The sequence below is a fragment of the Balaenoptera ricei genome, chromosome 16 (assembly GCF_028023285.1).
Source record: "Balaenoptera ricei isolate mBalRic1 chromosome 16, mBalRic1.hap2, whole genome shotgun sequence".
NCBI classification, from domain to species: Eukaryota; Metazoa; Chordata; class Mammalia; order Artiodactyla; family Balaenopteridae; genus Balaenoptera; species Balaenoptera ricei.
The window spans coordinates 9,458,456-9,530,544 of NC_082654.1; the positions used below are offsets into that span (position 1 = coordinate 9,458,456).

Consider the following 72,089-nt stretch of genomic DNA (forward strand, 5'->3'; position numbering starts at 1 on the left):
ATTTTTTTAAAAAAATAAAAACATTTAAAATACTTTTCAGGGAAGGAAAATTAAGTTGCACCAGTTAATAAAAACTACCAAGACAGATATCCTTTATCCAGTTGCATTATTACTAGATGCTGGATACACAGCAAGTGTGAACTATTTGTTACTAATAGTGGGTTTGCAAGAAGCAGCCTGTAATACTTAACAGGGCATTTTTATGAGTGCTCACCTGGGGATCAGTATGTCCTCTGCACTCATCCTTAGTCGTGTCACACCGATCTAACCAATAACCAAACACCGCAAAAGCAGCCTGGATGATTCAAACGATGCTTTGAAGCCAGCATAATTGATTTTGCTTTTGAAAACATGTTTTCTAATTAAGCAAAATAAGCTCTTTTTCCCCAAAAGACTCATGTTTCCTTGTGCAATTTCATATCAAGTTACACCCTTCCAAGTCTACCAAATAATGTCTGTCCTTAAATTCAAGTCAATTAAACAAACACATTTTGTACTTGTTCTATTTACTTGTTCACACAAGAACTGAACCAGACCAAATGAGAAATAAGTTAGAATTAATTTTGAGCAGTTTATTCTCAAGTCATTACAGTGTTCAACCAGTTTGATGTATAAAGATATCAGACATAAAAGTAAACAATGGGAAGCACACATATATTCTCATTCTGAAAGAAGACATGTTATATATACAGAAAAAAATGCAGCAAATATTAAGGTATTCAAAGTAATTCTTTGACAATTCAGATGGGACATATTTACAGGAAAAGTATAAGTTTTAAAATAATTAAATAATTTTCATAGAATTATAAAAGTATTGAGATAAATATTAGGAGACTCCGACAATCACAAGACCATTTCCCTATGCTATTCTATACAAGGGTAGTTCTATAAAAAGTCCCAAAATAGAGCTAATATTTTGCCACTATGGAATATATCAAATTACCAATACCAAAATATTAAAATGAACATGCAATGTAGAAGCTGTACCAAAGAAAACAGCATTAGGCTCCTGAAATAGCCAACTGTCTACACAAGATTTCTTAGGTGTGTTCATGAAAAAAGAGCTTTCTAAAAGAGCTGCTGTAATGGATATATCTGCAGAGAAAGTGATAACTACTTAAAACCTTTTCATTCTATCATTCTCAAATGTAGCTGCAAAAAAGGAAAAACCTAAATATAACTTCTAAAAATATTAGCTTATGAATAAAAATGTTGAGTGGTGCATTCTTGATGCATTCGGATTTTTAAAGTGATGCTATGATAATTCTAGTATAATAGATAGTAACCTCTGGACCCCACCACTGTAATAAGAAATTCACCCTCCCCTCTCTTTCTCAAACAAGAAGTCATCTTAGAAAATGAAAAGGAGAAACAGTGACATTTATGAATTCAAAACAAAACAGTACTGTAATACGGCAAAATATCATAAAAATAGCAGCATGTGAAATTCAAGACTATTTTCTTAAAGCAAATGTTTAAGACTGAACCGTAAAAACAGTACTTGGTCAAACTGGTCTATTACTCAACACCTGAAACTAATGATATTTTAGAGAGGTGCTTATATTTATGATATGCCCATGATTAAATGTAAAGTCAAATATGTGTTTTAAAACATATATTGCACAGATAGTAGAACAACAACATTCTGGTATCTCTTAACACAAAATGGTATGTTATTTAGCACATTAACCTATGCTACTGAAAATTAATTTTATCCTAATTGTTTAAAACCAATCATGTAGGAGTTTTGAGCACATTAATCTCAAAATATTCCTAAACAAGATGAAAAAACACAGGCACTTGAATACAGGTTATTAGTGACAAAACACAGAGGTTACAATCGCATGACTAAGGGCAGTATGTCTTTACACATAAACTTGAGGTCTTTCACTGATCCAAATATAGAAATAAGAACTATTTTACAAAACTCTGACAAGAAAATCAGATCTCCAAGAAATTTCATATCTAATAATTTTCACTGAATAAAGCAATGACTGCTGCACGTCTTGATTAAGCTTTTACAAATAAATGTCCGAGATAGGCTGTTTGAATTCTAATTCTCCCCTTTTCTCCACCCCGGTACAACACACGGCCCTCACTAACAGTCCAATAATATCCTCTATGCAAAACTCACCGCTCACCGTGAGATCCAGAGCATCAAAAATGGCTATCATTTCAACACTGTCCACACTGTACTATAAATTTTACAGCACCACAGACGTCATGAGTTTAGATATTTTTGTCTGGCAATATTTCATTCAATAATATTAACTGGTAAGAATGTGTAGAGATTGAACATTTAATTGGAAGTCACAGTAGCATTTTTAAAACCACCAAAATAATTAATAAGCATTTTTCATGTTTTAAATTGTGAAACATTTAAATTGTCAAATTCACTTGGAAAAAATATCACACATACACTTTTATCATCCCAATGAGAACAAAGCTTCAGACAGCTGATACTGAGATACTTAGGGCTTTTTTCTTTTTCTTTTTTTTTTTTTTTTAAAGAAATTGCATTTAGTTTGGCCATGCCCTAGCTTCTTGGCTTACCAGCTTATAAAGAGAACATCGATGAGGCAGTATACTATATGCATTAAAGCCCCTTTCCCCTTTATCATCTTTGGCGAGAAGCCTCTTGAAAGGACACTGAGGGTGGATGAGGCGGGTCAGGCTCCACGTGCTTCCATCTCACACATCACTGACTGGAAGGCTTGCGTCATCCAAGTCCACGGGGTCACAATCTTGTTCCTGAGGGCCATTTTTACTTTGAGGTTTTAGCAGAGCTTGTTCAGTCACTTTGGTAGCTGGTTCTCTTGGAGAGACAGTCTGGACCTTGAAGTTCCCTGGCTTGACCTTGGCAAGAGATTCGTAAAATCCTCGCTTCTCCATGGTAAAGCTTGAGACCAGAGAGTCGCTGCGAGAGGCTGTGGGTCGCGGGGTGGCTGCTGTGGCGCTGGCAGAGAGGAGCGCGTGTCTGGGTTCGGAAGGACAGCGGGAACGCTCCTGCAAAGAGGGGTGCTGGTCAGACACGGGCAATCATTAACGGCAAGGCTAGTAACTCAGTGTGAGACTTTATTCTCTGAAAAACAAACAGAACAAAACACACACACACAGCAGAAGCATGAGCCATGCAGCATACAGGTGCAAGTTCCTTCCCAAAGCAATGCGTTTTTAGGAGTGAGTTTAGAGCGATGACAGCCAACAACCATTCCCACTAAGAAACCAGTTCTGCCACCAAAGCCAAACTTGGTAGCTCTGACACTTTGAAGACTCAGTCAGCCTAAACGGGAATGCAGTGTGCCAACTGCAACTGAACTGTGTTTAACAGGGGGCCTACCAGCTTTACCATTTTATTTAAGAGTTTATTCTCAATAAACACTAGGAATTATTCCACACATTTTAGAAAGATTAAAAAATGAAAATGCAGAATATAAAAATAAAAGGCCATTATCTCTTTAATAAGCAGAACTCAACATTTTTCAAACTTATTATTTTGTCTGGCAGCCTCACGAACTTAAGTTTTTGGTTCCCTGAATTTCACTGCAACCAATAATATCATAGTCTTTCCACTTCTTATTTAATTGCATTTATTTATTTTTGCATATGGCATACATTCATATGGCTTAAGATGTTAAAGGCAGGGAAGGGTACATATTTAAGCATTTATTAAAACTGTGGTGAAATAATTTCAGTTGTGAATATTAATTTCAATACGCTTCTAACTAAATCAAATCTGAAGATAGCCTGAAATAGGACCATTCCAAATGCATTGCCATATAGTTCCTAATATATTGTGTTCACTTGTGACATTAGTGGCTCTGAAAACAAAGTGCTACAAACCACTAAAACACTCTAGATTCCCATTAGATGGCTAAATTTCACCAGAAATTTAATATACCATGCACACTATACTAATGTAGAGTTTATCCAATGCATGTGCACCCGTGAGTTTGAGCAAACTGTTAGCACAAAGGTGCATTTTAAGTGGTGTAGTATAAAAAATTTCAAAATACACGAAATACAGAAATTGAAACTCTTGTGGCAATTCAGTAAATTAAGTTTTAGTAGATATGACTTTTTAAATTAGTAAAGTTGTCTTTTTTTTCATTATTTATTTATTTTTTAATATCCGTATCCAACCTGATGACTGTAGTGAAATAGTTTGCGTTAGTGTTGACACAGTCAGTTATGATAACTGCAGAAGGCAGTTTGGTTAACTCAACTTTCCAGAATCAGTTGTTAAGTAGTGAGTAAGTCCGGGCCCTCTAGTAAGAAGGTACGTTTGCGTGAGAGCCCACATACGTGCTGCATTCCCCAGTTCTGGACGTATACCTCTGTATACAAGGATTCGACAGCCTTCTGGCCTGCCGCATCTGGAACACAGTGCAAAGCTAAGATTAGAGTTAACCTGTACTGGAGGGGGGGAAGAGAAAGTTCCGCTGATAGTTACAGCTTAGAGAGTCCAATCTGCCCCCACCACAAAGCACAAAACACAAACGCCCTTCTCCAACTTTTCCTCTTCCCAACAGACATTGTTTTTGCAGAGAGTCTCATACTTGACTGCTGAAAAGGTCACATAAAACACAGGCAGTTACAAAATTAACACCTATGAAAATAATTTCTGAGACATTCCAAACAGGATATAAGAAGGATAACTTTAAAAGTGAGAAAAATGGATTTGTATTTACTGATCTAGAGTCATTTCTAACAAGAAACGATTAAAAGACAATATTACTGCAATAGTAGAAATGCAGGAAAATACTGGAAGTGCAGACTATCAGCATCAGTGAGTCTAGATAATAGCGGCTGTCATGCTCCACATTAGACTGCCTTCTGCAGACCAATGTGCTGCATTTCAAGACGCTTGAAAGTTTTTCATTCCTTAGTAGAATTTGTATTTTCAGATCAGAGATCAGTGACCAAAGTATTCCAAAGCTAAATCTTATTCCTATGATGAACTTGTACATGACAAATTAAAAAGTAAAGACATTTTCCTTACTATCTGAGAATGTTTAGCTGTTTTAGTTTTATTATTATACTACCAAAAAGATAATTAAGATAGTAAAAAGCAGCCTTTTAAATTAACCTAGTAAAAAATGAGAATGAAATGGAATATACTGACTGAGAACACTAGATTATATTTAAGGTTCAAGCTGCTCAACTGTCTTACAGCACTATTAAGGCAAAAAACCTAAACTGAAATTATAGGAAGTAAAAAGGAAATTGAGACCTTCACAAAATTGTGTAATGCTACAACTAAAGGTGCCTTACATGATTAGGCCAAATACCATACTAAGAATTGGTAAAATTATACCAAATCTGGACCTACTGACAAGTAAGAACTCCTAAAACAAAACAAGGAAATGTTCATTCTTTAGTTGCCCTGCTTGTGCATTTAAGACAATACAATGCACAGAAAGTTATGTATACATAACACTACAGGAAGCATTAAATTAGAAATGCATTATTTTTTTGCAAGTCCAATTGGTATGAAAGTCAACATGCAGATAAATCTCAAAACAGAAAGAAACTGAAAGGATTAGGGGGAGAGGAAGAAAAATAACTTGACAGGATCAGGGGACCCAAGGGAGTATCACCCCAGAGAACAGGAAACATACAGAAGACGCTGATCTGCCAGGTCCCCGCTGTGCTACAATGGCACCAGAGACTGCTTTAATCCAACTGTGCATCTCTTCAGGGCTATCAGCCTAAGGGGAAGGAAGGATTCATTCAATTTTTCCTCAAAATCAGCTCCTATGTCTATAAATCCAATGTATTCATTTTGGTAATTAACAGTGTCAACAACAAAATCATTCTAAGGCAATGGTTTCCAAAAACTTTTAGAAATCACTTTTTTAAACCAGGTTTTGCTGGGTAACTTACAGAGATGTAAGTTGGGCATGTAATGTTTTAAGATGAGACACATCAAAAAGTGTCAATATGAATAATTCTGGAGAGAAAACAAGAAGAGGAAGAAGTTAAAGAAAGACCTTCTCATTTCTACTGCTATATTGTCTGAATTTTCAAGATGAATATTTATGTAACTGTGCAGTTAAAAAACCACTGTGACATCATTTTATATGTTATTTTTCTAAAAATAATTTCTAACAGTACCCTAAGTCATCATATTCCAAAGCATCATCTTCCTTGATAGGACCATGACTTCCAATGTGAATTAAAAACCTTACTATGACTTTAATCCAATTAAACAAGGCCCTCAGAGGGGTGGAGAGGTACTGCCCTTTACTTCTGGATTCTACTATCTAGTAGTTTAAAATTTTTAAAGATACAAGTAATATTTTTGAACCAATGATATTAACAAAGAGTTTTTAAAAGGAAAAACTCGAAGTAGGCAAAGATAGAGTATACTTTCATTCACTACAAACAGGAGCACCAGTCTAGAAGTCAATTTGGCAAAATAAAGAGGTTTAAAAAAGTTCATGCTCTGATAGTTATACTTGATCTAGAAACTCGATCTAGTATTGTAAAGAAGTAAGAAATTCAGGCAAATTTATGCACAAAATGTTCACTACCACATTAAATCACAGTAAATGTACAAAAACTATGTAAATGAGTGATCAGTAACAGTACAGTAGAGAAAGTTTAATTGTGAAACATTCATATAAGAGAGCATAGTTCTAAAAGGTTTTCAGAGAATTTTTGCTGTAGAAAAAAATGACTATAATATAGTAAACAAATAGGATATATAACACTATATTGATATCATATAATCCCATTTGTTATAAAAAGATATGCTCTAATAAAGGAAAAAAAAAGAAAAAAATGGTTGCCTGAATGTGGAATTCTATGTTTTATAAAACACTTTTTTCTTCATATTTCTCTGTATTTTCTAAAGTTTCTGCAATAAGCATATGTAATAACTTTTATAAAACAAAACCAAATGTTCTTTTAAAAAACTTCTAATCTAAATAAACGTGTTAAGTAAAAAGTGTATTTTAAACTTAAACATAGGATACTATCTACCATTAGTGAAATGATAAGATACACTGTGCACTTTTATTATGGATATTTGAGCCCCCCTTCTTATAAAATTACCAAAAGGTGATATAATTAAAATTCCAAAATATGTGCAAAAATAATCCAAATTGAAAGTACACACTTAGCATCTAACTTAAATAGCATTTCCCTTCCTCCAAATAAAACTTAATTCCATTTGACTTACAGCAAAGAATACCCCTATTTGCTGAACATATGACCTGCCAATAATGTTATATATAACATTTTTTATTAAATTGGCAATTATATTTGTCATATTTTTTGCTTATTTTTATGAGCAACACACATTTATTTATGTTTATTTCACCTCTAAAATTATTAATTTCTTGTTAGGAGGATCTATAATCTCCAAAGAAGTATCCTACCTGCACATAGAAAGTTCGAGACGATGTTACAATTTCAAAGAGGTTGTCTCTCATCATTATGTCACTGTTAACAAAAAAAATTTTCCAATTGTTCTTAAATAGCAGTTGTTTGATAGTTTTCCTTTCACTTCTTTACCCAGTACCAAATATGTGTCAATGAGAAAATAAATATTAGAGATAAAATACTGATTTAATTGAGAAATACTAAGTGATCGTTTTCCAATTTATTTTTGCATTAAATTTTACATATTTTATATAGTTGTATGTATTTTTAGAAAGGTTCATAAAACAACTTTAAAATTCAAAGTTTTCAACTGTGAAGAAATCAGTTTGCTCAAAGAAACAATGGCACAGTTAACATTCTTATAAAGCTCTATTCTGCAGCACCCTGAAATACTAGAATTAATAATACATCAATTTGTCAAATATGATAGCTGTTCACATTAAATTTTGTCCTTTCCATTAATAAGCTTAAGAACTGTTTCCTAATTTGTAGTTTTCAAACAAAAAAATCTCAATACTCTATTTAATCTGAAGGTTTTGAAAGTTTTAGCATAACCCACTAGCAATAACACAGAAAAATATCATCTGTAAGTACATCAATTAAACTAAGGAACTATATATTGTGTAATAATAAGTTGCGCCAGGCACCAAGTCAGAGGTGGTGCTTACCTTTGCTTACATTCCTGGACTTTATGAACCTCTTTAAGTGGTATTACACGGAGAGGTTCCTTTTCCTGTCAAAAAAAGCAAATAAACAGATACATGACATATATTCTTAAAATCCTTTTAAGCATTAGTTGTTTTATGTAGAGGTCTATGCGAAAATCATGCTTCTTTCCTGAAGCACATCTAAGACATGTCTACCTTCTTGAACCATCCAGCATCAGAATAGCTCAAATACTATAACCTGATACACACTGTGATTTGAAACAAGGAAACTGGCATATAACCCATGTTCACATAATTTATGTGCTAAATGACAGTGTAGCTTATTAAAAACCATTAACCATCAGACTTTTCCTCGATGAACCCCTATATACCCAGTAAGTGGAGTACTTCCTATTTTGGAATGTTATTTTCATACAGAGGGTACCAGAGTAGTGAATACCCAGCTTCTTTGAGTTAAATTTGTCATTTTAGGAATATCACTTTTATATGAATACATCATTTTAACAAGCACAATTTATTAAACATTTACTAAGTGCCAGGACATCTGCTATGTTTTAAATGTGTTATCTCACTTTCCACAACCCTAGAAAACATGCACTATTACTCACCTGAGGAAACAGGATTAGACACATTAAGTACCTCACCTAAGGTTACAAAACTAGATATAAGATTCAAATATAAGATATAACTAGCTTCCTATTTAGCACAGTACTTATGGTAAACATTTCATGAAATACTATATACTGTATTTCACTGAAAACGACACCATGAGTTTAAGACATACCATTATTTTATGCAGTACTAAGAAAATAATTAAACCATGGCTGAACACTTTTTTAAAACCAAAATCTTTTTTTTAAGTTTTAGAAAATAACTCATTTTAAGCTAACCTCTAGGACGGCCTCTTCGCTCTGCTTGGGCTCCGACTGCCCACACCGGGCTACTCCAGACACCCCTGCTCCTGCACCACTACCGTGGACACCTACACTGATTTGCCTCGCCTAAAAAATTAACATCTGAATTGTTTGGAACTGATGGGAGGAAAAGAGGGAAAACAGGGTGACGAAGGATCCCCCCAATTTTTAAGGTTCTTTACATATTACAGATATTAATGTTTTATCTGATACATGTTATTAAATATTTTCTCCAGTTTTTCTTGTCTGCTGAAATCTTTTAAAGCTACTGAAAGAAACTTTTAAATTCTTATCTTTCAGAGAAACATACAAAAATATTTACAGATGAAATGATATGCCTAATATTTGCTTCAAAACAGGAAGGGGGAAGTAGGTGGTGGTACAGAAGAAACAAAACTAGTCATGCGTTGATAATTATGAGATCTGGGTGATGGCTATATAGGGGTTCAGAATACTATTCTATCTATTTACTTTATGTTCAAACTTTTCCATGATCAAAAGGTTTTGTAAAAGAGCCCTTTTATACTTTAAACATCAACTTTTATCATATATTATCCTTGAGCATACATAAAAATATATAGGCAAAATAAATGGGTTAAGGTTTTTTAAAACCTCACATTCAGATCCCAGCTCACATTCTGACTAGGAGCCATCAATGTCAGTGTTTTTCACTCCATACTATTCTCTGGGCCAGAAAGAGCACTGGTGATAATACAGCATTTCCTAAGAATCTCCCACTGTGTCCCTGAGATTTTCTTGCAACTGCCAGCACCCTTTTCTGCAGGTTTTGATGCTGGTGTCTTCTGATCTTACCCAAAGGTGCTGTGCACACACAGGCAATGACAACTACAGCACAGCTGCCGCCTGGCTCCCTGACCTTCAGCAACTCTAAGAGACCTGAAGATTTCAGAAGTGTTAACATGGGGGGAGGGGATGTGCAGCTTAGTAACTGATAAAGGTCAATAATTATATTTAAAGTGTTCAGCTTTATCTGTGTTTGCTAAATACTTAACATAGTCCTGAATACACATAATATAATTTCCCTACCTCCTATGATAGTTCAAGTATTCTTTCATCTCAAACTTTACAGCATAATATCCACATGCAGGTTTTCAAATTATAGTAAATATTTCTATAATAGTTCTTGTCTCATTATAACTACTGCGGATGACAAGGGGACATGTCAATTTCTCTGGTAAAACTGAACTCCTGAAGGCCAGAACATCACTGACTGCCCTCTTTATTCTCAGTTCCCAGTGCACCAGGGCCATGGAGAGCTCAGTGAATGTCTGGTGCAGGAAGGACTCCTCCCAAGAGGACTGGCATTAACTGAAAGCAACGAATCAACCTGCCAACCAAGCACAAGGGTAGCTTCTGAGACACCACGGCTGGTACTTTTTGAACCAAGAAACTACTGCTTCCAACTGAGGCTCTTAGGTTTTGAAGTCTAAGAAAGGGTCCCATGCTAAAATGGCTATTCTTGTTATGCTATGTCATTTTTTTGTTCATTCAAAAACACTTATGGATTATTTTCTAAGTACCAGGTGCTGTGTTCATAAAAGGGTACAAAAGAGAATCTTTGCTCTCAAGAAGCTCATGCAATTAACTGGTAAAGACAAGTATGCAAACAATTACAAAACACAGTGGGAAGTATTATGACAGAAGTGGGCATCAGGTTCCATGTATGTAAAGAGAAGCCACTAAATTCAGAGTCCAAAAGCTTTCCAGAAGAACAGACACCTGAGATGAATCTTAAAATATTCCCTTCCTATTCTCCAGTGCTCTGTTGTCCAATAGAGTAGCCACTAGCTATGTGTAACTATTTGAATTTATATTAATGAATACTAAATACAACCGGTTTTAATTTTAAAATTAAATACAGTCAGGTTCCTCAGTCACACTAGCCATATTTCCAGTGCTCAACAGCCGCATGTAACCAGTAGACCTGGCCAACGCAGATAATGGAACATTTCCATCAGTGCAGAGTACAGCTGGACAGTGCTGTTCTGGTACCGTCCTTCAAATACAATGTATGGTTCCCCCCTCAAATGTCCCATAAAAAGAAGAGGTAGAATCGCACTCAATTTATCCAACAATCTATTGCAGAACTCAGGTCACATGACAAGAGTATTTTAAATAAGGATGTTACTCAAACAAGTGAAAGACGGACCTTCAATCTTTGATTCTACCTTCAGATAGGACAAAAATATCTTATATGAAGAAACTTAAAAGTCAATCTGAAATAGGAAAAGAAAATATCAAGAGAGGGCAGGGAAGAGAAGGCAGAAATACAGAGGGTCAAATGTTGACTTTCAGAGACTTAATTCTTTCTACCACCTCCTTCAATGCCCATTTAGAGGAAATCTGTAGACTGAGGGGTTCTGATATTTTTAATTCTTTCAAGGTAGAATGCCTTTGAAGATACACTCTTTTTATTTAAGATGTATTTAGCAAAAATACCATTAACCAAAAGCATCACAACAAAATAAACTGAACTGTATATACCTCTCAAAACCAGAATTTAATTATTTTAAAAATAGAAAACAGGACAAGAAATTATATAATCACCACAGCGTAACACTCGTAAAACATTTTTAAAGCAACATTTATGACACAGCAACATACCAGTTCAGATTTGAAGTAGCCTATTGTGTTTTCATCCAATTGAAAATATCTTCTCTTCCAGTTTTTCATCTATCAGAGATGAACACAGATATAAAACTTCTGTTTCTAAGAATGTCAAATGTTAGTAACAACTTAATTATTCTGATATGAACCCAAAATCAGAAATGTCAAGCACTGGAAAACCTTACTACCCTCCCTTAGTGAGGAGATACAGGAAATTTCATCTCTTTTGCTACTCAGGCCTTGAACTCCTAATTCAACTCTGGTGGCTGGCTTTCAGCTCTTACTGTATGATTTTATAACACGGTCTTATATTTTTCATGCTCTAAAAGTTAAAAAAAAAAAAAAAAAGCACTTCCCCATCCCCCACAAAGTAAATGCTACCAAGAGTTCAACAGCAAGCACAGGAAACGTTATTAAACCACATCAAACTTCTTATCTGTAAAATGTATGAATCCTTCTATAGGTACTTTATAATACTAAGAACGAAAGCAACACATGTTTAATAAAGTGAATCTGCTTTGTACAAATATTTTCTGTCAGTGAAGTATAGTTTTTGTGAAAGTACTTCAATATCTCTAAGGGTTAGTTAGTATTTTGGATTTAAGAGTAAAACAAAAAGAAAGGAATGTCTCTTTAAAAGCCCTAATTAACACTCGACCTGATGAGAATTCTGATTTTACCCGTAGACATGCTAGAATGAAAAACCTTCAGCCCTTACCTTCATTTCCCTTAGCCTAAAGAAGATCAAACAATTAGAGCTGAAAGAACCTTCCTCTGGTTGACCTAAGCTAATTAGACTTGCCAGGAGTGATGTGAGGTCAAGCAGAACTGCCAGTAGACATTTAAGTACTTCTTTACTCACAGAAATTTTTAAAATTTATTTTTAAACTTTGAAGTTTATTTTCTCATGAAAGTCTATAGATTTAGTTCACATTTTAGAAAGGTATTCTGGATTCATAAATACTGGTAAATTTACTTGCTCTTCCCATAATTCATCATTATGGATCTGGTTGTGTGAGAATATCTGGGCCAAGACGTAATAGCTCTTACTAAGGACCAGGTGCCATGCTAAGTGCTTTCTATTTATATCTTTCAAAAAAAACCTCTGGATGGTAGGTTTTACAATATAATTTTCCATAAAAAGAAACTGAGAGCCTGAGAGGTTAAGTAAGTAGCCCAAAGTCTCAGTGTTTTCCACTGGGGTCGGCCCAACCCTGTATCGAGTAAGTGATCCTTCCACACCCTGCTCCCCTGGTCTCCCCTTTCCTGCCAATCTCCCTACTAAAGCTCCCTTTCCCTGACTCATTCCCAAGGGGGTAAAAAAATCAACAGAAAAACTTTCTGGAATAAATTTAAGCTGTTAGGAAGCTCATTTAAAATTGAAGGTTAGTGGTAATAAGCATTAACTTATCCAGCCACCCACAGACCAAGAAAATAACAGCACTGAGTTTTGAACACAGAATAACCCGTATTCTATCCGATGACTCCTGGTCAGTAAGCTGGTCTTTCACTTTGGATCTGTCACAAAACAAAGCAAACCCTAACCCTAACCCTAACCCATGTTGAGAGTTTGCTAATATATACTCATTTTTCATTACTTCACATATTTTGTTAAACTACTCACCACTGCTCCTTGTTTTACACAATATCCAGCTTTGATAACTGCACTATCTGAAGACGGTTTAGGAGTAAAGTAAGGAAGATGGCTTTGTGACCGCTTCAAATTATTTCTGTCAATACTTTCACCACCTTCATTTACTTCTTCTTTCTAAAATGAAGCAAAATAAAGATATTCTTTTTTTGCTTGTTTACCTTCAAAGCATACTTGTAGTTCACGGTGTCATTCTAGTAGAAAAATCTTAAAATCTATCTTAGTTCAGTTAGAAACACGGATCTTGGAGTAAAGAGTTTTCTAATTAATTTGAGATACTTAATCATAACTTTCAATACCACTGATTAAACCACAGATTTCTATTTCTCTTTTTCTGCAAAAGTCCTGCCACCAGTGTTTTTTGGTTTTTGTTTTGCTGGGGGGGGTGTTGGATGGGGGCGTATAACTTTTAATTTTGAAATAATTATAAAGATTCACAGGAAGTTGTAAAAAACAATGTACAGGAGGTCCTATGTACCCTTCAACCGGTTTCCCCCAACAGGGAAACTGTATAACTATAGCACATTATCAAAACTGACACTGAAACGTTTTGCAGACCTTATTCATATCTCACCCGTTTTACATGCATTCATTTGTCTCTGTATATATCATTCTATGCAATTTTATTGCCAGATCTGTGTAACCACCACCAGCGCCAATGTACAGAGTGTTCACGATAGGCTCCCCTGGGCTACCCCTTTAGAGCTTCTATCCCCAGTTCCTTGGCAGCCGCTAATTTGTTCTCCATCTTTATTATTTTGACATTTAGAGAGTTTAATATAAATGGAATCATACAGTACGTGAGCTTTTGAGATGGTCTTTTTTCACTCTGCATTCACTCTGGAGATTCATCCAGGTTGGTCCTTGTACCAACCGTTTGACCCTTCTCATTGAGAGTAGTATTCATGGTTTGGACGTACCACCGGCTAATTCACCCACTTAAATGGCACTTGGGTTGTTACCACATTTGGGCTATTAGGAATAAAGCTGCTGTGAACATTCACACTGTTTCTGTGTGAACATTCATGCTGTTTCCGTGTGAACATAAGTCTTCATTTCTTTAGGATAAATGTCTAGGAGTGCAAATCCTAGGTTAATATACTGATTGCAAGTTTACTTTTATAAAAAACTGCTAAATTCTTTTCAGAGTGGCTGTACAATTTTACATTCCCACCAGTTATGTATGAGTGATTCAGTTTCTCCTCATCTTTGTCAGCATTTGTGTTATCATTAATTTTTAGTTGAGTCATTCTGATAGGTACATGGTGGTATCTCATTGTGGTCTTAATTTGCATTTCCTTACTGGCTAATGATGGTGAACATCCTTCCTAGCACTTATTTGCCACCTGTGTACCTTTTATCTTTTGATGAAATCTCTGTTCATGAATTTTGCCCATTTTCTAATTGGACTGTTCGGTATTTTTACTATTGAGTTTTGATAGTTCTTTATACATTCTAGATACAAGTGCTTTGTTGTATATGCGGTTTTGCAAATATTTTCTCCCAGCATGGTGCTTTTCTTTTAATCCTCAACAGACAAAACATTTTTAATTTTGATAAGGTTCAATTTATCAATTTTTTCCTTTTATATAGATTGTGCTTTTGATGTCAAGTCTAAAAACTCTTCACCTAGTTCTAGATCCTCAAGATTTTCTCCTTTGCTATTTTCTGAAAGTTTTGCAGTTTTAATTTTTTTTTTTAACAGTTAAGTGCAGTGCTTTTAAAAAACTAACTATACTCAGGTTTTCATGTTCCCCAAAGCATTAGCTTCCTGTTTATTTATAACGTACAACACAGGTGATAATCTATTCTACAAATCAACCAAAGGTGTATTTTCAAGAACTCCTAAATCTCGAGAGAAAAACTAAGTACTCAAGTCATATCTTAGGGAATTTTCAATCTGTTCTACATTTAGACAGGTCAACAGCACTAATTATGTACTTAACTTTGTAATCCTAGCACTTAATCTGCTAAACCAATAGTTACTGAATAAATTAATCATGCAAATGAGATGTCATTTTGTTAATGTTACCTGAATGCTTTTATAATGAGTAAATACTACTTTAAATAAACTATATTGTAAAATGATAAAGCAATATAATTCTTTGGGATCTTTTTAATATTGCACCTGCCATACACTCTTAGAACCTACTGAATAATCGATACCAAAATTAAAACACAAATCTTAATTCTATACAAAATTAAGACAGCCACAGATACAAACAACTACAATATCTTAATACAACTAAAAACAAATTGTCTTAGCTCTTCTATCAACACAAGACATAATACAGGTGAAAGCAGCTTAGTCTAGCTCTATCTTAACCAGAAGTCTTACAGGTTAAAATCATCACTTTTTTACAAAAGTAAATACACGCACACACAAGTTCCTAGTTTATTTTTTATCCAACTTTGGTGAAAAATGTAACCTCCCATTAGGGCAGGGAATTTTTGCTCATTAATACATATATCCTCCGCCTAGCATAAAGAAAGCACTCAATAATTAATTAACTAATAAGTCTTCTAAGTACAAAAAGGCACACAGGTAATGAAAATGCCTAACATTGGCAATATCAATTAATTGCCTTAAAATTCTTAGTTTCTCAACTGCTAGTAATTTAATTTGCATTACAAACTCATTCACTTAATAGCAACCCAAGAAATTTAAGTGCATACAAGTTTTAATTTCATCAAAAACTTTAAAATAAATTTATATTTTCCATAATACCCAAGAGTAAGAATTAACTCAGCATACCGGTACTTTGGGGATAGAACTGACTCAAAATTCCAGTCGTCTGTTTAGTTCATCTAGGCCAGGTTGTAGAAAAACAGGTTTAAAAAATTACACGTATTTACAAACACTTTGACTTGGCAATTTTCTCCCCAGGAGTTTATCCTTTAAAAAATATTATCTATGGCTCTAAAGTTTATGCTACAAGCATGTTCATCAAAGCATTTACGAGATAATGGAAAATATCTCGTTGCCCCCACCTGCCCCACCCTTCCTGGCACAGAGCTCCTAAAACCCTTGCAATTTCCTAAGTGACAAGAGCACTAGAAGCATCTTTTGTTCTAATATTTGATCTTCGACCCTGCTTCCTGACAAAGAGTTCATAAATCCCTTGGAACTTCCTGGGTGACAGCATGTCTTTTGTTCTAATAAGGTGACTCTTGGTGGACTCCTGAATGGGGGATGGTCACCAAATAGACCAAGTCATGATTAAAGGCTTGGAATTTTCAGCCCCATTCCCTACTCTCTAGAGAGGGGAGAGGGGCTGGAAACAGAGTGGATGAACAATCATGCCTACGTGATGACGCCTCCATAAAAATCCCTACAATATGGAATTCAGAAAGCTTCTGTGTTAGTGAATTCATGGAGGTACTGGGAGAGTGGTGCACCCAAAGAAGGCATGGAAGCTCCACACCCCTTCCCACACACCTTGCCCTACACACCTCTTCTATCTGGATGTTCATCTGTATCCTTTATCATATCCTTTTACAATAAACAGGTATACAGTAATTAAACTGTTTTCCTAAGTTCTGTGAGCTGCTTTAGCAAACTAATTGAACCCAATAAGGGGGCCACAGGAACCTCGAATTTATAGCCCATCAGTCAGAAGCACAGGTAACAACGTGGACTTATGACTGACACCTGAAGGGGGTGGAGGGGCAGTCTTGGGGGACTGAGCCCTTCACCTGTGGGATCCAGATAGGCAGTGTCAGAATTGAGTTAAACTGTCGGACACCCAGCTGGTGTCACAGCATTGCTTGTGTAGGGGAAAAAACCCACTCATCTCGTGTCAGAAGTGTTGTGAGTGTAGCAGTGTGAGAGTACAGGAGAAACACAGGAGGAAGAGTGGGTTTTTCCTACTTATGTTAGGGGAGCCACTGACCAAAACTGCCCACCTTGGCCAGGCACGATAGTAACCACTTGCATGAGTTATCTTACAACAGGAGGTCCTGGTATGGAACATAGAACTAACAAGCTACCACCAACCAGAAGAATTCGGGAAATGTCAAAAGGAGAGAGGAGACGCCAGTCCATATACCCTACCAACCTCCCAGAATCCTTCTCACTGGAATTCATCTTGGCTGAGCGATGCGCACGCCACCAGGAAGAACCCTGAGTCAGAGTGATTGGCCAGAGACAACCCCGAAACTAACCCCATCACCATAAAACCCGAGACTGTGAGCCACATGGCAGAGCAGTTCTCCTGGGTTCCCTTACCCTGCCGCTCTCCGCCTGGGCGCCCCCTCCCAATAAAGTTTCTTGCTTTGTCAGCACGTGTGTCTCCTCAGACAATTCATTTCTGGGTGTTAGACAAGAGCCTACTCTTGGGGCCTGGAAGGGGTCCCCCTTCCTACAACACTTACATTGTTTGTAAAAGAAAAAAGGAAAGACAAAGGAAAAAGAACTCTGTCCAACAACAGAGGGTTTGTAATTTATAATAAATTCATGGCAAAACTACTACACAGTCATGAAAAATGACATGAAATAATTTTTGATGACTTGGAAAATGTTTGAGATGTAAGTGAAAAAAGCTGTTTACAAAGTATCCCCATTTCTAGGGGCAAAAGTACACAGAAGAAAGGCTCAGAAGAAAACATGAAAAGTGTTGAATGTTGTTTATCTATGCTTTCCAGATATTTTACAATAAAAACATACTTCTGAAATAAGAAATAAATATAAAATTTTTGTATTAATTATTGCATTAATTCAGTAAAGATGTACTCTTTGACTTTTGATAGCAATACAAAAATCAATATGCAGTAGTTAAACCATCACACGATAGAAGAATTAATTTATTACCTGAGTTGGGGTAATGATGGGCACACCACCAACAATGTCAGTTCTGTAAGACACTTGCTTCTTCCCACATTCACCTTGGCGACTTGGGTTATCAGAATGAGGTTGTGAGTCTGACTGCTTTGGTACCTAAGATAATAAGTCAATGAATCATTCTGCAACAAGCATTATATATGAGACCCTTTTTATCACAGAATTTCCAACTGATCATCAATTTATATATAATTGGCATATATAAAAATTATTTTTAGTATATGTATATACCCGTTTAAGTTCTCATACTAATTTTTCTTTTACAGTAATACTTTATGACACAGCCATCATTTACTGAGTGCTTACTTGGGCAGGTACTATTTCATATATTTTCCCATTTAACCCTCCTGTCAACCCTATGCATAGGGGGAGCATCGCCACCGTAGCAGTAAGAAAACAGGCTCAGGGGCATTAGGGAACATAATTTTTTTTTTATCAATTAATTTGGTTGCTCTGGGTCTTGGTTGCAGCAGGTGGGCTCCTTAGTTGCGGCTTGCCAGCTCTTTAGTTGCAGCACGTGGGCTCCTTAGTTGTGGCATGCGAACTCTTATTTGCGGCATGCACGTGGGATCTAATTCCCTGACCAGGGATTGAACCCAGGCCCCCTGCATTGGGAGTACAGAGTGTCATCCACTGTGTCACCAGGGAAGTTCCAGGAACATTAAGTTTAGATCCTGGCTGTTCCACGTTCTAGCTAAGTTTGTGTAACTCTCTTCTACACTTAACCACTATACTACATCCCTCGTTTATCAGAGCACTTGACATTGCATTACATCTCTGTGCTGTTACCTTTCCCTTTCCTCCGTTCCTGCCCAAGATTTTGCAACATCCCGAGGACAGGGGATCCTGTCCCTTTAGATGCTTCCCCTAATGACTCTCTCCCCAGGCCTTAGGCCAACCCTCCTCCCTCTCTCCATATTTAAACTACAATGCCAGTCGTGGGCAGAAACAAAAGAAAGGGGGCTTCCCTCGTGGCACAGGGTTAAGAATCCGCCTGCCAACGCAGGGGACATGGGTTTGAGCCCTTGTCCGGGAAGATCCCACGTGCCGCAGAGCGACTAAGCCCGTGCGCCACAACTACTGAGCCTGTACGCCTAGAGCCCGTGCTCTGCAACAAGAGAAGCCACCGCAATGAGAAGCTCACGCACCACAACTAAGAGTAGCCCCCACTCACTGCAACTAGAGAAAGCCCATGTGCAGCAATGAAGACACAATGCAACCAAAAACAAATAAATAAAAATTTAAAAAATTTTTTTAAGTTTAAAAAAAAAAGTAACAAAAGAAAGAAGGAAACAAGAAAGGCAGAGAAGAGAAATGAATTCTGGAGGGGAAAGCCTGAATTCTTCTAAGAGTTTTTTTCTAAGAGGTTGCTCATTTTGGAGTGCTTTTTAAAGGCAATAATGATAATGGACAGAATTTTACTTGACGAGATTTGCAAAAATACTTAAGAATGAAAGGGCTATAAAGTTCACTGCACCCAGAAACAATTTGCTAAGGAAGTCCCAGTGTTTTCTAATGAACAGTATCATGTATTTCAATTACTTTGACAATGTGGCCAAGTTATCCTTAAGAACAGAAAATAGCATTAAAAGAATTTGAAACCAGAGACAGAATTATCTATTCAACTTACGTATTAACTGAAATGTGCTGTTAAAAGGTGACCCATATAAAAAGTGGCTATTCCCTCTCAAGAAGTTGAGGATTTAATCATACACGAGAATATCCTAAAAAATACCTTTAATATCACCCTAAAAATATACTAAAATTTACATTGGTTTTTCCATTTTTCTTCTAGAAATGACAGTATATTAAAAATCCTTGCCTATGCTGTTAAACCTACTGCTTCTGATTTGTCCTTATAATAAAATAAAATGCTAAGTATAGCGTAATTCCAATGTTACAGTTCAACAATTAACTTAGAATTGCATTTTATAATAAAAATTATCTAAATTGTAAACATTTTATTCCCTAAGAACAAGAAAAATATATGCAAAATACCCATGAATATAGTAACTCCCTTAAAAATTCTGAATGAAAAGTTAGTCTCAATACAGTCATTAAAATAAACATATTTTCAGGACCAAAAAAGCCAGTCAGGCAACTGTTTAATGAGAATCAGAAAAGTGACCTCCCTAGACAGATGGCAAATGTCAAAGACATTGAACATGCTTGGTTTCATTGCCTATTGCCTTTTTTCCCTCTCCCTTGCTTCCCTATCCTTTATTGTTCTGATTGTTGTTTTGTGAGAGATTTGAATGTATTTTTGGCAAGCATTTGCACATGATCCTAACAGTAGGAAATTCTAATAGCAGAAAAAGAAAAGGTAAAGATGACTAGAGAATAGATGAACAAAATGGAGAATAATGGCAGGGCTTAAAGACTGAAACCTAAAACATTCAAGAACAAACTCTTGGGTGTTAGGATCTTTCTGAGGGCTCTACCCACGACCTGCAGGCTGAAAACCACAAGTATAAGGCCTTATACTTTGGGCCACATACTTTTGTTAAGACTAAAGTCCTGTATTCAGCTTATTCTGTCTACTCCCAGTTGTCAATTAAAAAAAAAGTGTAGAATTTTGGCCGTAATTTAAAAACATTAATTTTTAGATTAAAATCTAATATTGAGGGCTTCCCTAGTGGCACAGTGATTAAGAATCCACCTGCCAATGCAGGGGTCACGGGTTCGAGCCCTGGTCCAGGAAGATCCCACATGCCCCGGAGTAGTTAAGCCCCTGTGCCACAGCTACTGAGCCTGCGCTCTAGAGCCATGAGCTACAACTACTGAGCCCGCGAGCCACAACTACTGAAGCCTGCGTGCCTAGAGCCCGTGCTCTGCAACAAGAGAAGCCACAGCAATGAGAAGCCCGTGCACCGCAACGAAGAGTAGCCCCCGCTCGCCGCAACTAGAGAAAGCCCGCACGCAGCAACGAAGACCCAACGCGGCCAAAAATAAATAAATAAAATAAATAAATTTATAAAAAAAAAAAAAAAGATTTGATTTTCCAAACTCTAGTCATCAATACTTCCTTCAGGGTTCGTTCCTCTACTATTGCTCTCTCTTTTTTTTAAAGAGGGGGAAAATTTTTTAATGGTAGCCACCAACACACACTCAACAAAGACTTCATGAAAGTAAGGAAAGCCATAAACTATGGTGTTGGATGATGGTCCATTAAGATGGCAAGGTACTATAATTAGTAAGTAGATAAATAATCACCATTCCCTTACCCACTGCCCTTTAATGACCTCTATTCTGAAACCACATACCTCCAAAATCTAATTTTGGATTTCCAAAACTTTTGAGTTTATATATTACATTGTACTCAGCAGACTACTAAATTACTTAGGTTCACCAAAATGTCATTTGGAGTGACTCCACAGAAAGGTAAACTGCACATATATTAAAATGTAGACTTGAAATATTCAAAGAAATCTACATGTAAATCACCAGCAATTTCCATAGTAAAGTATGACAAATTAAAGATTCTGCACTTAAATGTGTAAAATGCATATGCAATTAAAACTGGTAAGATTTTTTGAAGAATAAAGTTAAAAATGTATCTTATTAAAGCATGGGAAATTCTTTCATTGCTATTCCATGAGTTACTGTGTAGCTATATAAAACTGATTTTTAGTAAGTGCTATCAATTCTATACTCACTTTAATATAGTTATAATCATTTTGTTGACTGGCTATGGATTTCTATATCTTAAATTTATATTTTCTAAATGTGAATTATAAAAACACAACTATCAACAGATTTATCTTAAAAACTATAAAAATTTCAACATGTAACAGCTGCAAGACCACAAAAGCTATTTAAAAGTCCACATACTTTGAAACATTACCCAATTCCTAATCAGTTTCCCTTGCATTTGAATAAGCTTAAAGTGTCACTTGTGTAAGACGGTTTCATACCATTAATAAATTAGATACAGCAATTCAAGAACCTCCCAAATGGTAAAAAGCCTGAGACCATTCACTACTTTTTCTCTTAAAGCTCTAAGAAACCAGTGGGGCTTATCATTGCAAATGTAAAAAAACAGATTAATTCAGTAAAGCTACTACATATTGTCGTTCTAAAGAAATTTTCCAAATAGGGAATATTTATTTATTAAGAGTCAAAAACAATCAGTTAGAACCTTTTAAGAAAATGTACTTCTGAATCAGTTTAAAAAATTGCTTTCCTGAAACGGCATGAACCTAAAATAACTGCTGCCCCACGTACAGATCAGACGCAGCGGGCGGCCGTTTTCTGTCATGTGGTAACAAGCTGTTCTGGTGCAAGATAAAAAATCGACTTAACTCTGAGAACAGCTTTAATTATATTAACTCTTTATTGTGCTGTGTTATAAATACGGAATCATTTATTTAAATGGAAACGAACATATGCTGACTGTCAGGGAATATGTTTTTAAAGAGTAAGTCGTTTAGGGTCAGTAAATAACCTCATTTTAGTAAAAATACACTTCAATTTACACAAATCTCACACCGGACCTCCTTGCCCACACTTCCCATGCGGGCCTGCTGTGTGTGTTTTCTCCACTAGTGTGTAAAGAGGAGAAAGGGAAGGAGAGGCTTCATCAGGGAACAGTTCCTGCCTACTTGCTCATCAGCAGCAGTAGTAAACTCTCCCCAAAGTTTGTTTTCTGCTTTAGGGTCAAAGAGTAAGGAAGGAGGCTCTTTTTTTCAGGAAGCAGTGAGGTGCTGCACTTCAGGGTTAGGTTCCAGAGTCAAGCAGATGGGGTGGCTCCTGGCTCCACAACTTACCAGCCATTTAACCCATAAAAGTTACTCAATCCTTCTAAGTCTCACTTTTCCAGATACTTTATGTAGAACCTTCAGTGCAAGGCCTGGCACACTATAAATAATCAAAACATATTAATTTCATCAGAAAACCAAGAAGAGAAGCCCAGGTTGGAAGCAGGAAGCTACAGCACAGGAGAAAAGTGCCCGGGAACTGGAGGGAAAAAAGCGATGCCTGAGACAAACCCCTCAAGGACCACGCACGCAGGACCCTCTGCTTGCCACAGCTCTCCAGATCAGTCCCTATCCCCATATGTCATTTCTAAGCCCTTCACCTGCCTTGTCCCGCTCCTGTCTTCAACTCCTACCTACCTAACGCCAGTCCCAGTCACGGCTTAGAGGAGAGACGGAATGCCACTCCTATTCCCTGGGTAGGTGGCAGAAGTCTCTTAATCTTCCCTGGGGGCAAAAACATATCCTCAAGGTAAAACTCTACATGCATTTTCCCCTAGAAACACTACTGTAAAGAGTGGTTAAAATCTACAGTAAGGGACTTCCCTGGTGGTCCAGTGGTAAAGAATCTGCCTTCCAATGCAGGGGACACAGGTTCGATCCCTGGTCGGGGAACTAAGGTCCCACATGACGCGGGTTAACTAAGCCCAAGCGCCACAACTACTGAACTTGCGTGCCTCAACCACAGAGCCTGCATGCCGCAAGCTACAGAGTCCACGTGCTCTGGAACCCTCACGCCACAACTAGAGAGAAAAAACCCTCACGCCACAACTAGATAGAAGCCCGTGCGCTGCAAGGAAAGATCCTGCATGCCTAAGCGAAGATCCGGTGTGCTGCAACTAAGACCCGACGCAGCCAAAAATAAATTTTTTTTTAAAGTTAAAAAAAAATAATAATAGAAGTATCATAAATAATTTTTTTTTTAAATCTACAGTAATATAGACCCTTATTAGGTACACAATGGTTAAAAAGGCATCTATGGGCTGATTTTAAGGGCCAATAGTTACCATGTACAAGAAAATGCATTCACATTATAACCTGTCTTTTAAACAAACTTTGAGTAACTCTGGGACAAACTGTTGGTAAGCTGAAGACACTCAGTAGGTATCTTTACAAACTGTAAAGATCACATCCACACATTAAAGTTTTTTCACACAAAAAGTACAAATACTTACTGTAATTTTTATAGCTTTGTTCAACACATTTACCCATTCTACTAGGTCCTGCTGATCATTGGCTTGTAGGAAATATTTCCTCATCCCTGCATTCATAACTGTTGAGAGACAAAACAAACTACAACACATGAAATTTTGCACTTGTTACCTCTAAATTTATGTCTGCAGCAGCTGAAAAACCTTGCTAGCTTCAGTATTGTGACTCTCTTGAATTTGACAAAATGTTAGACCATATATGATACTGCTTTTATCACTCAATAACATAGGTAGAACTCTCATTTTTAATGGCCATGTTTTTCAGTAACTGTAAAAATACCACAATATATTTAGCCAATCCTCTATCGATGGACATTTAGGCTATTTCTGATTTTTGAAACTATATAAAATATCCCAATGAAACATATACATATACTTCTCCACACTTGGGATAGCATTAGCATAGGATAAATTTCTTAACGTAGGCTTATTGGGTCAAAGAAAATTTAACATTTTTATAGATGTTAGTAAATTGTCTTCTCCAAAGGCTGAATCCATTTACATCCCTACCAGTAGTGTATCCAAAGGCCTATCTTGTCTAACAGTCCTCACCAGTACCTCTTGTTTTCAGCCCCAAGGCTCTGTGACATGACTTCCTAGACTTCCTTGCCAGCACGGGCCATGTTCTGCCGATGGGAGCTCCTGGAGGGAGACCGGAAGGTGGGAGGGAGGTGGCGGAGGGGACGCCCATGCAGCGTCCCGCCCTTGCTGGTCTCCCTCCAGCAGCAGCCAACACACAACAGCCACTGCTGCAGGCTCTTCTGCTGCTCGCTCCCTCCATCAGCCTTGCAGTCCCCTCACAAAGTCCTAGGAGCTGCTAAGACCACCTCTTCCCTTTCCTCTCTCCAGCCCTGGGGATGGCAGCTGCTTCATGCAGGTTCTAATTTGTGGGTTACTTCAGCATTCCCTTTGTGCTCCTTCAGCCTTTCAACATCTGGTTATCCAATTCCCTGTAACAAATGCCCTGGGTTTGAAATGCCAAGTGTGGTGTGTTTTCCTGACTCTCTGTCAACCTAACTGGTGAAAACTTATACCTTGTTTAAATATGAATTTCTCTGATTATTGAGACAAATTAGTTTTATATGTTTATTGGCCACCTGCATCTGTTTTGTGAGCTGTTTATTTTCTTTACCCGAGTTTCTTTACCCGAATTTCTCCGAGTTGTTTCTTTACCCGAATTACCCGAATTTACCCGAATTTCTCCTGAGTTGTTCATTTATTTTTTACTGATTTATAAGAACTTTTGTATTAATCCTTTCTGTTTTATCTCAAGTACTTTTCCCAGTCTATCATTTGTCTTTTCACTTAGTTCATGGTATCTCTGATCAATCAGAACCAGTCTATCAATCTTTTTCTTTTCCTTCTCCTTTAATGATTCTAGCTTTCACATCATATTAAGAAAGTCTATCCAACTCAAGATTATAAAAATAAACAGCTTTATTTTTCCAGCACTTATGCATTTTCTTTATGTTTATAACCTTAATACATTTGAAACTTTTTATGCAATTTAATTTACATATACTCCTTTAGTGACTACCGACTTCTATAAAGCAAAGCACACTTGCATACAGTTGTTGACAAACTACTAGTCAATGTTCAAATTAAAGCTTATTAATTATACATCACACGATTTATTTTTAAAAACAAACATTATTCTAGGAGCTAAGGCATCTGAATAGCTACAGTGTTGCAATTTTTTTTTTTGGAAATATACAAATAACTTCCAAAAGTCTCCATCAAAATTTTAAATGGTATACTAACACTCAGTTGAATGTGACTAAGGGAAGGGGGTAATGAAAACCCTCAAGGGAAAAAAGCCTATTTCTCAAATACACAAGATTTTGAAATTGAGACTGAGACCAAGACACTAAACAAGAGCTTCCTTGTATTGATATGAGAGTCTTATCTTGTGAAGTGCTATAAATCAATTAGTTTGGACCTAAAGAAATTTAACACACTATAAATCTGTTCTTTTATCACTTACTAGAGACTGGAGAAATTATAAATGTCATAAATATAAATTAAGATAAATTAGTAACTCACTAGGCTATTATATATGTCAATATATAGCTTCTGTTTTTAATTTCTAACAATCAGTAAAGCATCCTTTCATAATCTTTTTCCAGCTCAGGCTGAAGCTGAGCTCTCCTCATAACAGCTATTTTCCCCCTCAATGTTGTTTTGGGCAGCTACCTAGAACATCTCAAGACTTTAAAAATCTAAGCTCTTGGTAATACACTACACCTGCTATAAAGTGCTTAATACACATATTTTTGAATAAATGACCTTTATATAAGGATCTCTCTGAAGGGAAAGAAGAGAGGCAAATATGCCTCTAAAAAGACTCTCAGCACACTTTGCAGTCTGAATAAAACATCATGTGCTTTAAGCATTATTTCATGGGAGGAAGAGGCACAGCGATACGATAGGGGGGAAAATCAGAGCCTGGAGTTGGCAGACCTGACTAGCTCATGCACTTACTAGCAATACCATCTTGTAAAATGAATTTAATCTCTGACTCTTGTTCTCCTCATCTATGAAGTGGAATGCCACCCATCCCTTCCTTGGGGGGGTGGAGGTGATCTGTGTAAAGAAACTAGCACAGTGCCTGGGATAGAACAGATATTCTTGTTCACCATCTTCATCACCTTCATCATCATCATCATCACCATCATCATCACTTGGAGGTTTCCAAGTAAAGAAGTATTGTGGAAAATGTAAAGCAAATTACTAAAAACTGATATTAGCAATGCTGGGAGAACAGTGGACAGGGAAAGGAAGGAAAAAACTTTTAATAATAATAATAATAATAAACTGTATGAAACCTGTAAGTTTCCATGCTTTTAAAGCAAGGGTTTCATTGTGTATAATGAATGCATAGCAGAGGCTTGTGTGCTTACTATCTTTTCACTTAAGTACTCCCTTATTTCATTTCAAGTCTTTACCATCAAAGTGAATGTACCAAATGGATAAAACCTGAAGCATAAACATTAGCTTGACTCCAAACAAAAATCATTTCACAACCTAGGATCAACTGGTTACGGTTCAAATATGGTTATGGATCAAATGGTTAAGAGACGTTTTATTATATTTCTTTGCCAATTTTCTCCCGTTTTCTCTATCTCTACTCTTTCTCTATCCTTTCCTTCTCTATTAGTCAGACGTTGGCTTTCTTAATGGAAACTCTAATTTAATTTTCTTATTTCTCTCCTACTATCTACCTTTGTTTTATTTTTAGCTTTCTTTGACTTTTTCTTCGGAGTTTTGCATTGTCTCATGTTCTTGTTCCTATTTGACAGTTCTTCCTTCTCAAATGTCATGCAATCCTGGGCTGGCCAAGCCCAGGACTGCATTTTGGTACCATATTTAAAAACAAGGTAACAAAGACCAAACTGGAAGCTCTCTTGAACGTATGCAGGGCTTCTGACTGGTGGGCCTGGCTGTGCAGCAAGCCCCTCTGGCAGAGAAGCCCAGCTGTCAGTGCCTGTGGCTCTCTTCTCTGGGCTGTTCAGATTCCTGCCCCACCTCCACCTGGCTGCCCGGTGCTCTGGGCCTGGACACAGGAAAGAGTTGCATTCAGTGTGCAGACTTTTTCATTTAATCCTCCCATTTTCCATTTCATGCCTCATCCCCCCCTTCTCTGAGACTACTGTCCCCACGCACACAGCCTCACCGATTCTATTTCTGGAGATACTACACATGCCGTTCCTTGCTGGGATGGGGGAAGGGTGGCTGCCTGCCGGAGCCAGACGCAGGCAGGGACCAGAGGTTGCTTCTACATGGACACTCAAACAAAGTCCCTGTGTTGGGTCCCTCCTCCCTGCTGCTTCCCCAGACCAGAGCCAACACCTAGTCTATCCAGAGCTGGCGTGGGGGCAGGACGTGGAAATAGCTACCTTCCACTGGTCTCTTCTACTCTGTTAAGTCATTTACTCCTCCTCCATCCACTTTCCATCTTTATACACTGTGGATTATAGAAATCTGCTAGTTTCAGCAAAGATGATTTGGATGTTTCTTGTTCTCACTGTTTGGGGGCAGTCTGAGAGGAAACAGGGAAGGAAAGTCTTTATGTTGCCATTTTGAATGGAAGCTGTAGTTCCATTTTAGAAGCCAGTGCCTCTCTCTGAAGGCAAATATTTTATGAATCTTTACTCCCTCTAATAGTAAAGGACCAATAAACTGTTGGCAGACCAATAAATAACTAATGTTAATCTCTGGTTTCAACTAAAATCACTCATTCTAAATACCCCAATAACTGAATATCAAATCTTTTACTGTATATTGCTAGCCCTTCAAACTGTATGTTTGAGATTTTACATTAAAGACTTGTCAAGAGTACACACATGATACACTCTAAAATACAAAGTTCTCTCTCGCTTGACTTGCCCCCAGTAGCCTTCCATTCAACAAGGTTCTGAGGCACTTTCCTATTTAGCACCCAAAAATTATAAATTTGTAATAAATACATGACTTTTTATTAGTTTCTTAGTGGTGATAAAAGCATTATAGAGGATTCTCTGAACAGATATACTACATCCTGCTCATATCACATTTTTCTTACTGGATATATATGATTGCCATCGGATGCTACCCCTAACATACTGCCTACAGAAGAAACCTGCCCTTTTCAAGCAAAAGAAAACAAAGAAATTTAACATCAGTTCTACCCCAGGAAGTATCTTTTTTACTTTAATGTAAAATAGTCCCTATTGATGTCAGCTGGAAACTCTTAATTTTCATCCCTTTCATCACTAATGTCCACTAACATACTCTCTAACAGCATATCGATTCTCCCAGCTTCAAGTACACCCACTATTTTAACAGATTCTAAAGTTCTCCATTCTTGATCTTCAAGTTCCATCCAGTCCTCAATTACTGTCACCAGAATATTTCCATTTGGATGTTTCCCCACCATTCAAACACCTTACCGAACATTTCACCCTATCTAACCTGCTCTCCTGGATCCCTCATTTCTTTCCTTGAAGCAAACCTACCTGACACCTCTCTCTTCCCTTCAACTCCCACATATCCAGTCACCGAGTCCTTGTGCTTTTCCTTTTGATGTTCTTCATCCCTCCTCTTTCCCCCTAATGCAGGCTCTATGTTAGGAACAGCAGTTCAAAAGCCACTTAACTAATGTACTTGCATCAAGCTCTCCTATCTATACAAAAAAAAAAAAAACTTCCTTCACCTTATATCTACTTTCTAGATGCTCTCTAATTTCTCTTCTCTCGTTTTCCAGAAAATAAAACAAAAAAAATCGCTTGTCAACACATTACACCCCGACTCCTGTCTTTTTACTTTTCAGTCTCTCACCATTCTCTCCAGCTTTACTGAGTGTTCAGTTCTCTGCACGCCTCTGTCCAGTGGTCCTCCCATCTTTTCTCCCCAGTGATAAAGGATGATCAGGTTAGTCTCATCCAGTATGGCTCCCTTCACTCCCAAGATCCCCAAAAAGGATCTGAAGCTCTTCCTTGAATAGACCGTACATCGCTTTATCTACCACCTGTGATAAATGCAATGATAACTCCCTGGTACTGTATCTGTCTGTGAGACAGCCAGCCTGTGAGATTCTTAAGGGCAGCAATTGCTTCTTATTACCTCATAGCCCCATGGCAAGCACAGTGCATATACCAGACATTCATTAAATGTTCACTGAGCACTTAATCAAATACCCTCAACTACCCCTACCCCCAAACTGTAAGCTCCTCATTACTCATAAGCTGCAAACTAAATCCTTTCTATTATTTAAGTATTGAATATCAAATAATATCAGGTAGAGCGTTTTAAAATTAATCTCGCTGGATGTGATCACTATAAATGTCTAGATAATGATTACACATGGGCTGAGTGGGAGGAGGTTGTGACTGGGATGGGACACAGGAAAGGGGCTTCAGGGGTTGGGGAGCAGTTTTATTTCTTCACCAGATGATAGTTTCAAGGGAATTTGCCTTAGAATAATTCATTACCCTATAGGATTGTGTTGTGTGGTTTTCTGTGACTGTTTTTTCTTACAATATGATGAAATTATATTAGTCTAACTTAAAATAACTAACGTATAAAATATGGCTACTCACCAAAACAGAACTCAGCCTTTGGCCTTAGCTTAGTTGCATCGCTAACCTAACAAGAAAGAGAGATGAATCACTCACTTCTTCATGTGCTACTATAACCAACCTTAAACACTATGTGAATTCCACATGTATGATTTCCCAGTAATCATACACATTTAGCACACAGATCTAAAATTAAACTTTAAGGCAACTGAAAAAGAACTGTAAATTAAATTTAGAATATGGGTCCCAACTTTAAGATGTTTAAAACAAATGATACTTCCATGCTCTCTTTGAACAAAATTGTTTTTTCTTCAAAGGTAGTGCAAAGAAATTGAAAATAAACCATTAAGTTTTATGTCACACATACACATATTTTTGGTTTAATGTAATTTTCAAAATACCCTCAATGAATACTCCACAGAAACTATGAATTCTTCCCAAACTGCATATTTCTAAATTAGCTGTGAACTGCATGAGGAAATGGCAGTGGGTAAGGGGGAGATTGTATATTTAATAAAGTCCAAAAATCCAGAAGGCATTAACCTGCAATGAGGAAATCCAAATGGCACTGGATCCCCACTTGTACATTAAAATACCCTAGGATAATGGGGCCGCCCTTTACTAAAAGCAGCACGTGGTTCCGTTTAGAAGGTGAAGCAACTAGTTGCACCTGGTTGCTGCTGGCCCTTTAAATAAAGTAGCTCACATGGAAGCCCATTCATGACCGTTGCCATGCTGTTGCCCAGTGTTAGAACTTACAACTGCAGCATCTGTTCTGTACCTTCAGAAGGAATTTTAAGTCTGGGGTTCCTGACTGATCTCAACTACAAATTGAGCACTGAGTCGCAATGAAATTTGTTCCAGGAATAAATTCTGGGGAAAAAGTGGCATGTCTAAAGTAGAGTACAAGCTGTACAATTCAAACTTCAGTAAGCTGTGGGACAGAGATGAAACCTAACAGAACTACACAGGGAAGGTTATATTTTAAAAAGGAAGCAATGGAGGAGGGGAATGCAGCTGGCCAGTCAGTCTGCCTTCTTTGCTGAGTTAATACCTTAATTTTTAAAAAGACCAGGCAACAAGCAATTGCAAAGATACAGGCACATGGGCAATTTCTACCTCAACTGCCTATTCCAATAAAACAGGCCTTTCCACATCACTTCATTAAGAGTCAAAGATCCCTGGCAGCATATTTACATTGTAGTATACCTTTACTGTAGGCAATCAAGTAAAGGGGGAGGTGGGGGCCGGAATTATCTACAATTTATTCTACAATGGAATTCTACACTTGCTTCCTAATGATAGTCTCTATAGAATTTAGGCTGTAAGATACCCTGAAGTATTACTAAATGTCTTAAATTTACAGGAACACTTGAGATATACTTCAACAATATTTGTCATTTGCAAATTTACATAATATGGCTTTAACATAAAATGGTTCTCTTTAAATATGTAATTTTTTTGGTCAATGAGAATGAATAGCTCTATTATGATGCTGATAACAAAGCTTTTTATTTATCAAAATATCTTTCTTTTAAATAGAGGCACACTTGTAAATTGTTCTTCTGTTGAAGACCTTTGCTAACAAATCTCAGTGTATGCATAATAGTATGTATATGCATATTAATCATACTGAGTTGCTACTTTTCATATCTCATCTTAAGTCATCATCGAGCTTATTACTTTGTGTAAAACAAAAGTAGTTCCTCAGCATCTATCTCAGTTCCCAAAACACTAAGAAAAGACAATAAGAGGGAAAAAACTACCTAATACCAAATCTAAATTTCTGAAAAGAAAAACAGTATTGCAAAAATTCCAGAAAAATCAACAAACAAGAAAACAAGCTAGTAGAGACAAAGTCAAATGAGGGAAAAAAACCCATCTTTTATCATGAAGATGGTTCATATTTTCCTCAGAGTAAAACATAAAGGAACAAACAAAGGTAATGAGATTAAAAATTACAGTTTAAATAAATACAGACTTAGAAAAATCTTCTCCAGATTTCCCAAAGACAGAACCTAATTGTTAACAGATGAATCTCCCCTTCTGACGTTCATATAGCTGATCATAAAAGTTAATGTTAACTTTTCAATTTGCCACATCCTGTAATTTAACTCCATATTCTTCCTAATTTTATCAAAGAACTTCCTAAACATAGTAATCAGGTACTGTTTTCAATGTAATATGAACCAGAACATCATCTTAAATGACAAAGAGAGGAGATGGCTCCTTTTATTCACACTCTCATTCTAAGGGATTTTAATTCATGCATGAATGTAAGACAATACAGAGAGACTACCTTTGAAATGTAGGTAAGTTTAATGGCTCCAACACGTGATGATCCAGAAGGCAGGTTCTATAAACAGATTATTAATATATAATTATTATCCAACATTACAAATTTATTTCATATAAAATGTTCTACACACACTAAAAAAAGTTAAGAAATCAGATTTTTTTAAATGTCACACTTTACAAATTAACTTTTCAGTTCAAGTATTTACTAAGTCTGAAATCAAGTGGACAACATGGATAACAAAACTGAACTCTAGTCTGTTCCACCACAATGCATTTTATAACTAAAAGGCTATTTTGTTAGCACTGCAGCTAAACTTTTCTTTTTCATAAACAAGATCAGATTTTGTTCCAGAAAGCAATGGGGAAAAATATTTAGACATAAAACAAACACAAATGTAAGAAATTTCAAGAGTATACATGTTACTTTGTTTTATTAAAATTTTTAAATCAAATGTATCTCTTGAAAAAGACTGAATTTTCCCTCATTTAAATTATATTAGTATCTATTATGCCATAACTAATCTACATTTATATCATTTTTCCAAAAAATTATTGGTACTTTTAAAACCATATTCAGGGAATGTATATATTGGCACTTTCATAAAAAATATTTTTATTCTTCCCTTAACAAGTTTAGGATGTAGTTTGTGTCTTAAAAGAGCTAAGGGTAAAATTAAGAAGAAGGAGAATCATTTCATGCTGAGGCTATCAGGAAAGACTCAGTGAAAAGAATGAAAGGCTTTTAAGCTGGACTTTATTAAAGAAAAATTCTGAAACACAAAAAGCAGGAGAGAGAATACTCCAGGCAGAGAAAACAGATGAGCTACAGCAAGCAGATGTGGATGCCCAGAAGCTCTGTACTGAAATGGGAAAAAGGCTGTGTTGGGCCATAATATAGAGTCATATAGGGCTGAAGAAAGAAACAGCAGTTTAGGAACTTCAACTAAGAACCTAATTATAGAGGACATAAATAAGAAACAAAAGTAGCAAGGAATATATACTGTTAAGGATTTGAAAACATTAAAGAAAGCTTTGTGAGCAGTTCTGTAATCAAACTGTGTTTTAATTAATATATCTTTTTTTCCCCTATTTTTTTTAAATTAATTAATTTATTTATTTATTTTTGGCTGTGTTGGGTCTTCGTTTCTGTGCAAGGGCTTTCTCTAGTTGTGGCAAGCGGGGGCCACTCTTCATCGCAGTGTGTGGGCCTCTCACTATCGCGGCCTCTCTTGTTGCAGAGCACAGGCTCCAGACGCGCAGGCTCAGTAGTTGTGGCTCATGGGCCCAGTTGCTCCACGGCATGTGGGATCTTCCCAGACCAGGGCTCGAACCCGTGTCCCCTGCATTGGCAGGCAGATTCTCAACCACTGTGCCACCAGGGAAGACCTAATTAATATATCTTATAACAAACTGGATGGATTATATAAAGGCGGAAGATGGAGGTGGGAAAATCAGATAAAAGAATCTGGAAAAAAGTAATAAATATAAACGTAAAGACTGATAGATTTCAAAAGTAAAAGTAAAACGATCTTGATTTTGAAAGTTTCCTCCACTGTAGATTAAGAATCAACCTTCTGGGACCTTCAAGAGGGCAGAGGAGTAAGACGTGGAGATCACCTTTCTCCCCACAAATACATCAAAAATACATCTATAGGTGGAACAACAACTACAGAATACCAACTGAATGCTAGCAGAAGACCTCAGACTTCCCAAAAGGCAAGAAACTCCCCACGTACCTGGGTAGAGTAAAAGAAAAAAGAAAAAACAGAGACAAAAGAATAGGGATGGGACCTGCACCTCTGGGAAGGAGCTGTGAAGGAGGAAAAGTTTCCACACATTAAGAAGCCCCTTCACTGGCAGAGATGGGGGTGGGAGGGGGGTGGGCAGGGGGGAAGCTTCAGAGCCACGGAGGAGAGCACAGCAACAGGGGTGTAGAGGGCAAAGCGGAGAGATTCCCGCACAGAGGATCACTGCCGACCAGCACTCACCAGCCCGAGAGGCTTGTCTGCTCACCCGCCGGGGCAGGTCGGGGCTGGGAGCTGAGGCTCGGGCTTCGGAGGTCGGATCCCAGAGAGAGGACTGGGGTTGGCTGTGTGAACATAGCCTGAAGGGGGCTAGTGTGCCACAGCTAGCCGGGAGGGAGTCCGGGAAAAAGTCTGGACCTGCCTAAGAGGCAAGAGACCATTGTTTCAGGGTGTGTGAGGAGAGGGGAATCCTTCCCTGTCTGCCCACAGAAGGCAGAGCACCGCCTTAACGAGCTCCAGAGACAGGCGCGAGCCACGGCTATCAGCTCAGACCCCAGAGACAGGCGTGAAACGCTAATGCTGCTGCTGCAGCCCCAGGAACCCTGTGTGCAAGCACAGGTCACTATCCACGCCCACGCTCAGGAGCCTTTGCAGCCCGCCACTGCCAGAGTCCCAAGATCCAGGGACAACTTCCCTGGGAGAACACACAGCGCACCTCAGGCTGTTGCAACGTCACGCCAGCCTCTGCCGCCGCAGGCTCGTCCCATGTTCCAACTGTAACTACCGCACCCCTCCTTCCCCCTGGCCTGAATGAGCCAGAGCCCCCTAATCAGCTGCTGCTTTAACCCCGTCCTGTCTGGGTAGGAATAGAAGGCTGAGGGCAACCTACACGCAGAGGTGGGGACAAAACCAAAGCTGAACCTCAGGAGCTGTGCGAACAAAGAAGAGAAAGGGAAATTTCTCCGTGCAGCCTCAGGAGCAGCGGATTAAATCCCCACAATCAACCTGAGGCACCCTGCATCTGTGGAATACCTGAATAGACAACAAATCAAGCCAAAATTGAGGCAGTGGACTTTGGAAGCAACTGTAGACGTGGGGTTTGAGGTCTACGACTGACTTGTTTCTGATTTTTACGTTTATCTTAGTATAGTTTTTAGTGTTTATTATCATTGGTGGATTTGTTTATTGGTTTGGTTGCTCTCTTTTTTTTTATTACTTTTATATTTTAATAATTTTTTTTAATTTTAATTATTTTATTTATTTACTTACTTACTTTTTTTCTCCCTTTTCTTCTGAGCCGTGTGGCTGACACAGTCTTGGTGCTCTGGCCTGGTGTCAGGCCTGAGCCTCTGAGGCGGCAGAGCCAAGTTCAGGACATTGGACCACCAGAGACCTCCCGGCCCCATGTAATATCAATCAGCGAGAGCTCTCCCAGAGATCTCCATCTCAACGCTAAAACCCAGCTCCACCCAACGGCCAGCAAGCTCCAGTGCTGGACACCCCATGCCAAACAACCAGCAAGCCAGGAACACAACCCCACCCATTAGCAGAAAGGCTGCCTAAAATCATACTAAGTTCACAGATACCCCAAAACACACCAATGGACGTAGCCCTGCCCACCAGAAAGTCAAGATCCAGCCCCACCCACCAGAACATAGGTACCAGTCCCCTCCACCAGGAAACCTACACAACCCTGAACCAACCTTACCCACTGGGGGCAGACACTAAAAACAACGGGAACTATGAACCTGCAGCCTGCGAAAAGGAGACCTCAAACACAGTAAGTTAAGCAAAATGAGAAGGCAGAGAAATACACAGCAGATGAAGGACCAAGATAAAAACCCACCAGACCAAACAAATGAAGATGAAATAGGCAGTCTACCCGGAAAAGATTTCAGAGTAATGATAGTGAAGATGATCCAAAATCTTGGAAATAGAATGGAGAAATTCAAGAAACGTTTAAGAAGGACCTAGAAGAACTAAAGAGCAAACAAACAATGCTGAACAACACAATAAATGAAATTAAAAATTCTCTAGAAGGAATCAATAGCAGAATAACTGAGGCAGAAGAACGGATAAGTGACCTGGAAGATAAAATAGTGGAAATAACTACCACAGAGCAGAATAAAGAAAAAAGAATGAAAAGAATTGAGGACAGTCTCAGAGACCTCTGGGACAACACTAAATGCACCAACATTTGAATTATAGGGGTCCCAGAAGAAGAAGAGAAAAAGAAAGGGTCTGAGAAAATATTTGAAGACATTATAGTTGTAAACTTCCTTAACATGGGAAAGGAAACAGTCAATCAAGTCCAGGAAGCGCAGAGAGTCCCATACAGGATAAATCCAAGGAGAAACACACCAAGACACATATTAATCAAACTATCAAAAATTAAATACAAAGAAAAAATATTAAAAGCAGCAAGGGAAAAGCAACAAATAACATACAAGGGAACCCCATAAGGTTAACAGCTGATCTTTCAGCAGAAACTCTGCAAGCCAGAAGGGAGCGGCAGGACATATTTAAAGCGATGAAAGCAAAAAACCTACAACCAAGATTACTCGACCCAGCAAGGATCTCATTCAGATTCGACGGAGAAATTAAAACCTTTACAGACAAGCAAAAGTTAAGGGACTTCAGCACCACCAAACCAGCTTTACAACAAATGCTAAAGGAACTTCTCTAGACAGGAAACACAAGAGAAGGTAAACACCTACAAAAACAAACCCAAAACAATTGAGAAAATGGTAATAGGAACATACAAATCGATAATTACCTTAAATGTAAATGGATTAAATGCTCCAACCAAAAGACACAGACTGGCTGAATGGATACGAAAACAAGACCCGTATATACCCTGTCTACAAGAGACCCACTTCAGACCTAGGGACACATACAGACTGAAAGTGAGGGGATGGAAAAAGGTATTCCATGCAAATGGAAATCAAAAGAAAGCTGGAGTAGCAATTCTCATATCAGACAAAATAGACTTTAAAATAAAGACCATTACAAGAGACAAAGAAGGACACTACATAATGATCAAGGGATCAATCCAAGAAGAAGATATAACAACTGTAAATATTTATGCACCCAACATAGGAGCACCTCAATACATAAGGCAAATGCTAACAGCCATAAAAGGGGAAATCAACAGTAACACAACAGTAGGGGACTTTAATACCGCACTTTCACCAATGGACAGATCATCCGAAATGAAAATAAATAAGGAAACACAGGCTTTAAATGACACATTAGACAAGATGGACTCAATTGATATTTATAGGACATTCCATCCAAAAACAACAGAACACACTTTCTTCTCAAGTGCTCATGGAACATTCTCCAGGATAGATCATATCTTGGGTCACAAATCAAGCCTTGGTAAATTTAAGAAAATTGAAATCATATCAAGTATCTTTTCTGACCACAACGCTATGAGACTACATATCAATCACAGGGAAAAAAACTGTAAAAAATACAAACACATGGAGGCTAAACAATACACTACTAAATAACCAAGAGATCATGGAAGAAATCAAAGAGGAAATCAAAAAATACCTAGAAACAAATGACAATGAAAACATGACGACCCAAAACCTATGGGATGCAGCAAAAGCAGTTCTAAGAGGGAAGTTTACAGCAATACAATCCTACCTCAAGAAACAAGAAACATCTCCAATAAACAACCTAACCTTACACCTAAAGCAATTAGAGAAAGAAGAACAAACCCCGCCCCAAAGGTAGCAGAAGGAAAGAAATCATAAAGATCAGGTCAGAAATAAATGAAAAAAATGAAGGAAACAATAGCAAGGATCAATAAAACTAAAAGCTGGTTCTTTAAGAAGATAAACAAAATTGAAACCAGTAGCCAGACTCATCAAGAAAAAAAGGGAGAAGACTCAAATCAACAGAATTAGAAATGAAAAAGGAGAAGTAACAACTGATGCTGCAGAAATACAAAGAATCATGAGAGATTACTACAAACAACTATATATGCCCATAAATCAGACAACCTGGAAGAAATGGACAAATTCTTAGAAAAGCACAACCTTCCAAGACTGAACCAGGAAGACATAGAAAATATAAACAGACCAGTCACAACCACTGAAATTGAAACTGTGATTAAAAATCTTCCAACAAACAAAAAGCCCAGGACCAGATGGCTTCACAGGCGAATTCTAGCAAACAGAGAACAGCTAACACCTATCCTTCTCAAACTCTTCCAAAATATAGCAGAGGGAGGAACACTCCCAAACTCACTCTGTGAGACCACCATCACCCTGATAGTAAAACCAGACAAAGATGTCACAAAAAAAGAAAACTACAGACCAATACCACTGATGAACATAGATGCAAAAATCCTCAACAAAACACTAGAAAAGAGAAACCAACAGCACATTAAAAGGATCATACACCATGATCAAGTGGGGTTTATCCCAGGAATGCAAGAACTCTTCAGTATACACAAATCAATCAATGTGATACACCATATTAACAAACTGAAGGATAAAAACCATATGATCATCTCAATAGATGCAGAAAAAGCTTTCGACAAAATTCAACACCCATTTATGATAAAAACCCTCCAGAAAGTAGGCACAGAGGGAACTTACCTCAACATAATAAAGGCCATATATGACAAACCCACAGCCAACATCATTCTCAATGGTGAAAAACTGAAACCATTTCCTCTAAAATCAGGAACAAGACAAGGATACCCACCCTCACCACTATTATTCAACAAAGTTTTAGAAGTTTTAGCCACAGAAATCAGAAAAGAAAAATAAATAAAAGGAACCCAAATCGGAAAAGAAGAAGTAAAGCTGTCACTGTTTGCAGATGACATGATACTATACATAGAGAATCCTAAAGATGCTACCAGAAAACTACCAGAGCTAATCAATGAATTTGGCAAAGTAGCAGAACACAAAATTAATGCACAGAAATCTCTTGCATTCCTATATACTAATGATGAAAAATCTGAAAGAGAAATTAAGGAAACACTCCCATTTACCACTGCAACAAAAAGAATAAAATACCTAGGAATAAACCTACCTAAGGAGACAAAAGACCTGTATGCAGAAAACTATAAGAAACTGATGAAAGAAATTAAAGATGATACAAACAGATGGAGAGATATACCAAGTTCTTGGATTGGAAGAATCGACATGGTGAAAATGACTATACTACCCAAAGCAATCTACAGATTCAATGCAATCCCTATCAAACTACCAATGGCATTTTTCACAGAACTAGAACAAAAAATCGCACAATTTGTATGGAAACACAAAAGACCCCGAATAGCCAAAGCAATCTTGAGAAAGAAAAATGGAGCTGGAGGCATCAGGCTCCCTGACTTCAGACTATACTACAAAACTACAGTAATCAAGACAGTATGGTACTGGCACAAAAACAGAAATACAGATCAATGGAACACGATAGAAAGTCCAGAGATAAACCCACGCACATATGGTCACCTTATCTTTGATAAAGGAGGCAAGAGTATACAATGGAGAAAAGGCAGCCTCTTCAATAAGTGGTGCTGGGAAAACTGGACAGCTACATGTAAAAGAATGAAATTAGAACACTCCCTCACACCATACACAAAAATAAACTCAAAATGGATTAAAGACCTAAATATAAGGCCAGACACTATAAAACCCTTAGAGGGTAACGTAGGCGGAACACTCTATGACATAAATCACAGCAAGATATTTTTTGATCCACCTCCTAGAGTAATGGAAATAAAAACAAAAATAAACAAATGGGACCTAATGAAACTTAAAAGCTTTTGCACAGCAAAGGAAACCATAAACAAGACGAAAAGATAACCCTCAGAATGGGAGAAAATATTTGCAAATGAAGCAAATGACAAAGGATTAATCTCCAAAATATACAAGCAGCACATGCAGCTCAATATCAAAAAAAACAAACAACCCAATCTAAAAATGGGCAGAAGACCTAAATACACATTTCCACAAAGAAGATATGCAGATTGCCAACAAACACATGAAGGATGTTCAGCATCACTAATCATTAGAGAAATGCAAATCAAAACTACAATGAGGTATCACCTCACACCGGCAGAATGGCCATTATCAAAAAATCTACAAACAATAAGTGCTGGAGAGGGTGTGGAGAAAAGGGAACCCTCCTCTGGAGCCCATGCACCACAGCTAGAGAGAAGCCCAGATGTGGCAACAAAAGATCCCACGTGCTGCAACAAAGATCCCGCATGCCGCATCTAAGACCCCAATGCAGCCACATAAATAAATAAATATTAAAAAAAAAATCTATGGGCTTGTTCTCAGGAATGATTAGGAGGTACCTTTCTCAAACCTCTGTAAGCTTAGCAGAAACAGTTAATTCTATGGAAACCTAGACATTTAAAAGACTTAGGATTCCCAAACATGAACTGATTATTGTTTACAGGGACAGGTCTTTTCAAAACCTGTAGTTTCTATGTAAACTACAACTCTATTACGTTCTGCTTTAAACTACAGACTATGTACAAGCTTCCAAATTTAAATCTACATAAATATGTATATAAAATAAAATTATAATTTTTAATGTATACCTTTAAATGGTTGTGTTTTTATATAAAATGTTTTATGTTTAAGGTTTTTTTTTTTAATTTTGGATAAGAAAATGAAATGTTAAAATATCTTCAAGATCTCCTAACCACTACCAAAGTGATTTTTTTTCAAACACTGCTATCCTTCCATTCAAAATCATTATTTTTCTTTTAAGTCCTCCATAAGTCTATTATTTGAACTAGCTGAATACAGCTCTAATCCCGTGTGTGAGGAAGAGAAATGAGCAACTATGTCATCACTGCATGACATAAAGGGTCACAGATTAAATAGTGGCACAGTACAAAGAAATATAAGTAGCTGGGAGATAAAATGATATTCAAAATACCTAGTTTCTACGAACTGATACGATTACTGCCAAGTTCAACCAGAAAAAATGTGGGTTTCAAAATTTGTTACTTGACAATGAACAAGAAATAATAAACCAATATGACATTTGAGATAAAAAGGGAAAGAAACCATTTGTTCTCATGAGTTCCTGTACTCATTTTGCCAAAATACTCTTTCAAGTTTTCTCAAATTCACTTCCTAATAAAGCTACTTAGTCATTAATTCTCCACTACTTCTCATTCCCTCAACAAAATACAGAAAGCCCCGGGACTTCCCTGGTGGCGCAGTGGTTAAGAATCCACCTGCCAATGCAGGGGACACGGGTTTGAGCCCTGGTCCGGGAAGATCCCACATGCCGCTGAGCAACTAAGCCTGTGTGCCACAACTACTGAGCCTGTGCTCTAGAGCCCGCGAGCCACAACTGCTGAGCCCATGTGCCACAACTACTGAAGCCTGAGCACCTAGAGCCCATGCTCCACGCAAGAGAAGCCACCGCAATGAGAAGCCCACTCACCGCAACAAAGAGTAGCCCCTGCCCGCCGCAACTAGAGAAAGCCTGAGTGCAGCAACGAAGACCCAACACAGCCAAAAATAAATTAAAAATAAATAAATAAATAAATTTATTTTTAAAAAAAACAACACAGAAAGCCCCAAATTGATCCCTAGTAATACACTACAATGGATTTTGAAACCAATGGTTAGTGGTAAAGAAAGCAGTGATCAGAGGAAGAACGGCTCCCTAAGGACAGGTGAGCCAAACTAATTTCTTTCATTATCAGGGTTACTATGATCAGTAAAAGCAGTGTTACAGCACGTAACATAGCAACCAGATTGAATCATATGAAACTGCCATTTTTTAGTAGATCAAAATGGTGGTATATTGGCAATTTCATGTGGTTCAACCACAATAATCTTATCAAGACATTTTACTAAAGTTTTCATGAAGAGATGTCCCTTAATACATTTTAAAGTGACACAAAGGTGGTATTGATGGCTAATACACTGGACGGTAGAATGCAGACTGTAAAAGATTCTTATCAGTTGGAATGAAGAGATAAAATTATTAAGAACTGAATAAAAAGACAGATTTAAAATGCTATACTACATTCAAAAACACTAATGGGCTAATTACACCACAGAAATCTGGCTTTAAAAGAGTTCATGTGAAAAAGATCTAGCTGAGTCCAAACTTTAACATATACCCTCCCTGCTATAGCCAAAGTGAACTATTTTCCAAATACACTACAGGGTTTCTTACTTTGATTTCTTGCCCATGCTATTCTTTGAGCACCAGAATACCCACTTCTCCACCTCTTGGCCAAAATCATACCCATTCTTCTAGATCAATTTCAAATGTTACCACCTCTGTTAAGACTTTCACTCCCTCTGTTAGCTATAATCACATCTTCCCTCTGAAATCCAAGTTTATGGTTCCTTCAGTGTAATAAACATATTCTATTTTGTACTTTTCTTCTTTTTAGCTCTAAGTGGGAAGTACTGACAAAAGGAGAAATTCTAAGGAGAAGACTATTATATATAAAGACAGAAAAACAATCAAGGAGTTGTAAATAAAATTCAGGAGAAACTATATACGAGTCAGCCAGATCTTAAGAAGACAAATGAGGGAGAGCTCACAGGCAGGACTGAGCAATGGTTTGCATGGGGGAGGAAAACCGAAACTGGAATCTAATAAACTGTAATCAGAGGGAGTCAAGGGGGGCTAAGTTACTTTCCACCTTGGGAAAAGGAGTTTGGGAAGGGATTGTGCCACAGATAAAGGGATGGGTAGTAAAAGGGAGGAACTGGATTTATGTTTTAAAAAGAGGAAAAAGAAGGTAAACATGAACTTTTGATTTCTGCTGACTTGTTGCTTCTCCCAGTGACTCTGGTCAAGTAAATAAAGGTATTAATCATGCAGTTGCATGGACAGGTTACTATCACCCAAGAAAGCTGGTCACGCCCAGAGATAAGGGAGTAAAATAGGGTGTCAATAAGCTCAATAAGGATAAGGAGAGAGAAAAGACAGTTCCTAGCAAAGAAAGTCTCATACAAAGTCAGCACTCAAATAATATAAACTGAATTAAAATACAAATTCTCTTCCAAAATTTGAAAGGCTGCATGTGGATCAAGGACTAAATTTATAGAGAATCAGAGGGCAAAAGTAGGTCAATAAGGAGAAGATCCAAGGAGAGGATGAGGGGATGTTTGCTTCCTGACTGGACTTGCTTTTCACAAAGTCCTGCTGGGGGTTACTCAGTACCCTGTGGCCTTCAAGGGTATTGCCAACTGATTACTTTTTCAACTGTCTAGTATTTATCCTAGTTGTTTTTTTTCCTTTTTTATTTTATTTAATTTTTTTACTGAAATACGGTTGATTTACGATGTTGTGTTAATTTCCGCTGCATACTTATATGCCATATACACACATATACATGCATATTCTTTTTTATATTCTTTTCCATTATGGTTTATCTCAGGATATTGAATATAGTTCCTTACAACTCAAATTCTATATGAACAAATATAAATGCATTAGCATATATTTATTTTGTCTAACCTAAAATCAGTATTGGGGAGAAAAGAATACCAGACCAGTTGTTAGGGGATCTGGTTCCTGCTCTGTGAAACAGAATGGAACCTCCTACCAGTCCCTGCTCCTCCTCAACTTTTCATTCCTCACCTGCACAGGTCGTCCACTAGACCAAATCAGCTTAGAAGTTTGCTAGGGACTCATCTCTTGCTTTGCACATGCTTCCTTGCAACATACTTCTCAATTTGAATAAAGAGTTTCACAGGTAGAGAAAATTTAAAACTACTCAACAGATGATCTCTAATCCAAGGCCACTCACAGATCTTAAAACTGGGATTCTAATTTTTAATATATGACATTTACCTCCAATAATTTGCAAAGCAACAATAAAATCAAATTCACGAGTGGCCAACACTCAAGTCTGACACTACAAGATAAAAGGACTATACATGTGCAAGAGTGTCAACTCGTTTAAGTAGTTTATTTACCAAAAGATAGTAGTCTCTATCTTAGAGACAGTATCTTAAATTTAAACGATTCAAAAATTTTCTACCAGAGTTAAGAGTTGTCCCTCCCAAGGAAGGGAAAACATAAATACATGCATAAATTTGTATCAAATAAACTGAGTTTCATCTTCTGAAATTTATTTAACACAGTAGGCGTTGGGGGTACAGGGCAAGGAGAATATAGTCAGTAGAAATAAATCTAAACATATTTTGTTTAGAAGACAAATCCTAACACCTCCATAGTATATCAAATACTTTCATAATTAAAACTCTTGTATGCTGTTGAAGAGGTAACCCTTTGGATTTTTACAAACCTGTGGATTATCCATGTACCATACAAAACTATCTTCTCTGGTATCCAGTATGAAGTACCTCCTAAGAAATTTCCCACTGTTTTCATTTTCTTCAATGTCTAGAAAACCACAAATGCGATTCTGACGATCCACATAAGGCATTTCTGTGCTTGAACATTACACTGTAAAATAAAAACATTAACAGTAAGTACTTCTCAGTGGACTTCAAGCATAAAATGTGCTATGGTATGGTTTATTCAACAAAGAGCCTACTTTCCAACATGAGGTGGCGGCTGGTTAATGTGAATACATAAATCATGGGCAAAAATCACTTGAAATTAAGCTTATTGTGAGTGGTTACCATATGCAGCTGTACAGAACTGATGCGGACAAAGGACAGCTATTCATGTCAGCTGAATAATTTACTTAACTTCTCACTATGAGTAGGCATCATCATCCCCATTTCACAGGTAAGAAATGTAACACTGAGAAGGGCAAGTGCCTTTCCAAGATTAGTGAACTAGCAGGTCAAAACATGAACCCAGATTCTTGGACTCCAGAGCTTATATCTTAATGTTTACATCATCCTGTCACTCTAAAACCCTTGGTATTATTAAAACCAAAATGAATCAAAATAAAGTAAGCTAACATCATGAAAAGAGAGATAAGCAGGTATTATGTGCCCCCGAATGGAAGACACAAACATCACCAATAAAGAGCATATAACAACAACAACAAAAAAAGGTTTATCTCAATCTGATCAAGTTTCTAGATTTCCCTAAGTCCAGCTTCCAGTTCACAGGAAACAAAGAACACAGAAGAACATATTAAACTTCACCACAGGTATTCAATCAGCAAAAGTGGACCGTGGGAAACATCAGGACCAAAAGCCCAGTTTCTTCAGCAAATAAATTACTACAGGAAAAAAAAAAAAAAAGGAGAGAGAGAGAAAGAGAAGTCACAGATTAAAGGAGACTTCAGAGGCATATCATATTCTGATTCTGAAGGACTGAAATTTTTGTTATGTTCATTAAAGTTAAAAACCATGGCTTGGATAAAAAGCAGTGTTTCCATCCATTTTTCTCTAAAAACTGTAGATATGTGATTCCCTCCTGATGCGATGCAAATCTGCAGACTATTCCTACTCCAAAGGTACTTCTACAGCCAGCGCCAACATCTTTTGGCAGGTTGAATTATTTACGTAACTGTTTTTTCGTTTAACTCACGGTGAAAATTCAATTAGAATACACCCTGATATACTGCTTATCTGAATCACTACTCTGTATGCAGCCAGAGAAATGGTGAAACACGCCAAAAAGTTTTCTTTAATTAATTAATTTATTTATTTATTTATTTTTGGCTGCATTGGTTCTTCATTGCTGCACATGGGCTTTCTCTAATTGCAGCGTGCAGGGGCCGCTCTTCATTGCGGTGCGCAGGCTTCTCACTGCAGTGGCTTCTCGTTGCGGAGCACGGCTCTACGTGCGTGAGCTTCAGTAGTTGTGGCATGCAGGCTCAGTAGTTGTGGCTCGCGGGCTCTAGAGCACAGGCTCAGTAGTTGTGGTGCACGGGCTTAGCTCCGCGGAATGTGGGATCTTCCCGCACCAGGGATCGAACCCATGTCCCCTGCATTCGCAGGTGGATTCTTAACCACTGCACCACCAAGAAAGTCCCCCAAAAAGTTTTAAACAAAATTATAAATTAAGTTTGTACATGTGTGTTATTACAGATCTGGCACTTGGAGATAATTTTTTAATGAACTTACCCAAAGTTCTAAAAAATTTCTAAAATGTAATCAAAACTTGGAAAAGTAATACACTATACTAACACATACTGCAGGTAAAAACTGTCAACTTGTGTGGTATGTCATAAGGAAAGACACAGGCCAAAGGAATAGAATTGAGAGCCCAGAGACAAACCCATACATCTATGGCTAACTGACTTTCAACGACAGTGCCAACATCATGCAATAGGGAAAGAATAGCCTCTTTAACAAACGGTAATGGGACAACTGGAGAGCCACGTGCTGAAGAATTAAACTGGACCACTATCTTACACCATATACAAAAAGTAACTCAAAATGAATTAATCTAAATATAAGAGCTAGAACTATAAAACTTCAAGAAAACGTAGAGGAAACTCTTCATGGCCATGGAGTTGGCAATGAATTCTTAGATGTGACACTGAAAGCACAAACAACAAAAGAAAAAATAAGACAAATTGGACTTCATAAAAATTAAAAACTTTTTTGCATCAAAGGACATCAAGAAAATGAAACAACAACCTACAGAATGGGAGGAAATATTTGCAAATAAGGGTCTAATATCCAGAATATACAAATAACTCCTACAACTCAACAACGAAAAAACAAACCCAATTAAAAAATGGACAAAGGACTTGAAAAGACATTTCTCAAAGAAGATAAAACAAATGGCCAACCAGAACACAAAAAGTTGCCCAGTATTATTTGTCATTAGGGAAATGTAATCCAAAACCACAGTGAGATACCACTTCACACTCACCTGGATGGATATAATTAAGAGAGGAAAATAATAAGTATAGGCAAGGATGTGTAGAAATTGGAACCCACCTACATTGCTGGTGGGAATGTAAAATGGTACAACAGCTGTGTAAAACAGTTTGGTGGTTCTTCAAAAGTTAAACATAGAATTACCATATGACTCAGCATGTCCACTCCTAGGTATATATCCAAAAGAACTGAAAACAGGTACTCAAACACTTACACGTGAACGTTCATAGCAGCACTATTCACAACAGCCAAAAACTGTAAACAACCCATATGTCCATCAACAGGTAAATGTACATACATACAATGGAATATTACCCAGATACAGAAAGGAATGAACTACTGATACAATATATCCAATCAAAATTCCAAGATATTTTATAAAAACTGACAAGGTGGTTCTATTATATATACTGAAATGCAAATAACCTAGAAAAGCTAAAAGCTAAATCTATTTCCTAAAGAACAGACTGACATTACTTGATTTCAAGACTTACAACAGAGCTACAGCAATAAAGACAGTGTAGGAATAAAGACAGTGTAGGATTGGTGAAAAGATATAATAAATCAATGGGACAGAACAGCATCCAGAAACAGACCCATACATATACTGTTAATTTTCAACAAAGATGTCAAAGCAATTCCAAATATAGTCTTTCAACAAATGGTGCTGGAAAAATTAACTATGCATGTGGAAAAAAATTAACTTGAAATGGATCAGAAACCTAATGTACAGTTAAGCTTCTGGAAAAAAATATATATATACATATACACACACACACATGTATATATACTGATATATTCTTTTAAAGACATTTATATATACACATAAATAAAGTCTTCATGACTTTAGGGGTAGACAAAGATTTCTTAGATAAGACACAAAGAGCCTAAACCATATAATGGTTGATATAATGGACTTAATCAAAATTAAAAACTGCTCTTTGAAAGACACCAATAAGAAATCAAAAGATGAGCCACAGAACAGGAGAAAATATTCAGTATACATATATCTATCAAATAACTGATATCCAAAAATAGGCAAGGAATTATTACAATTCAATAAGACAAACAACCAAATAGGAAAATAGGCAAAAAAATGTGAACAGACAAGTCAACAAAGAAGATATAGTTTTTTAAAAATAATAAAAAAGAAAGAAAAAGGAAGACATACAAAAAATAAATAAGCACATAAAGATGCTCATCATTAGTCAGGAAGATGATACAAATAAAAACTGTGAGATATCACTACATACCTACTAGAATGGCTAAAACAAAAACAAACAAATAAAACCCTGACAATACCAAATGCTGGCAAGGATGTGAAACAAATGACCAGTCTCTCATATTGCTGGTGGGAATGCAAAACGGCACAGTAACTTGGGAAGACAGTTTGGCAGTTTCTTAGAAAGTTAAACGTACCCTTAACAATATGACCCAGCAATGCCACTCCTAGGTATTTATCCAAGTGAATTGAAAACTTATGTTTATACAAAACCTATATGCAAATGTTTAAAGCAACATTATTCATAATTGGCAAAAAGCAGAAACAAACCAAATGTCCTTTAACTGGTAAATGAAGAAACTGTGGTACATCCAATACAATGGAGTACTACTTAGCAAGATAAAGGAACAAAGTATTGATACACACAATATGGGTATTTTGTTAAGTGAAAAAAGCCAGACCAAACGGCTATAGGGACAGAGAACAGATCAGTGAGAGGGACTGACTTCAAAGGGTAGTTTATGGAGTGATGGAACTGTTCTGTATCTTGATTGTAATCGGATACACAACTATGCATTTATCAAAAATAGGCTCAAATACCACACAGAGTAAGCTGTATTGCATACAAATTTAAAAAAAACAAAAACAAAAACAAAAACTACAGTGATAAAAAACAGATCAGAGTTGCTAGGGCTTGCGATAGAAGAACAAGAGAGAACAACAACAAAAGAGAGAAAGAACAAGAGAGACATTTTTTTTGGCAACATAGCTATTGCATATCCTGATTGTGGTAGAGCTTATATAATTACATGTATCTGTCAAAACTCATAGAACTATACACTAAAAGAGATAAAATTTACTGTATGTAAAATTATACCTCAATAATGCCAAATTTCTTTTTTAAAAGATGCCATATATACTCACCAGAATGGCTAAAATTAAAACAGATTGACAACACCAAATGTTATCAAAGGTGTGGTGCCTCCAGAATTTATGTACTGTTGATGGGAATGTAAGATGGTACAATCACTATGGGAAAAGTTCTGGCAATAAAACCAAACATACACCTACCCTATGACCCAGCCATTCTATTCCTAAGTATTTACTCAAGAGAAATGAAAACATATATTCATGCAAAGACTAATTCACAACTATTAGTAGCAGCTTTATTCATAATAGCTACAAACTAGAAACAACCCAAATGTCCTTTATCAAAAGGTGAATAGATAAATAAAATGTAGTATGTTTATACAATGGAATAGCAGTCTACAATATAAAGGAACTCCTACTGCATGCAACAATATGGCCAAAACTCATCAAACTGTAAACTTTAAATGGATACAGTTTATTGTATGTAATTTAAACTCGAAAAAGTTTTAAAAATCCAGCAGAATAAAAAATTCATTAATAAATTTGACTACAAATAACTTTTTAAAAAATATTTTGCATGGCAAATCCTGATCAGCAAGTCAAAACCAGTAGAAAATACTTGCAGCTTATATTACAAAGGGTTAATCTCCCTAACATTTAAAGAGTCTGCAAAAAATGTCAAGGGAAATATATCAAAAACTTCAATAGAAAAGTGGGCAAAAGACATGAACATTCTACAGAAAAAGACATAAAAATGACCCTCAAACATATTGAGACGCTCAACTTCACTCATGATAAGAAAATCCCAAAATGACATATGATACAGTAGGCACTGCTACCGACACCACAAAAAAAAAAAGACAACCAGACTTCATGTGTCTCCTTGTGGAATTTATACCATCTATAAAACATTTATGAAAAAAAAAATGTACAAATACCTGAATCTAGATCTAACTACCAATTTATAGGAAATAGAGAAGACAGAGAAAGAACACATTAAACTATATCACAGAGATTCAAATAGCAAAATTCAAACTATAATTAGTTTCTCAGGACAAACAACATGGCTTCTTCAGAAACAAATTCCAAGGGAGCAGGGAGAAAGGAACTGGAGGAAGAACGTATAAGTTAAAAGACCTGAAAAAGACATAATCACAACATGTGGGCCTTATTTAAATCTTGTTAACAACAACACTGAGTTATCTAAGGAAATTGAAAATTTGAATACTGCCTCATGATATTAAGGAAACAGATATATATTTTTTCAGCGTGGTGATGGTATTGCGGTTATGTTACTAAGAAAATGAATCCTCATCATTTAGAGGTATGTATTCATACAGAGGCAAAACATTATCTGAATACTCTGGAAGGAGGGCTGGATGAAGGAGGGATGGCCTGGGTGGGCAGTTGTCGGGGCTAGATGATGGGTACTGTAGTTATACAATCCTGTCTACTTCTGTGGAAGTTCACAATTCTTCATTACAAAGAGAAAGGTTAATAAGAACTTTTTTTCATGAGAAAAGTTCAAAAAAATCTATACTACACAGGGATACCATTTCTCATCTATGAGACTGGCAAAAATTCAAAAATTTGACAACCTACAATACTAGTAAGGCTGTAAGAAAACAGTAACTCTCTTATACTGCTGGTGGGAATGCAGAACGGTAAGACCCTACTGAGATGAATCTGGCACTATTTAACATGTGCATTTACCCTATGACCAGCAATCCTACTTGCTACTGTAATTCTGAAACAACTTTATGTAAATGATAGTACTTCAGGTGCATAATAGGACAATGTAAACATACTGATGCTATGATTATATTTAAAGTAAAATAAAACAAATTTTGTTATTAGGAACCTAGATTTTCACAGTAAGAGAAAAAAGTACAAATACAAAACAAAAGGAACAATTCTATACAATGCATCTGAATTAGAGTTAGTATGAACTCATGATCTTTGAAAATATGATAGTAATAGAAAATCATCACTTTGCAATTCCAATATAATCACTGATTTAAGCAAGAGTCTTCAATGAATACTAATACCACTAGAAAACAGGTTGTTAGGAAACAGAATATTCAGTCTCAAAATTTCACCCCAGTGTTCTTACCAATTACAAAGAGGAAAATGTACGTATATGTATCTTCACAGCGGTGACATCTTACAGCCCCCACCTTTACCAAATGATTTAGCATCTAATGAATCTAGAAGCCAGGGACTAACGGATATCACTTCTCTCTAAATAGACCACACACTATATGATTCCACTGATCTGAAATATCCAGAATGAGCAAATCTATGAACACAAAAAGTAGATTAGTAGTTGCCTAGGAGTATGGGGGATGGGAGGGAATGAAGAGTTGCCTAGAGATGGGAGGGTACAGGGTTTCTCTTTAAGGTGATAAAAATACTCTAAAACTGACTGTGATAACAGTTGCACAGTTCTGCAAATATATTAAAAACCACTGAATTGCACACTTTGAGTGAATTATTCCTTAACCAAGCTGTTTAAAAAAAAAAAAAAAGAATTATAATTGTTTTTTATCTTTCATTCCAGAGCACATCAGAAACCTTAAAAAACATTTCCTCTCCCAGACCTCTGACTGTTGTAGTGTCCCAGGGGATGGTCCACGGACCTCTTCTCTATTTACACTCAGTCTCTTGGTGAGCTCACTCATTCACATGGGTCTAAATACTGCTATCTCCAGCCCTGGACGCTCTGCTGGACTCCAGACTCAGGTATACAACTGCCAACTCTACGGATCTACTTACTTACCTAACAGGCCTCTCACACTTAGCAAACTGAGCCCAGATATACCCCCTCAGCAATCTGTTCCCCTCTGTCCTTCCCATCTCAGTAAACAGTCAGTCACTCCCTTCTTCCAGCTGTTCAGGCAAAATCTGGAGTCACACTTGATCAAGACTTCTTTCTCTCATTCCATGTCCAGTCCATAAGCAAATCCTACTGGCTCCACCTTCTAAATATATCCAGAATCCCACCATTTGCATTGCTGCCACTCTGGTCCAAGCCACCGTCACCTCTTAGCTGGATTACTGCACGGGCTTCCCTGCCCCCTTCACTCCATTTTCAATACAGCTGTCAGAGTGATCTCATTAAAACATATGTTCGAGTGTTTATTCAATATCTGCCAAGCAAATATTTAAAATTAATTTAATCCTTATAACAACAATTTTACAGATGAGAAAACCAAAGCACAGAAGATTTTAAAAATAACTTGTCCAAGGTCACATGATTAGGAAGTGGCAGAGCCAGGATCCAAACCAGGGTAATCTGGCTCTAAAGCCCATGCTCTCCAGTACTATAAAATGTCACTCTGCTCAAATCTCTTCAACTTTGGCTGCTTATTAAAATTACCTGGGAGTTTTCTGAAAATCCTGATGCCTAGATTAGAGCATCCAGACCAACTAAATCAGAAACTCTGGAGATGGGATCTAAGCATCAGTACATTTTTAAAGCTCCCCCAATAATTCCCACATTCAGCCAAGGTTAAGAACCACTGTTTTAATGCAACCCCATCTCATTCAAAGTAAAAACCAAAGCTCTTACAAAGACATACAGGCTTCACCTACCCCCCACCCCAACCTGTCCCAGTTCCCCCGCTTGATTACTCACCTAGCCACTGACGACGACTACACTAGACAAGCTCCCCACTCGGAGCCTTTTAACTCAAATGTCACTTTCTCAGGGAAGCCTTCTTGACGTCCCATCTAAAACTGCAAATGCTCCAAACTGTCCTGCCACTTCCCATCTCCTTTCCCCACTTCATTTTTCTCCTTAGTATTTATTGCTAACAAACAATATCATTTACTTATTTACCTATTTCTTGTCTGTTTCCCCACACTGGAATGTAGGCTCCATGAGAGCAGGGATTTTTTTTCTATTTACTATTGTTTCTCCAATGCCTAAGACAGTGGCTGGAACATGGAAGGGACTCAGTAACAATTTGTTGAATGAAAAATTAAGGGACCCATAATTATTGCATCAAATATTAATGTTTAAGTTTCCAGACAGAAAGCCGCTTTTGCCTCATCTGATGAGAAATGGCCTAGCAAACGATTTAATCGACTGGTTTGCTTAGATGATGGAAGGAAAAAGGTTCGATACTATATTGCTGTTTGGATTTATACTTTCAGTAAAGCTAGTATGAGGTAAGAACAGATAAAACTGTGTAATTAAAACCTCCACAAAATCTATCCTTCAGCTTTACCTGTGCTCTAAGGGGGCAGTTAGATCATACAAACATTCATAAATTAACACACACAGTTAACACTTCATCAGTCAGGAACCATGAAGTAAGTCAAAAAAATAAAAACAAAACAAAAATCAGAAAGAGACAAAAGAAAAAGAAAAATTAAATTCTGCACAGTGAGACTTCATTAGGCCCACAGGACTTCACTACTGAAGTCCTGATTAGACGCTGAATGAGACTAGTCTTGTCCCAAAATTGTCAACAAACACAAAGCTTAAGATATACAGACATCAAGGATCAAACATCTGTGGAGTCTGGCCCCAACACCCCACACACACCTCAGGGCTAGGGTACTCTAACCAACGTCTTACCGTCATTCCACTCTACACGAGCAGCTGACAGAAGAGAGGGGAAAAAACGACAAGTATTCCAAGTGTTCAGGGAGAAGGAAGGTGATGGTCACCCAAAAGCAGTGGTAGGGGGCCCCAAGAGAATCATTCACCAAGATCAGAAGTGCCTACAAGAAGGAGAAATTGTCACCTCTTTCTCCAGTTCAATGTCTGCTTATGAAGCAGACTGAGTGACTGACCCTGTGCCTATTTGAGCAAGGGGGACAAAGAGAATTGATGAGAAATGGCAGGGCACAGAAAGGGAGCAGACTTAAGCAGGCTGCAGGCCACCATTTGACAGCAAAAGGAAGTAAGTTTCCAGTGGATTAAGTGTAAATTACAGAAGGTAGCTGGACTTGAGCTGTTTTGCTGTTATCAAAAAATCTGGCTGCAGAGAGAAACCCACCTTACCCCCAAACATTCATAGGAACCAGCAAGTAGACTGAGAGGACAGAAATGAGGAGGAGGGAGTGTAGGTTGGTAAAGGTTTACCCACAGCAAATTTCATATCCAGGGACTGCACAGTGGGGAGTCTCCCTGCAAGATCTCACCAAAAATTCCAGTTTGGAAGCCTACCACTAGACATTAATGGCTCGCCACTGTTAATCAAGAAAAGGCTTTAATAACAACAGGTAAGAAATAGTTGCCTCTTCTAACTAGTCTCTGTTCAAATACATCCACAAAGAGGGAAAAGAAAGAGGTATCCAGGGAGCATACCACAATCCCTCCCCACTCCAAGTGCTTCAGGGAATAAGTGGCCAGATACTGGGTTAAATGAGGAGTGGAGCTTTAATAGGAGATTGAAGGTTTAAACTGAAATAGATTAGACTGGAGCTTTTAATCGCTGTAAATGATAGAAAAGCTACCATTTGTCCATGAAATCATGAGGAAGCAGGGAGAGGGAAGATCCAACAAAGCATAGTTGAAAGCAGTCAATGTTGAAAAATATAACTGTCTTAAGTTTGTTCTCACCAAGCTCAGACTGCTCAATAACCTGACGACATACGGAACAGCATTACTGCCCTCAGTAATGAGAGGAACGCCTGATGTGGAAATTCCCATGGGGGATTTACTGTACCCAGCAAGATGCTACATTACAAGTCCTCTGAGACCACTTCCAGTTCTAAGTGCCTGTGATTGTCCTTTCTTCAAGAAGAGGTTAAACTGAATCCAGAATCCAGATTTCAAGGGTTAAACTATTAAAGTCTAGGCTACTCGAAGGAGTAAACCCACAACTTTCTGAAGAATAAAATTATCAGACTGATAAGTCTGATAAGGGTTCCATGTAGGAAAAAGTATTTAAGACTTCAATATTTTTAAGACTCTAAAGACTTAAGTGTTAAAAAAATATCCTAAATGACTTTGATTTTTCTTTTACATTCAACAGAAATTCCAGTTCAAAGAATGTTTATGATTTAAAATCCTCAAAATACCATCTTCCTGAATCAAAGCAATTCAACTAATCAGAGGCTTACCAAAATAAACAGCAAGCACATGTTTGCTTAAATATCTTCTAGGAATTACAAACTCACGTGTTCTTTATCATACAGCAACTACTGGGAAAAAATATCACTCAGAGTTCAAATGGTTTAATGTCACTCATTAAGTGTAACAAAATCCTATTGCTGCAACAAATACCAACAATTTTTATTTTTAAATTAAAAAAATTCCATACATTTATGTTTCTAAAAATAATTAAGCATTGCAGACAAGCATCTAAAGCTACCGAAAGTTTCTACCCTAAGAACTCTTTTCTGATACCCGTCAATAAATTTCCAAATGCTAGGTACTTACAAATGGTCAAAAGAATTAAAACTAAATGTTAATATTTATCTCCTAATAAAGCCATTTTATTGTGTCATTGCAGATCTAAATGAGAGAATCACCTTGAAATTTAAAATCAAATTTTAATATTATCAAAAGTAAAACGCTCAAGCATGTGAAAAAGTAATAAAGCTGAGGTAGTTACTGCTATAGAACTTGAAATTTTCTGTCTAATAAAGGCAGAGTGTGAGTAACTACTGTCACATCTGAATAATTAACTACATTTTATTCAGAAAACTATTTATCTTCCTCATTCTTAAATGACAGTTATTTAAACAAGAACAATTATTTAACATCAAACAGTACTTCAATGTCAAAGCCCGACTTAAATTATGCTAATAAATTACTTCATGGATTTCATTCTGGATTACAAATTATCATCAGTAGAAGTAACTGTGGGTTTTGCAGTAGGAATGTATGAACTTTCAGGCTTAAATAAAAGTCTTTTTTTTAAAGCTGCATTAAATGTTTTTTGAGAAAAAGCCCTATAAAAATATAAAATGTTTCCATCTTTCCCAAGTTATTCTCCTAGGAGTTTTCAATATCACAACCTATATATTAACAACCGACATGTGAGTATTGCCCACAGTGACTTTTTAAAGAAAATAACTCTATGCTATTCTTAATGTCCTTAAACAATTCTAAAACGGTCCTTCCGGCTTATGAACTCATGGCAGTTTCCTAACAATTGTATACTTATCCTGTTTTACTGTCTCTCCTAGTCTATGACAAACTCACATTTACACACCACCTCTTTCCTATTTTGCTACATTGCTAAAACTAGGGGGGAGGGGGATACAAACCTGCTACTTCCCCCCCTTTCTCAAAAGCAACAATAAAAATACTAATTAACAAGATAAAATGAGGCATGAAGCAGTTTCAATACATATAAATCACATATCCTTAACGTCACCAAGTTATCCTCTGCTTACCACAAAGGACAAATGCATGGCCATATCCTTTGATACAGGTACACTCTTCAAGAGAATCCTGTCAATGGATACACTGCAGGGTTTACAGCGCTATAAAATAAATTAACTATTAACTCAAATTCTGCTAAGCTTCAATACTCTTGTTTAAATACATAAATATTCTAAAATGTAATTTCCCCTGGGAAGACATGGCCAAGTTAAGGATTTAAACTAACTCTACCTGGGGAAATATCTTTTGCCACAAATGTGTTAATATGAAATTTTGAGTATGAAAAGCAATAGGCTTTTTAGTCAGAATGAACCTTACTATTTTTCAAATAACAATTCTTCAAGTTCTTCTGTGAAAAAAACATTTAGTTTTACAAAATGATTTTTTCAAGTTTTTCTCTGAATCATATAAAGCTTACCCCAATTTTGCTGTAGAGAGTTTCAATGGCATTAAACTAACATAGAAACTGTGTAAGTTGAGTGCCTGGGGGGAAATAAAGCAGACAGATCAGTAGTTCTTGGATAAAAGACTATGGTATAAACCGCATAGTGCGCTATTGGTTCCAGTCGTTAAGCACACAGGAAATAAGATTTTCTAGCTAAAAAAACGAATTGACAAACGGAAACGACTCCGTTACAGCAAAGAAAATCTTATCAAAACCAACAACGATCAATCATAAAACAAGAAAACAAGCATTATAGGATTGTAAGGTGAAATCGGAGGGGGAAAAAAATGGCCCAAATTGCCTGACTATATCTTCTATAAGCTCCTCTTGGACCTGCCCCCAACAGAGCGATCGAGTTTTCATTATTTAGGTGCCCAGCCGGGGGCAAATGCTCTGCTGTTGGGCACAGCATAACTAGAATTCTACCAAAGGCAGTAAACACGACTTTCATTATGACAACACTTTCCCCTCTGATGGACTATCCAGGAGAGTCAATAGAAAGCATCTGAAATAAACCACAAACCACTCAGCACAGTCCCAAAGCGGTGAGACTGGCAGCTGGCCTCTAAGCTTAAAGACCTGGGTTCTGGTCGCCTCCTTGGTCCTACCTGCGTGACCCTGGACAAGTCACTTCCAACTTTCGCACTGGTCACTGCACCATTAAGGTGCGAGGGTAAAGCACTAATACTGCAGGATGCTAGGGCACAGGGCGGAGTCGACTTCTGACTCGGCGAGTCCTAAAGTGAAAGCGCATTAAAATAATACAAGACGATGCCCTAGGCAGCTGAGCCCCCGTGAGCTCAGCCCTGAAGTCGAGCCATTCGACAGGCGTCGCCCGCCAGGAATCCCCCGACAGCTGGCCGGCCGCGCGTCCGGGAGGACGGCGCGACGGTACTTTTTAGCAGAGCCACCGCACGGCTCCTCGGCGACGGCGACCGCCGCCGGGCTCCCCACCCTCCTCGGCCGGACGCCGCCGAGGACCGAGGTCAGGAAAACAATAAAGGAAGGAGCCGCGGGAAGACGCCGCCGCCGCCCCCTCCCGCCACCCAGAACTCGGCGCGCGCAGGTGAGCCGGCCCCGCGGCCTCTACCAGGTGCAGCCGCGCGGGCCGACCCGCCAGGAGAGAGGCCTCGGGGGCGCAGCCCGGAACCCCGCGCCCCCCACTGCCCGCGGGCCCGCACTTACCAGCGCCCGCCGGTCCCTCGAGCCTCCCAGCTCGCTTCAGCCGGCGCCGCGCTCCCGGAGCCCGGCCCCGCTCACCCCGCCCCGGCGCGGCCGCGCTCCTCACGCCGAACTTCACGGCGGCCCTCGCCCCGGAGCACCGGCGCCGCCGCGGCCCCTGGTCCCACAGGCACCGAGCTGCCGGGAGCGGCGCCCACGACGGCCCACCCGTGCACTGCGCACGCGTGCCCGCGCTGCCTCAGCCCCCAGACGGCGGCAGAGATTCCAGAGCGGGCACTCCCAACCCGAGGAGACTACAAGTCCCGGCAGGCCCCGCGCGGGTCCAGGAGGCGTGGCGGGCCGGGTTAGGGGGCGTCTTCCTGGTTCAGGGGCGGCGACCTCGGGCGCGTCTGGGGGAACCGCGCGCGGAGCGCTGGGCCCTTGCGCTGCGGTGCATCCTGGGATTCGTAGTTTTCGAGGACCACGGGGCTTGGCTCGGGGTTGGAACTCGGGGTTCTCTTGTGTCACCGCCTAGAACTTCCAGGCACAGGGATCTTTAAAAATAGCCTTCATTCGTTTGCAGATAATTTGTTTGCAAGCTGTCCCATAATCAGTCCAGGAAGTATAAATTCACAGGCTGCTGTGTGACCTGGGGAAAAACACTCTACAGCTCTTCGCGCCAATTCTTCTAACAATTTCTCTCTCCCTAGAACTGTATCTGCACCTCCTACTTAATAGGACACGAGGCTTAGAGAAACTTAAAGAATGATTAGTCGGTATTCGATTAGTCGAAAGGCTGGCACATAAATATGTATTATCATGAATATTTACTCATAAATATTTAACCTGTTTGTTGAGCACGTACCATGCCAAATCCCGTTAAGAGGCACTAGACACACACTTGAGAACAAGATAGATGCCGTCCTGACCTCATGGAGTCTGCAGTCTGTAGTGGGAGCTAGTCCTTAAACTAGCAAGATAAATACAGATTTTAATGCAATGGAGAAACTAAGCAAGTTAAAGAGATAGTGGGGGAGGAGGGGCTCTTTAGAGAGGGTCGTCAGGGAAGGCAGTCTGACGAAGTGATTTTTGAGCTGAAGCCTGAAAAAAAGAATCATTCAGGTACGCAAAGAGCTGGGAAAGGACTATATGCCACGAGTTGGACAGTGCATGGCGCACACTAGGCTCGCAATAAATATTTGTTCCGTTTGTGTCCTTCTTCCTTTCCTTCTCCAACAAAATCTTTAGGAACACCTTTCAGAACATCCTTCCTATGCAAAGATGTACAGGAGACAAATCAATGTCCAGCAGCAGGACAGGCTGTACGTGTACAGCTGCTAGGACAGAAAACACAAGGTAAATGCCTACGAGCCTGGCGACATGGCTGGAACCTTGACTACTTAACCCCTTCTTTATTTGTGAACTGGTCAAAAGTCTCAGCACTCAGGCTGGCCTCCTGACTCGCTTCTGTTTATGAGGTAGAGAATCGGATTTGGAGTTTGCCTCCATTAGGATTCTAAAGGAAGCTTAGATATTATATCATCAAAATCAGAGGTGGAGTGAAAAGCAGCCCTAGACTTACCTGTGGACACTTACCTTTGTGACCTTAGGCAGAGGGTGACACTTTACCTTTCTGATGCTCAGTGACCTCAACCGCTCACCTTACAGAATGTTCTCAGAGTCTGATAAGCTGAAAGAGAGGAAAACGCTCTCCAGCCTGCGTGGAATGCTCCCGCCCCGGCTCTTTCAGACTGCTTGTCTTCAACATTTCCAGGATGATTGTTCTGTTATCTTTTGAGAAACCTTAGCTGTGTAGCCCTGCTGACAACTGTCTTCCCGAGGCCTCATTTCCTCATCTTTACAATGCTTGAAAGGATTTGGCCTCATCATAGTTTATAAACTGGCCAGAGCTGTTTCCTTTTGTCCACACAGTGGGTTTTATTTTTAACTGAATGTGAGGCTAACAGTTAAAAATAGGGAGATTTCACATAAAAACCCAGGTGTCACCTGCCTGATCTCTCTGGATATTTGAGCTTGTTGTCCCTGGCTAGGGGGTCTAGAAGGGTCTCCAGCTCCAGAACCCTAGAAGATTCTAGATGGGATATTTGGGACATATTTAAACTTAAAAAAAAAAAATCCTTGTTTATCTGAAATTCAAATTCAAACTTAACGTCTTATATTTGATCTGAAAACCCTAGCTCAGAGATCAGACCACTGAAGCAGAGAGCTCTCACTCCCTCCAGATGGGACCCAGAGGGAATCTTTCTCCTGAGTGTTATTATCATTAGACATTACTGACTGAGTGGTTTTAAATTATTCCTTTGCTCTTTTTGCCTAACAAGCCCCAAAGGTTGTTTGACATTGACAGTCACATTTACAGACAATGAGGAAAGCCAGAGAAGTGACTCAAGTTGCCCAAGGACCAAAAAACCAAACAAACAAACAGAAAACGGCAAGATGGATGAGAGAAACCACTGGCCTCTGACTTGAGGAGGAGCTTGGCTAGCATTAGACAGGTGAGTTGAGAAAAACCAAACAAACAAACAAACAAACAGAAACAGAAAAAAGAAAAAACAAACAGAACAAAACAAAAAAACACTCTCTGCTTTTCCTCTGGTCTTTTTTTGGATGGAGAAGTTTATTACATAACAGTGCTTTCAGTGTTATTTTTTTTTTAAAAAGTATGTGGAATATTCCCTTATTGAAATTACAGTCTGGGAGCAAACCAAGAACATTCAGGACCCACAGACAGCTTTGAGGAATGCTGGACTATTCCATGGATACTTGTCATCTGAAGAAAAGGGAGAGGAGGACTCTGAATTCAAGAATCTGCAGTTTACCTTTAAAACATCCTTGTCATCACCATCATCCTGCCTTGCATGTGCAAAGCACTTGTATGTTTCCAGCAAAAATATTTATTGAGCCCCTTCTGTATGCTTACATGCTGGGCCCTGGATCCTCCAGACAGGCATTAGCCCCTCTGACAACACAAATTAGAACAGTGAGGTCAGGAGAATGATCCAAAGTCACAGAAAGGGACTGAGCACATGACTTTCCCTCCCCTCACAGGCACTTCCTAGCTCCTTCCCTGCTCTATTTTTTCTGCTTTATTTTTTTCTCCTTAGCAATGATCACGTTCCCACACATTATATATTTTACTTATTTATCTTGTTTATTCTCTGCGTGTCGCACTAGACTGTAACGTACACACCCACAGGGATTTTATCTGTTTTGTATCCTCAGTGCCTAGAACAGAAATATTTGTTGAATGATGGATGCCACCAGCCCCCTTTATGAACAGAGTCAGAATCAGAAGTCAACAGAAGGAGCAACTCCAGCAGTAAACTCCTGTTTTTACTAGAAATCAGAACGCAGAGAGAACAAGAATCAAACATGAATCAAACATTCTCTGAACCCAGATTTCTTCCTTTCTTATTCCCTCCAGAAACTGGGTAGCAGAGAGTTAAAGACAGCTCTTTCTTATTTTTCAGTGTAAAAATGAAGCTCACACCCTGGGAAGGGAGTTGGTGGGGTTGCTTTTGAGGTTAAGGAGTCAGAAGAGTGGCCCTCCCATGTACCTGGCCTTAGCCAAGCCATAGGAAGGGTGATTCTCAGTCATCACCCAGGATGGGGTGGGATTAGGTGACCTGCCCAGAATACAGATCAGGTGACTGATTCTCCTTCTGGGGCTAATTCTTGTGTCCCAGGGTTGGAACACAATCCTCCTTCAGGGAGGAGCTCTGAGGGACCGTCCATATGCCATGCTTACTGAGGTACAAGAACAGGATTTCCAAAAGATCAGCAACCAATCTCGAATTCCAGGCTCACAGAGGAAAAAAAATCGAGGGTCAGGGGAGATGATTGCCTCCAAGACCTTTAGAGAGCAGAACCACCTGCCCTAGGTGCACTTTCCTGCCTCAGGACGAACAGACAACAAAAAAGGGAACCTGGCACTGAATATCGCCTGATACCACAAGACCCCTAAAGGTCCCCAGCAACCCATGTGATCTCTGGGGTCTGGTGAGGTTCCAGCCCCATCAGACACCCCAGTTAGGTCATACATTAATTATCCTGACTACATGTGGCAGGTCTGGGATTCTGGGAAGCCCTAAAATTGTGGAGCACACAATGCCTGTATCTTCCAAACACGTGGACTCTTGCTCCAGTGTGGCGAGAAAACTTGAAAAGGAAGATTTTCTGAAGCCAAGGTGCATGTCCAGGGCCACAGCCGGGTAGCTAATTGCCATACTGAAGTGGGGAACATTCAAGAGGGTGAAGGGCTCTTTCCAGACAAGGCTGGGGGAGGATTTGGGAATGAGTCCATCTTGGGCTCTGGGAATTCCTCCTCAGACCCCGGCAACTCACCTGTCTAATGCTAGCCAAGCTCCTCCTCAAGTCAGAGGCCAGTGGTTTCTCTCATCCATCTTGCCGTTTGTCAGAAGTGTTTGTTTACATTCGACAAGAACCAGTGCCTCAAGTGTTCGGGAAGGCTGACGTGTGCCGTGCTGTGACCCCCAGGGGAAGGGAAGCAGAGGTCACAGCTTCCACCAGCTGACCCTAGGGACACAAGCAAAAAGCCTGGTCTCCCGAGTCCATCTGAGCTGACTAGCCATGACCTTGGGCTTGTTACCTTATTTCTCTGAGCCTCAACATTTCCTCATCTGTAAAATGGAGTTGATAACAATTCCTACTTCACAGCCTCTGCATACGTCTTAAATGAAATAATGCACGTAAAGCTCTTAGCCAAGTGCCTGGCACACATTACTGGCTCCATCAATCGTACCTTGTTTAGCCCAATTCCTGAGCCCACCTGAGCAAGGTGGATGACACATTCAGAGTCTCTCACCTGGGCAGTGGGTATGCTGTGGACCGCCCACATATCTGGATGACCAGGACAGAAGTACTCATTGTGGTCTAGGACCTTGGGAAATTTGATATGGCTGGGGAGCAGGGCCATGTGGATATGGCGCTGGGGAATAAGAAGGGCCTGATTTGGAAGGACCCAGGATGCCAGTCTTGGGGGAATGTGATGACTGATTTTATGTTTCAACTTCACTGGGTTAAGGGATGCCCAAATAGCTGGTAAAACATTATTTCTGGGTGTGTTGATGAAGGTGTCTCTGGAAGAGATTAACATTTGGATCAGTAGACAGAGTAAAGAAGATCACCCTCTCCAATACGGGTGGGCACCATCCAATCCGTTTAAGGCCTGAGTAGAATGGAAAGGCAGGGGTAGGGTGAATTCACTCTCTCTACTTGAGCTGAGACATCCATCTTCTCCTGCCCTCAAATATTGGACCCCTGATTCTCAGGCCTTTGGACTCATTCTGAATTACACCACTGGTTTCCTGGCTCTCCAGCTTGTAGACAGCAGGTAATGGGACTTCTCTATAACTATGCAAGACATTTCCAATAATAAACATCCTACCATAACTCTTAACTATCTATCTACCCATCTCCTATTTGTCTTTTTCTCTGGAGATCCCTAATACAGGGGGACTTCAATTTGCTTTCCCAAGTACCCCCCCACCCCCTTCTCCTGGCCACAAAAATACATAAATATAATTAGATTAGATCAGGATTGTGAGGACTTCTTCATCATTTTCAATCATCTTCGCTCCTTCAGAAACATTTCACTTTCACCTGGAACCACCCCCCCTGGTCCCTCCCCCATCCGCAGACCTAACAGCAGGGCAGCTCTAAAAATAGCTTGCCTTCCAGACCCCCTGGCACGTAAATACATCTTTGTTCTCGGCTGGCATTTAATAACTGTACTTTATGGTGAAACAAAAGCTGTAATCAGAGTCCAACAATGGAAGCTGCAGCCAGCGCTGAACAATACTCAGAATTCCCATGGTGATCCCCGCCCCCAATCCGCAGCTGTGAGAACCAGAAGTCTCAAGCATGAATTCCATTCACAATTATTTGCCTGGTCCTAGTCCCACTGCGGCTTATTCGAATCAACAGCTTTCCTGCCTCCTCAGCGGGGGTTTCGGGGCTTTCGAGAAGCTGAAAAGGGATGCCAAGCTTGAGCCCCTGCCAAGAGCAGCCCGCGCAGGTGTGCACGAGGGGGCTGGCCCTGAGAAGTCTGCACGGTCGCTCGGTGACAGGGCCAGACTGCCCCGAGGCTGGAGGCTTCAGCAGCTGTCTCAGTACCAGCAATTCATGCAAGACTTCCTTCAGATAAAAGAGAGCTTTGCACTGATTTTCTTATCCAGCACTGCAGTCTGTGCATTCCAGGATAAGCCCAGCAGCTGGCTTCTCCTGCCAGGTTCAAGTCCTAGAACCTCAGAGAGAGAAGGTCTTTAAGAGGGACTATTCCAGTGGGTCTCAAGCCTTGTTGCATGTTAGGATCATTGGGAGTGCTTTAATAAAATTCTTAGGACAAGACCCCATCCCAGACCAATTGAATCAGAATCTCTGGCAATGAGGAATTGACCTTAGTATTATTTATTTCTTTTTTCTTTTGTTTTGTTTTGAAGTATAACTTAAATATAGTGTTATGGGCTGAATGTGTCCCCCCCAAAATTATATGTTGAAGCCCCCATTCCCAACGTGACTATATTTGGAGATAGGGTTTTTACGGAGGTAATTAAGATTAAATGAGGCCATAGAAGTGGGGCCCTGATCCAATAGCATTAGTGTCCATACAAGAAGAGACACCAGAGATCCCACCTCCCCAAAATGTGAAGAGTCAGCACAAAGGTGGCCATCTGCAAGTCAGGTAGAGAGCCATCACTAGGAATGGAATCAGCCAGCACCTTGATCTTGGACTTCCAGCCTCCAGAACTGAGAGAAATCAATTTCTGTTTAAGCCACCCAGTCTGTGCAGTATTTTGTTACAGTAGCTGGAGCTAAGACACATAGTAAAGTCTACAGCTCTTAAATATAAAGGCCAATAAGCTGTGTAAGCACGATCCACATCAAGATACATTTCTCACACCCCAAAATTCTTTCCTGTGCCAGCCAGAGGTAACCACTGCTTGATTTCTATCACCATAGATTAGTTTTGCCTGTTCTTGAATTTCATGTAATTGTAATTACACACCATATTGTATACTCTTTGGGGTCTAACTTCTTCTGCTCAACATTGTGTTTGTTTTTGTGTTTGAGATTTATCTATGTCATTGGGTGTTGTAACAATTTGTTCTTTTATTGCTGTGTAACATTTCATTTTGCGAATAAAGCACAATTTATCTATTTTATAGGTGGCCATTTTGGTCGTTTCCCCTCCTATTTCTTTTTCCATGTTGCTCCCTGTGCCCAGAGTGGCTTTTCCCTCCAGCTCCATTCGGCCCCCTGATCTCTTACAAATAAAACCTGCCTACCACTAAGACCCCAGTCGAAACTCATGGTCTCTTAGAATCTCTCTGACCTTTCGTAGAGAAATGACCCTCTCTCCTCTGTGACCCCACTGCTCCACAGGTTGAAATTATAGGGGCATCTCTGTCAAGGGACCATGATTTCCTCAAGTGCAGGGACCATGTCTTAATTATCTCTATAGTCTCAGCACAGTGCCCTGGAGATAGGAGGCGTTCAAGAAATAATGGCTGACATAACACTGTAAATTAATTAATTAATTAATTTTAAATTAAATTAATTAAAGAAAGAAAGAAGGCAGAAAGAAAGAGTGGCTGGTTTCTGGGAGGCAGGCCCCCTACCAGGGACGGTGGGGACACCTGGGGGCAGATCTGGCTTTGGGAAGGGAGGCCCGCAGAAACTAAGCAGGTTCCAGGCCTAGAAATGGCCCAGAGACCACGAAAGACACCTGACAGGAAGTCCAGTGGGACAGACTGGGTGTGAGCACAGCATGCAGCTGCCCAGGGCTCACACCCAGTAGCGGCCCCAGTGTCCTAATTCCAAGCCCCAGGCTTAGCTCTGGATGCTGAGCCCCACGCGGCACCTGTGGAGATGGGCTCAGGAGGCTGGGAGAATGGAGCCCTTAGGCAGGGTATCAGTGGGCCCAGCCAGCTCCAAGGGACTGGGAGCTCCTAAGTCCTGACATGGCCCGGAGCTCTGTCTTAAGAACTGCCACATGGCCCTTGATCCCTCATGACTGCCACTCCCCTTCCAGTGGGACATTTGGAGTTACCCAGGAAGCTGGGTTAGAGGAGCTGGGTTAGTGGGATTCATTGGATTTGCTGCTGCAGGATTCCTTATTCTGATTTCTCTCTTGTCTTTCATTTAAGTCACTTACATAAGGCCACCAATACAGTTCTCAATCCGGTATGGCAACTCAACAGCACTACTTAGAAAGCTCAGCCTCTGAATTAACAGCTCTTCGACAATTCATGCTTTTTGTCACAGAAAGATGATTAGCATTGTTTAGAAAACCTGCTTTCACAAAGGCTTAAATGATTGCATGTCTTAAAATGATTAGCTCACTAATGGTTTATAATTTTATGTCCTTCCCACGTCTGTGATCTAAGATTTTGACCCACGATTTTGTTGCAAAGGGATGCTGTTGGTGCCAGACAGACCTGAGTTCGAATCTACCACTTGCTGGCTGTGTAACTGAGCCACTCAATTGCATGTTCTGAGCTTCAGTTTCCTGTTTGCCAAATGATCCCTCTGCTGTGTAGCAGTTGTGAGGATGGGGCTTAGTACATGGCAGGTGCTCAATAACAGCTACCATTATGGTGTCCACCTGGCCATTGAGGAAGGCTCACACCCCTCCCCTCCTCAGCCCCATCCCTGGATTCATCATTTTTATTTCCTAACAACAAACAAGCTTTGCTCTGGAAGCTTTCCTGGTTATCCTGAAATGCCCTCCCCCATTTCATTCTCCTACCCACATGCTGCCCGCCAGACTGTTTGTTTTGGATGCAGGAGGCCAGCCAGGGAGTGGCAGGCCTGCCCATGCAGTTCCTTGAAACCAAAGTTGCTCCCTGAGTCATTGCTGGGAGAAGCCAGTACATCCGAGCACCTACACAGGCATGTCAGAGGTAGGATACCCTGTGGGTGCACAGGCAGAGTTACGGGGGACAGAGGGCCTATAAGCCAAGCACACGGTGTAGGCTTTATCTTGGGAGATTCGGAGAAGGGGCATTGGAAGTTTTTAAATAAGAAAGGGACATGATCACATTTGTGGGTTAGAAAAGTCCTCCGAACTCTTCGATGACTCTTTCCGGAAGGGAAAACCCCACCTATATTCTAGCATCTTCTTCCTTTGCCCAGTACAGGTTTTCTGCTCTAGCCAACCCCCTACACAGACTCTCTGCACCTCTGCCCCATTGGAGTGCTCTCCACATGGCAACGTTTTCCCTGTACTTCAAGGCCTGGCTTGGTTCTTCCGCCTCCAGAAATCCTTTCCTGCCCCTCAGCACATGTTCACTGCTCCCTTCCCAGAACCCAGGGTTCTTTCCCACACACCCAGCAGCCAGAGCCACTCAGAACTTGCTACTCTATGTGGCTAATTCTTGGTGCACACAATGCTGTGGAAAGAACAAAACTTTGCAGTCAGAAAATCCAAGTTCAAGTTCAGATTCTGTCCTTAGCAGTTTGTGATCTTCAGCCCCTCACTCAGCTTCTCTGAGCCACACTTTGCTCATTTGCTCTATAGGCATCTCCCAGGACTGGGGTAAGTATCAAAAGAATGTAAAAGCACTCTGGAAACAGTGATTTAAAAAATAAATAAATAAATAAAATGATCTTTATTCCTAGATAACATGATTGTCTGTCCACAAAATCCAAAGAAATCTACAAAAAAAGCTAGTAGAATGAGTTTACGGTGGCAGAATACAAGAGCAATACCCAAAACCTATTTTATTTCTATATATTAGCAAGTGAGAGAAGCCAGGCCCATACGCAAGAAAAACATAAAGAGGAAAAGAACATTACTCTCCCGTGAAAATTCCCTGGTGGTCCAGTGGTTAGGACTCCACACTTTCACTGCCGAGGGCCCAGGTTCAATTCTTGGTTGGGGAACTAAGATCCCATAAGCCGCGCAGAGCAGCCAAGAAAAAACAAACAAACAAACAAAACATTAGTCTCCCTCCAGAAAACATACTCCATGATTCCTGTTCTACTGTATAAAGTGTAGAAAATGCAAATGAATTTATAGTTACAGAGAAATCAGAGGATAGAAAGGTAAAGAGGGGCAAGAGGAGGGATTACACAGTTTTGGGGGCAATTAAAATGTTTACTATTGTGATTGTGTTGTTGTGTAAACAGTGATGTTAAACAAAAAGGGGAAGAGGCATGGGCTGTAGAGCCAGGGAGACCTGGGGTGGGACCTTGGCTCTGTCTCCCACTGGTTGACTGTCTCTAGGCAGGCCATCCAGTGTCTCTGGGCTAACTAATTTTTCTCCTCTGTAGGTGGGAAGCTTAGTACTTGCCTCCGGGATTAATGTGAGGGTCAAATATGTCAAGAGGTCGGCACCTTGCCGGGCACATAGTAGCCTGGCAATGGATGTTAGCGCCCTGCCCTCCTCACTGCCAAGCAACAGTGCTTTGGACATGGGAGTACGGATATGTGTGCTGATTGCCCGGCTGATTTAATTACTGACCAACCAAATAAAGGGATGGATGTATTGGTGGATAGATGGGTGGGTAGATGGATAGATGAATGGACTGGGAGACAAATATCTAACTGAATCAACAAATAAATCCATGAGTGGATGACCAAATGGATAGCTGAAAAAATCAAGGAGCAAACGAATGCCTGAATGAATGAATAACGAATGGAGTGAGCACATCACTAAATGAGTGACAAGAGGGACATGGCAGTAAATGACTGTTCTCCTTCAGCCCAGAGGCCCACCCTCCCCTCGGCCTTTGTGCTGTGAGTAAGGCATCAGTTACCTTGCAGGCTCTCTCTTAGTGGCAGGCAGATGCCCCTGCCAGGTAACCAGGGTAACCTGGTGCCTGAAGAGGAGCAGCATTTGGCTCCTTGGAAATCCCATCTCGGCCTACCTTGGCAACAAGGACAAACGTTCTGGGACTGCACAGACTGGAGACAGTGCCCCCTCTGAGCAGCCAGTGGCCAAGCTCAGGCCAGGTCCTTGCCCACTTGGGCTGGGGTGGTGTCCTTGGTGGTCACCGACCTCCTGCTGAGGAAGGGGGGCGTCACTTGTTCCACTAGAGAATATGTAATGGCCTGAGCAAGCTAGGGAGGTGGGTTAGACTCCCAGGAAGGGGGGATCTGCAGAGAGCTGGGGCGTGGCCCCATCCTGCTGATGGTGAGCTTGTGGGTCAGGAGACGGCTCCATCAGTCACAGCATCGCCCCTGGGGCGAGGAGCAAAGACCCATCTGCGAAGGCACCCTGACTGAGAGCCATTCACAGCGCGGGCCTCCTTCTTATAACCTCACTGGGAGGCAGCTGGGCAGTGCTTTCCTCTCCGTCAACCCATTTATAGATAAAGAGGCCCAGATAGGAGAAAAGGCTTGCCCAGGGTGCGAGAGAAACAGCAGAGAATAAAAAAAATTCCCATCTCTCGATACCTCCACCCTTCTCTACGGGCTACAGGGGACTCAGTTACAAAGGGGGAGGACGACACCCTCTGGCCACCCCAAAGAGGTTGCTTTTTGCTGCTGTTCCTCTAAAATTGTACTGCATCTGTTGCCTGGGTCACTCCCCCAACTAGCTGAGAGCAATCTGTCTCTGAAGTCTCAGGTCACTTTGTTCAAGTCCCTCTTTCCTCCTCCCTGACTTGCAGTTGTTTAAGTCCTGTCTTCTCTGTGCTGCTGGGCGTGAGCACTTCAGTGGAGAGCACAGCCTCTTCCCCCTCCCCTATCCTCCCCCCACGCCTGGCACGTGTAACACGGTCTGCGGTAGCCACCAAAGGTTCCACAGCAAGTTAGGGAAAGAGCTGGGTGGCCCCGAGATATGCAGCCCAACAAGACATAGTCCCTTTTGTCAGGAGGTGAAAACAGAAGACTTCTAGAAACAACAGTGTCTTAACCCAAAAGTACAGATTTCTTTTTTTTTTTTTACTTTTATTTGCATTTATTCTTTGCAGCATTTATTCCCAGGCCATAAGTTTTTGTTTCTTCAGTTTCTTCTGGGATATTTTTTTCTTCTGGGCAACCTCCACTTCTGGTTTAGGAACGATCTGTTCTTTTTCAGTAAGGAGCATCTCAATGTGGCAGAGACAGCTCATGTATGGGTTGATCCGACCATGAGCTCTGTAAGTCCTGCGCCACATCTTGGGGGCTTTGTTCACCTGGATGTGCTCAATGACCAGAGAATCTACATCTAAGCCCTGAAGTTCAGCATTACTCTCTGCATTTTTGAGCATGTGCAGTAAAAAATTCAGCACTCTTTTTGGGCCACCGACCCTGCGTCCAGCCCCACTGTCTGGCCTGGGCACACCTACCAACTCCACCATTGTAACAACAGAATGGCACACATTGCTTTTTAAAGTGACATCCTTCAGATACTTGGTGGCTTTTTGGATATGCATACCCTTAATGGCCTGGGCAGTTTCACGAGCGTTCTTAAAGTGAACACGAAGATTTGAACCTCTTGACTTGCATGATTTTGTGGGGTTTTCTAGGTCAAGTGAGTAGCGAACCATTTTTAGAGGTCACCTCAGGCCACTTACCGGAAAAAGCCAGATTTCTAAAGGTGGGCTTCTAGGCAGTTGGATGGGCCTGGGGACAGATAATTCGGCCACAGGCTCTTTTCAGAGGTTTCATCACATGGTCATTACTAACTCTGTCCCGGCATAATTCTCCCTCAAGTGTATCACTTTCCATTTGTCTTAGGACAGACATGCTCTTTTCTGTGCTCTATTGGCTTTTCATTCAGGAAGAGAGGGCAAAAATATCCTTTAATTTACCAAAATTGCTTTTTAAATGCATCAGCCAACTCAGGACTATCGGGAAGATAATGGTTCTTTCCCCTCATAATGATGGAGTAAATTTCAGCCAAAATGAATTTAAACATTGTTCGTGGGCTATAGTTTTTTATTAATTTCATCAATCATGAGTAAGCCATTGACCTTCCACGGCTCCAAGCTGTTCTTAGAGTGTCTCTTGCCTTGTTCAAAGCCAGCCTCAAACACAGTTTTCAGCTGGATAACAAGAGGTGGGTCTTTTTCTCCAGCAGGGCAGTGGCTGAGAGCTCTGGAGTCTGACAGTCCCAGGCTCATGTCCTGGCTCTGCTGCTTCTTGGCTCTGTGACTTAGAGATTGCTCTGTGCCTCTCTCCTTCCCTTATTTGTCAAGTGAAGATAAAGATGTTATCTGGAACTTTGCAGGGTTGTTTAAAGATTAAATGAAATGATGTATGTGAGGCACTTATCAAGGAGTCTGTCACATAGTAAACTCAATGAATCTTAGTTATTGTTATTATTCTAATACAAACACGGCATTATTTTTATTTCGTTGTCACTAGGTCTCATGGTGTATCTCTCCATTCTTTATCCCTTTATCAAGGCTTTATCTCTTATGGTTTGGCTACTCCCTCCCCACAACTTCCAGTGGTGGTTGGGTTGCTACTGAGGGCAGGAGAACCAGGCAATGTTCCCTGTTGCATAGAATAGGAGGTGCAGCTGGAAGATGGGCTATGGGCCCTGCCTGTGGGCTAAACGGGTGTCCAGCATATCCTGGTGCGTGTGCTTGGAGCTCAATTCCACAGGCGCCCAGTGAGGCCAGGTGCACCCAGCTCGGAGATCCTGCAGGAGAATCCTCCAGTCCCAAGCTTCTCCAACCACTAAGTACATCACTTCCCACCAAGGAGCCGAGGTGGTATGTTGGGATACAGGAAAAACACACAATAAATGTGGTTGCTTTCCCAGAACACTGATGACTCTTAAAAGCTGGGGGGACAAACATAATTATTAATTTTAAAACAAAGGGGCAAAAATGATGGCCTGGAGGGCGGAATGATGATGACTTTTGAAGATATTAACCTGGAGGATTTCAACAACACTGTATGCACATGGGACACTGGCCTCTGTCGTACATCAGGGTAAGGTCCACGAAAGGCCAGTCCGTGAAGCCTCTGCTGGGGCAGGGGGATGAGTTCCAGAAGCGTGGCTCTCCTCCATGCCATCAGGCCAATTCCAGGTCAAGGGGGCACCAGATGACTTTTGATGGGTTGGACCTCATCGCAGCCAGCTAAAGCCATCCTGCCTCTGGAGCAAACCTTGCTGAAGCACAT

General features: G+C 39.4%; 1 protein-coding gene across 9 annotated transcripts; it reads right to left on the minus strand.

The window, feature by feature from the left end:
• Positions 1-573: 573 nt before the first annotated feature.
• Positions 574-58,290, minus strand: PLEKHA1 (pleckstrin homology domain containing A1). 9 transcript variants are annotated; one of them, XM_059901051.1, is made up of 13 exons: positions 58,007-58,285; positions 56,795-56,859; positions 44,428-44,588; positions 32,411-32,467; positions 30,133-30,178; positions 24,020-24,117; positions 18,061-18,186; positions 13,224-13,367; positions 11,597-11,665; positions 8,058-8,122; positions 7,386-7,449; positions 5,622-5,711; positions 574-3,006 (listed from the first exon to the last, which is right to left on the minus strand). In XM_059901051.1, the coding sequence occupies exons 3-13, from the start codon at positions 44,566-44,568 to the stop codon at positions 2,692-2,694; spliced, it is 1,215 nt and encodes a 404-aa protein (XP_059757034.1). In that variant the 5' UTR covers positions 44,569-44,588; positions 56,795-56,859; positions 58,007-58,285; the 3' UTR covers positions 574-2,691. The 9 variants fall into 9 exon arrangements, with proteins under 9 accessions (XP_059757034.1, XP_059757033.1, XP_059757041.1 ...); XM_059901053.1 differs by lacking the exon at positions 56,795-56,859 and adding an exon at positions 4,336-4,376 and having other exon boundaries at positions 2,695-3,006; positions 58,007-58,286; XM_059901052.1 differs by lacking the exon at positions 56,795-56,859 and adding an exon at positions 4,306-4,376 and having other exon boundaries at positions 2,695-3,006; positions 58,007-58,286.
• Between the last annotated feature and the right edge of the window lie 13,799 nt (positions 58,291-72,089).

What these genes read in the sequence shown, in the direction of transcription:
- PLEKHA1 (XM_059901050.1), bottom strand. Translation starts at nt 44,568, where the DNA reads ATGCCTTATGTGGATCGTCAGAATCGCATTTGTGGTTTTCTAGACATT. An exon ending in CCATCATTACCCCAACTCAG is followed by an intron (nt 13,368 to 18,060) that starts GTAATAAATTAA and finishes GCTTCATTTTAG; the next exon opens with AAAGAAGAAGTAAATGAAGG. An exon ending in GCTACTTCAAATCTGAACTG is followed by an intron (nt 8,123 to 11,596) that starts GTATGTTGCTGT and finishes TTTTTTTGACAG; the next exon opens with GAAAAGGAACCTCTCCGTGT.